Below are 72,089 nucleotides of genomic sequence, written 5' to 3' on the forward strand. Positions count from 1 at the left end.
CTCCAGCCTGGGCGAGAACGACACTCCGTCTCAAAAAAAAAAAAAAAAAAAAAAAAAAAAAAAAAAAAGATATTCAATATCACTAAATGTTAGGGAAAGGCAAATCAAAGCCACAATGAGATATCACTTCACATGCATTAGGATGGCTAGTATATGAAACCCAGTCAACCAACCAAACAACCAACCAAACAAACAAAATCCAAAAAATCCAGAACATAGGGCCAGGCGTGGTGGCTCATGCCTGTAATTCCAGCACTTCGGGAGGCCAAGGCAGGCAGATCATGAGGTCAGGAGATCAAAACAATCCTGACCAACATGGTGAAACCCCGTCTCTACTAAAAAGACAAAAAAATTAGCTGGGCATGGTGATGCATGCCTGTAATCCCAGCTACTCAGGAGGCTGAGGCAGGAGAATTGCTTGAACCAGGGAGTCGGAGGTTGCAGTGAGCCAAGATCGTGCCACTGCTCTCCAGAAAAAAAAAAAAAAAAAATCCAGAACATAACAAGTTTGGCGGGAATGTGGAGAAATTAGAATGCCTGTGCATGCTACTCGTAGGAAAGTAGACTATGCAGCCATTGTGGAAACAGTATGGTGATTCCTCAAAAAATTAAACACAGAATTATCATATGATTTAGCAATTTCACTTCTGGATTTATACCCAAAAGAATTGAAAGCAGCACTCAAACAGATATTTGTACACCCATGTTCACAGCAGGATTATTCACAATAACCAAAAGGTGGAAGCAACCCAACTATTTACAGATGGATGAATGGATAAACAAAATGTGGTATACACACAATTACAGAATACATGGAAAATGAGGTATACGTATAATGGAATATTATTCAGCCTTAAAAAGGAAGGAAATTCTGGAATATTATTCAGTCTTAAAAAGGAAGGAAATTCTGACACATGGCTACAACGTGGTTGAATCTTGAGGACATTATGCTCAGTGAAATAAGCCAGTCACAAAGAAAGAAATAATGTTGATTCCACTTATATGAGGTACCTACAGTAGTCAAATTCATGGAGACAGAATGTAGAATAGTGGTTTCCAGGGTCTGGGAGGAGGGGAAGATAGGGAATTAGTGTTTAATGAGTACAGAGTTTCAGCTGGAGATGACAAAGTTCTGCAAATGGATGGTGGTGATGGTTGTATAACAATGTGAATATACTTAATGCCACAAAATGTTATACTTAAAAATTGTTAAGCTGGGCACGGTGGCTCACACCTGTAATCCCAGCACTTTGGGAGGCCGAGGTGGGCAGATCACAAGGTCAGGAGATCAAAACCATCCTGGCAAACATGGTGAAACCCTGCCTCTATTAAAAATACAAAAAAAAAAATTAGCCGGGCATGGTGGCAGGCGCCTGTAGTCCCAGCTACTCGGGAGGCTGAGGCGGGAGAATGGCGTAAACCCAGGAGGTGGAGCTTGCAGTGAGCCGCGATCGCGCCACTGCACTCCAGCCTGGGTGACAGAGTGAGACTCCGTCTCAAAAAAAAAAAAAAAAAAAAATTGTTAAAATGAGAAACTTTATTATATATATTTGACCACATAAAAATATAAATCTGGTATGTTACTCCCCTGCTTAAAATCCTTAATGTTGTCCCATCACCTTTGGGGTAAAGGTCACCTCTTTAGTTCACAAACAAGGACTTTCTTCATCTGATCCCGTGTATATTCTCATCTCATAACTCCTTCTATTTTACCTTTCTTGTTTCAGGAACAAGTAAGTTCTAGTAGTTTCCCAAAGAGGAAGGTGGTTTAGTCATCCTGATTGTACTCAAGCAGTTTCTTCTGCTGATCTTCACAGTTCTCAGCCCTGATTACACAATAAAATCAATCAGAGAGCTCAAATCAATACCACTGCCTGGGTACCACTCAAAACCAATTAAATTAGGAACTCCTCTGGAGGAGATCCAATCATTAGTATTTTTTAAAGTTTCCCAGATGGTTTGAATGGATAGCCACTGCTTTAGAATATAATTTCCCACATGTTGGAACCTGGCTAGTTAGTTCATTTATTCTTGAAAATCCAGCTCAGGCATCTCCTCCCCGAAGAAATCTTCCCTGATGCCACCTGCTAGGCTGGGTCTGGCACCCATGCTCTGGGCTTCTGCAGGCGCCTGTTGCAGTTCTCACACTGTATTGGAGGTGTCATTAACTTCTCACTCTCTCCTACCAGGCAGAACTCTTTGAAGGCAGGGATGATGTTTTACTCATCCTGGTTGTCCCTGTTCCAGAGCAGGATCAGGGCCAGCAAATGCAAACTGTCTTCCCTTTCCCTTACTCACTTCCCCTTGATAAAGGTCTTCACATACGTTTTCTCCTTTCAACAAAATGAGAATATCTGCCCAGTGAGTCACGGCAATGTGGCAAAGGCAGAATTACAATGAGTTTCTCCATTAGCCCAGCCCAGGCCTCTTCTTACTTAACATCCTAATACTGTATGTGAAAATCAACAAAAGCACCCCTTAAGAACTTTCCCAAACTCTCCCTGAATCGGCAGTTGGTGGGTGACTCATCCTCAGGAGTACTGAGGGGGCTTATCTGGTGCGTGAGTCTGCACACCTAGTGGAAATGTGTGGTTCAATGAATGGGATTTGAAAATTGGGATTTAGAAATCAGGAGGCAAGAGTTTTGGGCCTGGACCTCATATGATTTATTTGAACTTTCACAAATGAAAATGCCTCTTTGAACTTCAGTTTCTTCATCTATTAAGTGAGGATAGCAGTGTTTTGCTTTCTAGCTCACAGGGTGTTTTGAAAGTCTGAAATCAGACCATGAAGAATATATAAATGGAGGTATATTCACACAATGAATATTATACAACAATGTGAATGAACAGACTATAATTCTATGCAATGTCACAAACATAATGTTGATGAAAGAAGCCAGACATAAAAGAGTATAATAATTTTGCATGATTATACATATATAAAGTACAAAAGTAGACACAAGTGGTCTGTGCTGCCAGAGGTTAGGTTAGTGGCATGGTGGTGGTGAACAGCGACTGGAAGGAGACATGAAGGGGCCCTGAGGTGCTTCATCTGAGTGCTCATTGCTAAGATGTATTCACTCTGCGAAAATTCATCAAGCCATATCTTTATATGTGTACTTCTCTGTATGTAATTATACTTTAATTAAAAGTCTTTTAAACTCTAAAACAAATGGGGCTCATAAAACATACAACACTATATAATGACAATACATAATAATGACTATATAGGTATATATAAAGATATATAAACATATGTATGTAGTATCTACACACACACACACACACATAATCCACTTTTGTCGATGTCTTCTACTAAAGGCACAGTGGTAAATGCTTTACACATATTAAGTCATTTAACCTTTACAGAAATTCCATTTAACAGAAGAGGAAACTGAGACCACAGAAAATAAGAAATTTGCTTAAGATTATTCTGATCTTGGGCAGAAACGGGCTGTTCTCAAAGTCAGATTTCTGGCCAATTCAAAGTAAATAGTTAGAAAGGGTACAGGCTTTGGGATCAGGAAGAACACTCACTAATTCTGTGGACTTGGACAAGTTTCTTAACCTTTCTGTTGATTCAATCTCCTCATCTTTTGCATGGAGATAATAATACCTGACCTTTTGCAAGTCACAGGTGGTGAGGACTAATTAAAAAGAAATGGGGGAATAAAAAGAAGATAAAGATCTATGACTCAGTCACTCAGGCTCTCCTGAAATACACAGGAAAGTCAGAAAATGACCTGCTTGGAGGGGTAAAACCTACTCTGGAAATGGGAGGAAACAGAAATGGAAGTAGAAATAGAGAAAGAAAATGAAAATAGAGGTGAAATCAACATATGATAAAAGATTTTGGAAACTCTTTTGTCTCATTTATTCATGGGAAAGGAATTATAAATACATGTATCATGCAAATTACCTTTAAAAATAATTTTAAAGACAATTTCTAAGGCAGTATGATATAGTAGAGAGAACACCCTGAGTTCTAATTCTAATTTCACAACTTCAAATCCATAGCTACATTTGGAGATGTCATTTAAATTCTCTAAATATTTTGATCCGTATCTGTAAAACAGGACTATTAAATACCCACCTGACTTCCTGGGGAGAACAAATTGAGAAAATACAGAAACAAATAATTTGAAAAGTTAAAGTACCATTTGGGTCCAGCTTAAAGTCACTTTTACTAGCCATATGACTCAAATCATTTCACATTTCTGAAGCCATTTACTCATCTGTGAAAGGCATGAAGATCAAACCTGTGTCATAGAATTGTTAAAGGGATTAAATGAAATACTGTAGTTAAATGCTTAGCATAGTGCCTGGCATGCATTCAGGACTCAGTAAGTGGCTGTGTTTATGACAGATATCAATGACGACAGCAATAGAAACATTACTGCTGGGAAGTTTTTTAAAAGGTAAGATATATCAGGCATTTTAGAGAAAAGAAGAATTCATAAAAAATGTTAAAGTTCGTGTTTCTCTGACTTTTAAATTTGTCCTTACCCTGAGAAACTACAACAGAATGGCATGCCTCAGGTAATGTGCTTCTCTGTGAATTTTCTTTGACTCTACAAGGTTAGAAGCCTCCCGTCTCCTGTGACTGAGCACTCCCAAGACATTGGATCATTTCCTGAACTTCATTTATTTAATAACTAATCTTTTATTGCCTCCTCGTTTTTAAACCTGGCCAGTCTTGTTCCCACTCCCACCCCCTTTCAAGGTCTCACCTCTTTAATCATTTGGATAATGCTGAGACACACTACAAACCATTTTAATGGAGGGCTGATAAGTGAAGGTCATTTTTCCTCCCGTCTGCTTCTCAACCAGCAGTATTTCGGATGATTTTCAATAATCCCAGCAAATCCTTCATGTCATTCTCCCACAGCCACCTAGTTAATATTCCCAGTCAACAGGTTTCTTTTGGCTCTTTTGTCTGGGAAAGGCTGCTACACAGGGCCCCCAGAACAGCAGAAAAATGAGTCTGTACCTAGAATTTGCAGAAACCAAACCCTCAACTTCAAGATGAACATTTTCTCAAGTTAATAATAAGAGCTACCATATCTGAGCCATAATTCTGTGACAGACACTATGCCAAGCACTGTACCTATATTATCATGTTTGATCCTCATAAAACCTACTACCGAATACCTCTCATGTTCATGTTATGGATGGGGAACTTAAGCGCAGGACAATGTTACTCAAAGTGTGGTCCTCTGAGCAACAGTATTACCTGGGAACTTGTCAGAAAGCAAATTCTCCTGCTCCACCACAAATGTATTGAATAAGAATCTCTAGGGGTGGTGTTCAGAAATCTATGTTCTAATAAGCCCCCGCTGGTGACTCCGATGCAAGCCAGAGTTTGAGAAGCTCTGGACCAGAAAAGGTGAGTAACTTGCCAAGTTCACAGCGCTAATGAGGGGCAGAGTGAGGCTTGGAAATCAGAGCCTGACTGACTCCTAAACCAAAGTCACAGGACTATGGAATGTGAGGGCTCACAGAAGTTTTAGAATTTGAAGTAAAACTGCCTCGTATAATAAAGACAGCTATTATTTCATTTAGCAAGATGGGCAGAGGTAGCTCAGTTCCAGGACTGGTTTAATTCAACAGTTCAGTGACTTATGCCTTCAGATCAGCAGCATCGCTCTCATTCTCTTGGCTTTGTCTCCATGGTCACAGGAGGACTGCAGCAGTTCCAGGCATTGTATTTTGTTCCTCAATGCCAAAAGGTCTGAAGATGCGGGCAGGGGGAAAGACCCTGTCTCTTCTTCCATATTTTCTTAGGAGCAATATTTTTTTTTTCCCTAAGAAGCGGTTTTCCTCAACTCTTGCATTACTGTCCAGAGAGAAGAGTCTCCCCCTCTCATGCGTTACTCTCCAGAATTCCATCCAATGCCCATTCCCAAACCAATCATTGGGAAGAAAGATGGAATAACATAGTTCAATAAGACTAAACAAGATTCACCTTACCTGAAGCATGTGGCTACTTGAATGAACACAGAAGGTGGAAGTGCTAGTCAGAGCAATGGATACAAATTATGAAATGGTGAAAAATGTTTGCATTCATAGGATGAGATCAGATGATGGAAACTCATAAGAAATACAGAACCTGTAAATGTTTGAGTAGGAGAGAGGAACACATACAGGCACACATGCAAAGAGTCTGCTGGTGGTATGCAGGAGAGATGGGCACTGGATGTAAGAGTGGGAGTCTATGTGACAGGCTGTGGAGAAGACCAGCTGTTGCTGTGACCTTGGTGGAATTTGCAAAGGGCTTGGTTTAGATAAGTGGCAGTGGGTATGAAGCATGGGTAAACATAACGGTCTTTTGGAAGGAAAATTGGCATGAGTGGGTGGCTGACTGGCCACAGAGAGATAAAGAAGGGGCTGAGTCAGGGTTATGAACTATTTCTACGTCTGTGACCAGTTGTTCTCTGTCCCTCTGGAGCCAGGATGGAAAGAAAAGTGCCAAATCCTGCAAAGAGACTTTAGGCAAGTTAAAGCAAAACTGTGCTTTGTGTGATAGGTTATTTAGGGGTATGTGCCTGAGTTCTTAAATTTGGTGCTTGACTCTGTGATTTAACAATAACAGTGCCATTTATTGACAGTCTAATATGTCCTTCTGTTTTTTATTTATATTTATTTTTATTACGGACAATTTCAAACATGCACAAAAGTAGAGAGAATGGTATCATGAATCTGCATTTACTATTAGTCAGCTTCAGCATGGTGAAATCCTAATTAATCAATCTTGTTTCCTTTATTTGCTCACCTACACTTCCCTATCTCACCCTTACCCAGGTTATTTTAAGAACAGCTTTTCTGAGACATAATTCACATAATATACAACTTATTTATTTAAAAGGTACAATTCAATGGTGTTTAGTATATTCACAGAGTTGTGCAACCATAACCATAATTTTAGAGCTGTAATTACATTTTCCCCAGAAGAAATCCTGTATCCTCTATTACCCCCATGACAGTTCCCTTCCCCAGGACTAAACAACCAGTAAACTACTTTGTTTCTATAGATTTGCTCATTATGGACATTTTACACAAATAGAATCATATAATATGTGGTCTTTTGTGACTGGCTTCTTTCTTTTTTTTTTTTTTTTTAATTTTACTTTACGTTCTGGGATACATGTGCTGAACGTGCAGGTTTGTTACATGGGTGTACATGTGCCATGGTGGTTTGCTGCACCTATCAACCTGCCACCTACGTTTTAAACCCCGCATGCATTGGTATTTGTCCTAATGCTCTCCCTCCCTTTTCCCCTCACCCCCTGACAGGCCCCAGTGTATGATGTTCCCCTCCCAGTGTCCATGTGTTCTCATTGTTCAACTCCCACTTATGAGTGAGAACGTGTAATGTTTGGCTTTCTACTCCTTTGTTAGTTTGCTGAAGATGATGGTTTCTAGCTTCGTCCATGTCCCTGCAAAGGAAATGAACTCATTCTTTTTTATGACTGCATAGTATTCCATGATGTATGTGCCACATTTTCTTTATCCAGTCTATCATTGATGGTCATTTGGGTTGGTTTCAAGTCTTTGCTATTGTAAATAGTGCTGTAATAAACATACGTGTGCATGTATAACTGGCTTCTTTCAATTAACATAATGTTTTTGAGGTTGTAGCATATATCTACTTCATTTTTATTGCCAAACAACATTCCATTTTACAGATAAACTACATTTTATTTGTCCATTTATCAGTTGATGAACATTTGGGTTGTTTGCACTTTTTGGCTATGATGAAGAAGGCTGCTATGAACATTCATGTACAAGTGAGTATATTTTAATTTATCTTGGGTATATACCCAGAAGAGAATTTTCTGCACTATATAATATATCTGTTTAACTTTTTGAGGAACTACTAGACTGGTTTCCACAGTGGTTGCACCATTTTACATTCCTACTAGCAGTGTATATGGGTTCCAGTTTCCTTGCATTTGCTCCAAAACTTGTTATTATCTGTATTTTCAATTACAGCTATCCTAGTGGTTGTGAAGTGGCATCACCTTGTGATTTTTATTTGCATTTCCCTGGTAGCTAAGAATACTGAGCATCTTGTGTTATGCTTATTGGCCATTTGTATAATTTTTGGCAGAAATATTTATTTAGATAATTTGCACATATTTTATATTGGTTGTCTTTTTATTATTGAGATGCATAAGTTCTTTATATAGTCCAGACAGAAGTCCCTTATCAGATACATAACTTGCAAATATTTTCTCAATTCTATGGGTTGTCTTTTCTCTTTCTTGATCGTGTTCTTTGAAGCACAAAAATTTTTGATTCTGAAGAAGTCCAAAGTTACCTATTTTTTCTTTTGTTGCTCATATTTGTAGTGTCATATTTAACACACACTTGCCTAATACAAAATCACAAATGTTTATGCCTTTGATTTTTAAGAAAAGTTTTATAGTTTTAGCTCTTACATTTAGTTCTTGATGAATTTTGAGTTAATTTTTTAATATGGTGTGAGACAGGGGTTCCACCTCATCCTTTTGAATGCACACATCCAGTTGTCCCAGCACCATCTATTGAAAAGAATATTTTTTAAAATGATTGAATTTTCTTGACTCTCTTATTGAAAAATCAATTGACTTTTGTTGCAATTCCTTTTGGCATCTTCATCATGAAATCTTTTCCTGTTCCTGTGTACAGAATGGTATTGCCTAGGTTTTTTTTTTCCAGAGTTTTGATAGTTTTGGGTTTTACATTTAAGTTTTTAATTCATCTTGAGTTAATTTTTGTATGTGGTATAAGGAAGGGATCCAGTTTTAATATTCTGCATATGGCTAGCCAGTTATCCCAGTACCATTTACTGAAGAGGGAATCCTTTCCCCGTTGCTTGTTTTTGTTAGGTTAGTTGAAGATCAGATAGTTGCAGTTGTGTAGACTTACTTCTGGATTCTCTATGCTGTTCCATTGGTTTATGTGTCTGTTACTATACCAGTGCCTTGCTGTTTTGGTTACTGTGGCCCTCTGACATAGTTTGAAGTTAGGTAGTGTGATGCCTTCAGATTTGTTATTTTTGCTTAGAATTGTCCTGGCTATTCAAGCTCTTTTTTGGTTCCATATGAATTTTAAAATAGGTTTTTTCTAGTTGTGTGAAGAATGCCAATAGTAGTTCGATAGGGATAACATTGAATCTATAAATTGCTTTGGGCAGCATGGCCATTTTAATGGTATTGATTCTTCCTATCCATGAACATGGAATGATTTTCCATTTGTTTGTTTCATCTCTGATTTCTTTGAGCAGTGTTTTGTAGTTCTTCTTCTGGAGATCTTTCACCTCCTTAGTTAGCTGTATTCCTAGGTATTTTATTCTTTTTGTGGCAATTGTGAATGGGATTGTGTTCAAAAGCGAAAAATGAAAAATGGGATCTAATTAAACTAAAGAGCTTCTGCACAACAAAGGAAACTATCAACAGAGTGAACAGACAACCTACAGAATGGGAGAAAACTTTTGCAAACTATGTATCTGACAAAGGTCTAATATCCAGCATCTATAAAGAACTTAAACAAATTTACAAGAAAAAACTCAAACAACTTCATTAAAAAGTGAGCAAAGGACATGAACAGACACTTTCCAAAGAAGACATACATGCAGGTAACAATCATATGAAAAAATGCTCAACATCTCTGATCATTGAGAAATGCAAATCCAAAGTACAATGAGATATCATCTCACACCAATCAGAATGGCATTTATTTAAAAGTCAAAAAATAACAGATGCTGGCAAGTTGCAGAGAAAAAGGAATGCTTATACACTGTTGGTGGGAGTGTCAATTAGTTCAACCATTGTGGAAGACAGTGTGGCACTTCCTCAAAAACCTGAAAACAGAAATACCATTGGACCCAGCAATCCCATTACTGGGTATACACCCCAAGGAATACACATTTTTATTGTAAAGAAATATGCATACGTATGTTCATTGCAGCACTATTCACAATAGCAAAGACATGGAATCAAACTAAATGCCCATCAATGACAGATTGGATTAAGAAAATACAGTACATATATACCATGGAATACTATGCAGCCATAAAAAGAATGAGATCATGTCCTTTGCAGGAACATGGATGGAGCTGGAGGCCATTATCCTTAGCAAATTAACACAGGAACAGAAAATCAAATACTGCATATTCTCACTTGTAAGTGGGACCTGAAGATAAGAACACATGGACACATAGAGGGGAACAATATACACTAGGGCCTATTGGATGGTAGAGGGTGGGAGGAGGGAGAGGATCAGGAAAAATAACTAGTAGTACTCAGCTTAATACCTGGGTGATGAAATAATCTGTACAACAAACCCCCAGGACACACGTTTCTGTGTAACAAACCTGCACATGTACCTCTGAACTTAAAATAGAAGTTAAATTAAAAACAAAACAAAACAAAAAAACAAACAAGAAAAAAAACAGAAAGAAAATCAATGGACTATCTCCACCAATTACTTTGAAGCAAATCCCAAACATCATGTCAATTCACCTGTAAATATATCACTACATATCTCTTAAGATTCAATGCTTTTACATTGTGTCTATCTAATCCCTGATACTCACAACAACCATCAAGGTACCAGCATTCACATTTAACAGAAAAGGATACTGAGGCTTGGAAGTGCTGGGTAACTTGTCTAAGATTACGCAGCTACTGAAGAGACAGAGCCAGATGCAAAGGCTATGCCCTTCCTATGACACCGTCATCCAATGCAGCCAAAACACAGTGAAATATAGTAATAGCAAGGGCAGCATGACTCAGGCAACCCTTGTCTTCAGTTCCTTAAAGGTATCATTTAACTTGTTTACTTTCTTCACTGGCATCATCACCATTTTTATTTGCCCTTCATCTAGTATCCTGTTAATCAGGAGACAGAAAGACAGCTCTCTAAAAACCTGTAAATTACCTCTACAGAACGCAGAGAAAAAAATGTGAGGTAGAAAAATAAAAACTTTGGGGCAAAAGTCCGTGAATTTGTATCAATCTCAGAGGTGATACTCTTCATTCTGAAGTGAGGAGTGGGTTGAATAATCTTAATTTTCAAATAGAATTTGAAATTTTGCTTACTAGAAGGTACACTTGAATTACAAAATATTAGAATTGAAAGACATTTTCAGTAGTTTGTCAGAACTTTTATTTCAGACATGTCCATTGGCTTTTCAAAGGTGACACCATGAGTTAGTGGTGGAAAAGGGAGTCAAGGGCAGGTGCTCTGATTCCTATATTAGGGAACCTCAGATGTTTTGGGGTGTAGAGCTTACTGGGCATGAAGTGGCAGATGAGCTGCCCTCACCCCATAAAGGGTAATCTTATGAGACTCTAAATAAATTGCAGGAATTCAGAAAAGGGAGAAAAATCACTGATGATTGGAATTTTTCTGAACCTGCCCATGAGGCACAGTAATTTTCAAAGATCCATAAGGTAACAATCAATTCATCTTCTGAGTCAGAGGTAAGATATATAATCCAGGTATTGGAGAACATCAGGCAGATTCTGTCATCTTTCCAATAAGGCAAAGAAAGAAAGAGTTGGGTTCAGACCCAATTTCAATGTACTGCCTAGGACACCTCAGAAATACTGTAGAGACAACGTGGGTTTGAAATAACTGAGGTGAAGAAGAGAGGTATAGCCTATGCTAGAATGGTTTAGGAGCTATACCAGAAGCCAGATTCCCACCAAGGTGGGCAGTGTAGGGGAGGGGATGTCAAACAATGATGTCACCTTTAGGACACTTCAGTGTCTTCCACCCAGCCCCTTTCTATACCTCAAGCAGCAGGTGCTTCTGGGAAAAGTCCTAATGGTAGCTTAGTATAGGTGTTGTAGCAAGACTTCAGGATCAACTAGACCAATGTTCACATCCTAATTCCTTTACTATCCAGCTATGTGATCGTAGGCAAGTCATTTCACCTCTCCAAGCCTCAGTTTCTTCCTTTGTCCAAAGGAGAATGTTGTGAGGATTAACTGAGACAATGGTATAAAGTACACAGCACAGTTCCAAGCAGAGAGCAGATGTTTCACTTGAGATTTTTTTCTGTCCCCACTCTTTAGTCTTTAACAGCTTAGTATGAGTTTTAGTCTTCACGTCTCTTAAGACCTGTATCTTTCAGGATAGAATTAGGTATTTCATTCTCCTATCGAGAGATTTTAGACCTAAAGGGGCAGCCCTGCTGAGGAACCTGAGGCCAGAGTACTCAGGGCAGAGTCAACGTCTGGACTCTCCATTCAAAGCTTCCTCCTCGGCGTCACCGTGGTGTGCCTGGGATGCTGGTTGCCATGACCACCTAATTATTTTCTCTAGGTCTGACCACCATGACAAAGTGAAATACTTAAACACTTGCCAAACTCCCAGCCAAACAAGCAGCAGCTGTCCAATTTGAAAAAACATCATTCCTGAAGAATAATGTTTGGTTTCCCATCAATCACATGGACTCATCCACAGAAATGGCTGTAGAGAGAGGCAGCTGTGGGGAAGCCAAGAATAGGAGCCGGAGAACAGAATGGAGCCAGGCTTATGTTCTGTGTCTCCCGTGGATGAACCATGCAGGAGTCACTCTTTGCCCACATGACATACTGATTAATTTATGGAGTCACTAAGTATGTCAATTGGTTTTAGGACAAGCTCTGACAACTATCCAACAGCAGTGGAGGGCAGAGAGAATGGCTTTTTGAGTCAGACGTCGGTGTCAATACCACTTTTGCCTCTGACTTGCTGGGTGACTTTGCCAAATTCACTTCTCTGAGGTTTACTTTGCTCATATAAAATGAAAGTAGGAATGCCTGCCCCATGAAGTTGTTGTGAGATTAAAGCAAAAAGCCTTAAGGATTTGGACAGCTTGGACTTAGTAAGTCCTTGATGAATGCTAGTTATGAATTTGTTTTTGAATCACAACACAGTCTAATATACCTACTCTTCCACAACATATCAAGATTCATGACTAATTCTGAGAAGTACAGAATCCCAACCTAACAAATGGTCTCTTACAAATTATTTAGTACAACATTATTCTTTTATGGAGGAAATGATTGTGATCCAGAAAGGATCAGACATTTGCCTGAGATCACACAGCTAGTTAATGGCAGGGCTAGGGTTAGAATGCCAGGTTTCTAACATCCAACCTAATACTTTTCCCAGCCTCCTTCAAAGTTTAAAAAAGAGAAGGAGGAAGGAGAATTAGCATTTATTGGGGAGCATTTATTATTCATAAATCTTCCTCATAAATGGTGTTATTTAATCATTATAGCAACAACAGACTGTAAGGGATTATTATCCTTATTTTAAAATGAACAAACTAGAATTTAAGCTGTAAAGACCAAGAATTATGTCCTTCTTTTTTTATGTATCATTAGCAGGCAGAACAGTGCCTGGCACGTAGTAGGTGCCCAGTAAATATTTTTGAATGAGTCAGATAGCTAATAAATGTTAGAGCCAGGACTTGAAATGAAATCTGCCTGACTATAAAGCCCATCATTTTATTGAACTGGCCTTGAACTAGGATGTAGAAAGGAAGAAAGAAGAAAACACTCAAACATCTTTGAGAAAGGTTTTAATGTAGGTGGGTTTCAATGTATTAAACTAGGCACTCTTCTAGAAATTATTTCATTTATTTTTCATAACCACCAAGGTTAAGTGCTTTCTTTTTTAAACATATGAGGAAACAGAGATGCAGAAAACTTCAATGATTCTTCCAAGGTAAAACAGTGAGTCAGAAAAATAAGGGCTCAGATTCTGGTTCCAGACTTTCATCTCCATCCTGGGCTCTTCTCATCCATCACAGTGGCTTATAGACTGCATCCAGAAGAAGGCTTCTGATGGGCCAGGAACATATCTGGCCTGCCATACGATGGGAGGCAAGCATTGCCCCTCCAGGCTTGCCACTGAATGTTGATCACAATGCCCAGATCTGTGGTGGCTCTCTAGGACCAGAGGTACAAAAGTAGAAAGCCAGTAAGTTGAGGGTGACTGGATACTTGGGAATTCTGTTGGGGCTTGCATCAAATCTGGGAGTTCTCTGCCTCCCCACTCCTAAATTCAATAACTAAAGTTCTCTGTTTCTTAAGATTTTATTAGTTGGCTTTCTGTTATCTGTAGCCAAAACTACTTCTAATACGCTGTACTTCTCTGGAGTGAGAGTGCAGTAAAGACTATGGCATTTATTGTCCATTTTCTAATAAACAGGTGCTATGGTCTGAATGTTTTGTCCCCCCAAAATCCACATGTTAAAACCTAACCCCTATGGTGATGGTAGTAAGACGTAGGGCCTCTTAATTAGGTCATGAGGGCTGTGCCCTCATGAAAGGGATTAGTGCCCTTATAAAAAAGGCCTGAAGTGGCTCCCTCACCCCTTCTGCCATGTCACAACACATAGAAGGTGCCATCTATGAACCAGGAAATGGGCTCCCACCAGACACCAAACTGACGGGTACCTTGATCTTGGAGTTGCTGTCCTCTAGAACTGTGAGCAATAAATTTCTATTGTTTATAAATTTCCCAGTCTAATGTATTTTGTTCTAGTGGCAGTCAAGCTAAGACTAAGATAGTCTTAGCCTAAGACAACAGGCAAATCTTCTTACTTCCAGAGTTCTCAGTGTTCATATTTTTATTAGTGGTAGGTATTTGTTGGTTGAAAGTATCAGAAAAGAACTGCAGCTAACTTGTAAGAATGAGAGGAAACTATAATAGGAATAAGGGGTGTCTCATGAAACCCAAATACAGGAATTTAGCTGAGCCTTGCAGTGGCCTAAAACCAAGATCTCAAATGCATTTGGCAATCTGTTTCTTTCCAATGTTTGCTGTTCTGTGTGCTTCATACTTCTCTATGTTTGAAAAAATAGACTTTTTTTCAAAGTCTTTGAAAAATAGACTTTGTCATCATCAATATTTATATGTAACATATTTAACCACCAGGGAAGAGGCTGAATCTCAAGCCCAATAAAAATTTCTAGAAGAGTAGAAGTGATTGGCTAAACTTGGATCTTATGCCCAGTGGTATAACAACCAGCTCTGCGCAGATCACAGAAGGATCACAGAGTATGAACTTGGCTTCTTGGGGCTGATCCCCATACATCATGTGTATGATGAAGCAGAGGAGTTCTGAGAATAGAGGGGCTGGGGAGGTAACCCAGAAGGTATCTATTATAAAGTTTCATCTCCTCTGTCTTCTTGAGGCATTCAGTGCTAGTTTCGGCTATTATCAAGGCTAAGTGGCAACCCTGCCTTTACTGCAGTTTGGTCATTCATTCATTTAACATTGAACAGGCTGGATTCCAGGCATCAAGCATGGAGCAATGGACTAAGCTGGGAGTCACTGCCCTCAGAGATCTTATGCTTTCCCCCTTCAGGTATATATGGTGTCCTATATCCTTCTAATAAGTCACCCCTTTACCTAAGCTTATTTCAGATGGGTGTTTGTCACTTCCCATCAAAAGAGTTTTGAGTAGTATATAAATGGGTACTGGAAGTGGAAAGTTTCCACGACAGCCCCCCATTGTAAAACTGGCTGAGTTAGGATGGAGTGGGGAGTTGTTAGGATGCTGCCATATGGAGTTGGAATATTTGCCATCTTTGTTAGGTGGTAGAAAATCAGTTGGTTAAAGAATTATCAGTTGTCTGCTAAACTCTGTATTTTATGAACTCAGACCATTATTCATAAAATAGGAACTTGAGGTGACCTGGTAGAAAATGTGAAAATATTTCCTACTTCTAATAAGTTGTTGATTTTAGCTCATTTGATAGCAGATAGTGAATAGCTGGGTAGGTTTACAGCTTTGTTTAAAGAATTAATTTGTTTCTGCCTGGAGTTGGCAATTTGAACCATTGAATCAGATAAGCAACTGCCTTAAGAATACAGCCTCAACATTTGTTAGTGCATCGATTAGGATATTGGATACCTGGGAGGATTCAGAAGAATCAGGGAGACCTGATACTCCAAGATGGCTTCAGCAACTCTGCTCTTGTATCCTTGTGTCTGGAAAAGTTGAAAATGCACATTTAGATGAATAGTGAAGTGGAGACAGCAGCCACAATTAGCTTTGCTCCACTACTCCAGCCTTTTGTTCTTCAAACTCAGAGGCAGAGGCCAATAAGCTAAGATTTAGGGAGATGTACAGAGTTCTCAGATTTGATACTGAGAAACTGATGCTACAAAAGTAAGATACAAATTCAAAAATGAAACTTTGGTAATTTTTCTGGTATTGGCTGCCAGCAAACTGAGTCCTTCATGTGTCTTCTGTGCCCTCCCCATGCAATCAATAGTCCTGGATGACAAAGGACTTAAAAGAGTTGTACTGCAAGAAATGTTCAAGCTTGGTAAACAGAAACCTGTGGTTGTTTGTTCAAATATTAAAGCAGCCCTTAGTCCACATTCATGATCCAAACAGAAATGAATTACCCAGGTGGTATAGTCTTCTATAATGAAATCCTCCTCAGTTTTCCTCTTGATTTTGGCACTGATTGACACTGGCCAAAGGAAGTCTTTCCAGGGGGGTAGAACCCAGGGTGGCCTGAATGACTGGTGAAGGAACAAACAGATATCAATGAGAGTGAGTGGTCCAGCAGAATCCAGAGGATACTCTGTCCTGGTGACTCAGTATCATGTTGCTTCCCCTGGCCCTCATTAAGAGAGTCTTCATATCCTTTATTTGCATGACCTTTGGATAATTAATATATTGGGTAGTTATTATTGGGTGCATTATTTAGCATGTAGGCTGCAAAATTTCAAGAAGTCTCAGTGAGTTGTGTTAAAGAGGAGGAATCAGCATTCACCAGACAACTTGGCTTGAAAATCACTGGCCTCTGGAGTTGGCAGCTGGATGGGGCTTTAAGTTTTCTCCTATTGGGAAACTATTGACTTTGGATGAAATGAAGTAATTTGTCCAACAATAATAATAGCTATATGTATTAATTACTCACCATATGCCAGGCGCTGGTCTAAAGCTTTGTGTTCATGAGTCATTTAATTGTCCCAACTATCATATGAAGTAAGTTCTATTACTATCTGCATTTTACATAGGCAATTAAATGCCTCGCTTAAAGTTGAACTGAGAGTCTATGGTGTGGGTTCTTAGCTATTATATTGTATTTCCTTTTAGGAAACTTACCTTACAGGATTTTGCTTTATTTTTCCCCTCCTATCTCCTACTACTGCATCTTCTTGACAGCCTTCTTCCACCAATATTTTGAGGTGCAATTGACATACAATAGCCAGTTCAAATAGATGAGTTTTGACATATGTTTACACCCATGAAAACATCACTGCGCTTCAGATAAGAAGGAACATATCCATTACTCCCCACCCACACTTTTCTCTTGTTTCTGTAATCTAGCCTTTTCACTGCAATCCCTAAGTGATCACTGACCTCCTTTCTGTCACTATAGATCAATTTGCATTTTTGAGAATTTTATGTAATTGATATCATACAGTATATATTCTTTATTTTCTGCCTTCTTTCACTCAGCACAATTATTTTGAGATCCATCTATGATCAATAATTTGTTTTTATATGTAACTACTATTTCATTATATGACTGCTCCTATGTATGGCGGTATACATCACAGAAGAAGTATAACTGCTGTGAACATTTATGTCCAAGTCTTTATCCAAATGTGTACTTTAAATAAATGTCTAGCAATGAAATGTCTGGGTTGCATGGTAGGTGTATGTATAACTTTTAAGAAACAGCTTAATAGTTTGCCAAAGTGGTGTTTTTTTTACATTTTTCTCCAAGAGTGTTTGAGAGTTCCAGTTGCTCTGTATCCTCACCAACACTTGATATAATTAGTCTTTCTATTGTTAGCCATTTTAGCAGGTATGCAGAGGTATTTCATTGAGATTTTAACTGGTGTTTTTCTAGTGAATAATGATGTTGGACATCCTTTCAGTGCTTGTTTGCCATCTACATTTCTTCTTTGCTTCTTCAAATATTTTGTCCCTTTTATCTATATTTGGTAGTTTCATTTTATTATTATTATTGATTCTAGCTCTTCCTTTTGGAATTTGCTTCCATTTCTCAAAGAGGATATTCTACAAATTAGAACACATATAAAGGAGGTACACATGGTTTAGTAGATAGGGCGCAAGTTTGGAAATGATCAGGTATATCTGGATATGAATTCAAGCTCCGCTACTTGATAAATTATGTCACCTAGGGCACCTCAGTTAATGTTCCTGAGCTTTAAGGTAACTTGTCTGTAAAGTGGACCTAGTGAACCTATCTCCTAGTATTTCTATAAAAAATAACTGAAACACTCTTCTTTAACAAATGTAAGAATGATTAGAATCCCTTCAATGCCAGATAGTCACGTAAAATATCTGGAGTGGTGTCTTGCTTATTATTTCCTATTTTCTCTCTTCTTCCCTTTTGTACATACAATATATATACTTTTCTTTTTTCTTTCTTTTCTTTATTATTTTTTTGAGATGGAGTTTTTTTCTCGTCGCCCACGTTGGAGTGTAATGGCATGATCTCGACTCACTGCCAAGATCACAACCTCTGCCTCCCAGGTCCAAGCGATTATTCTGCCTCAGCCTCCCCAGTAGCTGGGACTATAGGTGTGCCACCTATTCAAATTAGTTAATTAAAAATTAGCATGCCCGGCTAATTTTTGTATTTTTAGTAGAGACAGTGTTTCACTGTGTTGTCCAGGCTGGTCTTGAACTCCTGACCTCAAGTGATTCACCTGCCTCGGCCTCCCAAAGTGCTGGGATTACAGGCATGAGCCTTAAATACATTTTTTGAAAGAGACTTATTATACATAAACACGCCTAACACACTCCAATAATACCACACCCCAATACTACCTGCTATGGTACCAGTCTCTCACCAGGGATTCAGGAACCCTCTGATCTGAGGCTTCTCTTCTTTGGACATCCTGTTTTTTCCCACTGCCCTCATCCCTTTCTGAGTACCTCCTAGTTTATATCTTGCTCAGATAGGAAAAAAAAAAAAAAAAAAAAAAAAAAAAAAAAACCACCACCACCACCACCAACAAAAATGGTCATTTAAAAATGTGTGTTGTTTTTTAAAACAATGGTAGAGAATTCCCAGTCTCTCTGTCCGCAGGGGCTTAAGATACAGATGATCATCAACAGCTAACAAGAAGGTTTGTTTCCCTCCATTGTGCACAAAGCTTAGTAGTAGCTCTCTTGATCTCTACTCTTTCCCATGAGTTTCCATGGGAGCTGAGCTGCCTTTGCTGTGTTCTTGGTGGGGGAAGGGCAGGGTTGGGAGACTTGGTGATAGCTATTGCCCCTGGCTCTCTGACAAGAAAAGAGCAGCTTCCAGACAGGGTTCAACCTGAAAAAAGGATCCCCTGCTGTGCAGGAATTATTCACTCTAGGATATGCTTCCTGTGCAGTAACATCAAATATTCCCACTGGCTGCAGCAGCTCAGGATTTGACAGCTTAACTGTTTCATGCCCAGTCTGCATGAGCTACAAAAGGCCCTGCCATACAACGATGTGCATGTAATGGATGCCCTGTCATGGTGGTTTTCCTCTTCATTCTAATTTCCACCCTCAAACAGGTATTGGAGCCATCTCTTGACGTTGCTCTGTGGTTGATGTCACTGAGGTTTTATATGTGTCATCACTACAATCCTCCCAGGGGCTACTTCTTCATGCCTTCAATTCCTGTGGGGCTCATTCCCTGAGTCCTATCCATCCTGGACTAGCTCAACAACTGACTTTGTAGAAGGGGCTAAGGGACCCTTGAATATCATAGTCTCATTGAAAAGAAAAATGCATTGTCCTCCTAGTGTTTTGGGGCTTAGGCCTTTTCCATAGAATTTTGGTATTCTCTACTCTGAGGAAATACAACAATATTGTGTTGAAAAGGCCAGTGAGATATCTGAGACAGCTGTTTCGCTCACTAAGTAGAAATCTAGTTCCTTTTGTGGAGAAATTCACAAAAATAAAAAGGCATAGATTACAAAGGGCACAATGGAAGGAGAAGTTGCATTAAACCCAGAGTCCTGCAGGATGCCACAGAAAGACTGGCTTAGACTCAAATGCTAATAGCCCCACTGATGAGCATAGACTACATGAACACAGAGAGACTGCGAGGACAACTTATACACTCTCTCTCCAGCTGGCAGGAGCAATCTTCCTGGAACAGCTCCCTCCTACCTCCCATCCTCTCTGTGCTTAAAAACTTCCGGGAATCTTACTTCCTGCCCCAAACCTTTTCAGACAAATGAATGGACTGAGAAGTTACCCTTCGAAGAAACTTCAGAGCCTTACCTTCAGACAAAATAACTAAAAAACCAAATAAAATATTAAATTAAAATTTTTTGAGACAGAGTCTTGCTCTGTCACCCAGACTGGAGTGCAGTGGTGCAATCATAGCTCAGTGCAGCCTGGAACTCCTAGGCTTAAGTCATCCTCCCACCTCAGCCTCCCAAGTGGCAGGGACTACAGGCATGTGCCACTGTGTCTTGCAGTAAATTAATATTTTATAGAGCAAAGTGGGAAGACTAGAAAGAATAGCAGACAGAGTTTAAGGCACATCCAGAGAATGAGGATAGGAAAGAGGACTTGCCGTGGTCTGAGAATGTGCCAGGCCCTCCCTATACTAGGCCTAGTCTCACACATCTTCCCCTTCAACCCTCATGAGAGTCCTTTGGAAAAAGATTATAATCTTTAGTTTATGAGTGAAGGGATAGAGGCTTACAGAGTTTGGAGAATTTGTCTCAGATAACCAAGTGATTTGTACAGATCTAGGATTTCATCACAAGTCTGTCTGATTTCCAAAGCTCATGGATTTTTTTCCTGCATGCTTTTTAGCAACCCCTCTGGTCTCCAGCTATGTGTGCGTCAGACCCTGAGGCTGTGCTAGGCCCACCCATACTTGTTTTCTCCATTCTTCACAGTTTTTCAGAAGAGACTCATAAACTGGTGGGAGCTACCCCTTGGGGAGGTGGAGTTTTCCCTCTCCTTCTCTCCTGGACTCTTGTGGAGAACAGCACCTCCTTACCATGCTCCCACCATGAGGAGCAGGGTCTGAGTCTTCCTGTTTCAGACCTGACACTGCTGGTTCCAGTCATTCCTTCAATCCCTATTTCTTGTTGTTTTGCTGGTAGTGTGTATGTTTGTTGGTCTGAAAGCATCTCTGTACTCAAATTTCATTTGGTGAATGAAGATAAATGACCTGCCCTGAGTCCACTGACAATCCCTTCTCCAACTTAGGTTAGTGGTCTGCCCACTTCTTCAAGGGGTTCATTTCCTAGAAGTCTCTCTTGACAATTTTGAATAAGGGCTTCATTTCCCAGAAGCCTCTTTTGACAATTTTGAATACTAAGAATACCAAGATAAATTAGTCGCAGTCTCGGCCTCCTACTAGTTCCCAGTAGGGTGAGGGATATAAGTACTATCATGCAGTGTTCAATTCAAGAAATGGGAGCTATTCTAGGTATTTCAAGCAGAAAGGATTTTAATAGGGGAATTAGATGTTTATAAAATCATCCCAAGGGCTGGAAGTGTGGATTACAGGCTCTAGCAAGGACTTCCAGAGACAGCTACTACCTGTACTCCATTAGGAAGGGAGAATGTAGTCACCCAAAACTGTTGAACTACTGAGTTTTAGATTCTTGAATCTGTAACATATCACATACTTGCATTCTAAGAATCAGAAATCCAGCATAGGAAGCTGTTACTGCTGCTATTAAAACTAACTCTTGACGATTGTAAAACTGTTGATTTGTTACTAGAATATGATGCAGAAAAAAATTCATGTCTCCACAACTCTGTTCACCAATAGAACATATCTGAAGCAGCAAGAAATTTTGCTTTGCTTCATATCCTGTATGTGTGTATCTGTTGGTGGAACTTAATTTGCATCCAGAACCTTATCTGCAAGTCTGGAAAATGGACTTATAGTATAGAAGATGAGAGCGGATATTGGGGGAATATTTAACAGTGTCTGTCACAGACTTATGCACACTATGAAAGGCATGGTAGGTCACAAAGAAGAGAGAGACCAGTTCTATCTGGAGATTCAAACAAAGTGCAGAGAAAACACTCAGCTTGGGCCTTGAAGAATATCCTGTAGAAGTCTGCCTTAAAGAGGGCTAAAGGACATTTAGGGCAGAGTAAACTTATGTGTCAGAGAAGGCAAGCATAGTGCACCTAGAACCATCCTGCACTTCCAGACAAGAAACAGAAGGAAGAAAAAGGATCACAGTGAACAAAGCAATTTGAGTGGGGGCAGGGCCCAGTCCAGGCAGGCCTCATATAATTTGCTCAAGAGCCCAGACTTTCTCCTAATTGATCGGGGACCTTTGGAAGGATTCATGCAGAAGGACAACAAAATGAGACGCTGTTTTAGTCCATTTGTGTTGCTATAAAGAAGTACCTGAGACTGGGAAATTTCTCAAAAAACAAACAAGAAAGGTTTATTTGGTTTATGATTCTGTTGGCTGGAAGACTGGACACCTGGTGAAAGCCTCAGGCTGCTTCTACTCATGGTGAAAGGCAAGGAGGAGCCTACGTGTGCAGAGATCAAATTGCAAGAGTGGAAGGCAGAGACAGCAAGAGGGCAGTGAGCAAATGCTTTTAAACAACCAGTTCAGAGCAGTAGTAACAGAGCAGAACTCATTCACCTCTCTCCATGCTGGAGGGCATTAATTTATTCATGAGCTATCCACCTCCCTGACCCAAACACCTACCATTAGGCCCCACCTACAACATTGACCTCCAACACTGAGGATCATATTTTAATAGGTTTCTGGGGACACTCATCCAAACTATAGCAGACAGGTTTTAGAAGGGTGACTCTGGAACCTGTCTGGAGGACACACTGAGAAGAGGAGAAATCAGAATAAAGGGAACAATTGGGAGGATATTGCCATATAGTAGACTAGACATAGTACCTAAACTAGATCTATGGATGTTGGGATGACGTAGAGAAATCCTGGAATATATCAGTAAGTTGACTCAATAGGAGTCTACCAAGCTAAAGAAATTGGGAACAATTATTGCTTTTTTACTATGCACTAGACTCTATTCTATGCACTTTGCCTGTATGAACTAAGTAGGTTCTATTGTCAATCCAAGTCTACATATGCAAAAACTTCTGCACAGCTGGCAAATGGCAGAGCCAGAATTTGAAACCAGGTAGTCTAGTTTTACAAAACAAATGCTTACTTTGCTCAATCAGTTCCTCTGCTGTCAGTGATAAAATCTGCTTTCCTGTACCTTATGAATCTTCAACCCACTTATTAATTCTGGTTTGGACCAGAATCAGGAGTTTTTATTTTTAACCCAGAAGTTCATGGATGAATTTTTGCAAATCTAGTGAACTCTGAAATTGTCAAGAAATTTTAATGATTTCTTAGCATTTGTGTATTGTTTACTGGGAAGTGGTAGAAAAGCTTTTCAACAGATTCTCCAATGGGTCTTTGATCTAAAAATACTCATGAACATTGCTTTAGAGCAGTGGTTCTCAAAGTGTGATCCTGGAGCCAGCAGCATCAGCATCTCCTGGGTACTATTAGGAATGTAGTACCTATCCCAGACCTACTAAATCAGAAACTCTGGGAGTGGGACCCAGAAATCTGTGTTAATAAGTCTTCTAGATGATTCTGACATGTGCTCAAGCTTGATAACCATTGCCCTAGAGCAAGCACAAACATGAATAATGTGGCAATAGGGTCTGTTCACTGGCCTGGGTGAGACATCCACAGTGGATGTGATACCAAGGAGGGGAGAACAAAATCATAGAAGACTGAGATCTTCTTTGGATACTCCCAGGAAGGAAACACTGAGACATAAACTTTGAACCGAGCCGATATTTTGGACAAGGCACTGATGTAGGACTTCTGTGGAGCTCAGAACAGGCATTTCTGGGAGATGCTGAGCTCTTGACTTGCAGCTTAGATGTGACCTGTAGACTCATGCATCATTCCCCAACCCCTCGGAGGCTAGCCGTCCCCCTCTCCCATAGTTTCTTCTAGGGTTAGAGTTTAGATATCTTGTTTCATCCAAGGTACACAGAACACTAATGACATTTCACAGAAGATACTTGCCTGGACTCCCAGGGCATTTAGTATCACTGACACCCTAACTACTCACTGTGAGGTGCCAGGGCCCTGGCCCATACATTTGCCCTGCAGCACAACAGCTGTGCAGTCTGTGCAGGATTCATCCCTGAAATGCCAGTCTCTTTCAACATCTTCCTTGAAACACAAAAAGGTCCAGAAACAACCTGCAGTGCTTGGCAATGGAAGTGGTGAGGAACTCTGTGCCCTACTCCCTTGCAGCCTGTCCTCCCCCAGGACCAAGGCTCGGCCTCTTTCTTTCTGCTAAGTCACAAAGCTGGAAAGTGCTGAGGGTAGGGAGAGAGCCTGTGCCTGCTGGTTGGCTTGGAAAGGTTCTGGGAATTCATTATGATCTAAACAACTATTCCAGTTATTCATGTGACTCAGCCCCTGAAATCAGGATCTTCCTGTGTCCACAGGGCCGGGTGTTGCTGACTCAGTGCTGAAGAGGGCACCTTGTCAGCCCTCCTAGACTCCCAACTCCCCCTCTCCCTCCCCTTCTTCCCCAGAGGACACTGAAGGGAAGCAGATGTGTGAGTAAGCTTCTCAGCCTGTTCAGTTTCATTTTTAAACAAGCAACCAACCTCCTCCCATTCTAGTTCTCACCACACACATCTGTCAGTCTTCTGTGCATTTCGATAGGGAAGCAATCACAGTCACTTATGCATCATGCATTCACATATGCATTTAGCACAGGTTTAGCCAGCACCTACTGTGTGTCCAGCTGATTGCTAAGGGCTCAGATCCAGAGAGAGTCATGCACTGTACCTGCCCATAACATTCAGGGGTCTAGTGGGGAAAATACATTAATGGACATTAAGGATGTAATCGAAAAAGCCCTGTAGCAGAGCACTTTTAGCTCTATAGAGAGCTTTGAGAATGCTGAGTTGCAAGTGCCAACCCTTTTTAGGTGTCTGGCATTCCTCTTCAACAAACAGCAAAATTCATAGAGTGTGGTTGGGAACTACTTCATCTATGAGAACTAGAGAGAGAAGAAAATTCCAGGAACCAACATGGTACAAGAGAGGGCTTTCTGGAAGGCTGAAGAAGGCTGCAAGGGTATGGAGACTAAAGTGACAAGTTTTACAGTTTTCCCCAAGGGACTTTTTTTTTTTTTACCATTTTTATTTGTAAATTTGAAACACATAACATGGAAAAGGAAAATAGAAAGAGAAAAAGAAAACATATATATGTGTGTGTGTATATATATATATATAGCCTAGTGTAATAGTTTGAGCGTTTTTTGTTTGTTTTGTTTTTCCCTGAATATCTCCTTCTAGGTGAATTCTATCCATCCAGTTACTCCACTGCAGTACATCACACCTCTCTAGATTTGCAACACAGATGATTTCATGAGACTCCCCTTCATCGCTGCCTTGAGTTGTTTCCACTCTTTGCTCCAATACATCTTCAATCTTTGTTGTTTTATTCCCCAGTTCCACTGGCGGTGGAAGGTGGCAGGGGATCCTCAATATATGGTCAAAAGTAGATCTGTGGGTGGTGCCCAAGATGGCCGAACAGGAACAGCTCCAGCCTCCAGCTCCCAGCATGAGCGACACAGAAGACAGGTGATTTCTGCATTTTCAACTGAGGTACCGGGTTCATCTCACTGGGGCATGTCAGACAGCTGATGCTGGTCCACGGGTGCAGCCCAACCAGCAAGAGCTGAAGCAGGGCAAGGCATTGTCTCACCTAGGAAGCGCAAGGGGGAAGGGAATTCCTTTTCCTAGCCAAGGGAAATTGAGACACACAACACCTGGAAAATCGGGTAACTCCCACCCTAATACTGCACTTTATCAAGGGTCTTAGCAACCGGCACACCAGGAGATTATATCCCACACCTGGCCCGGAGGGTCCCACGCCCATGGAGCCTCCCTCATTGCCAGCACAGCAGTCAGAGATCTAACTGCAAGGCGGCAGCCATGCTGGGGGAGGGGCACCCGCCATTGCTGAGGCTTAAGTAGATAAACAAAGCTGCCAAGAGGCTCGAATTGGGTGGAGCCCACCACAGCTCAAGGAGGCCTGCCTGCCTCTGTAGACTCCACCTCTGGGGACAGGGCATAGCTAAACAAAAAGCAGCAGAAACCTCTGCACATGTGAAAGTCCCTGTCTGACAGCTTTGAAGAGAGCAGTGGTTCTCCCAGCATGGAGGTTGAGATCTGAGAACGGACAGACTGCCTGCTCAAGTGGGTCCCTGACCCCTGAGTAGCCTAACTGGGAGACATCCCCCACTAGGTGCAGACCGACACATCACACCTCACATGGCTGGGTACACCCTAAGACAAAGCTTCCAGAGCAAGAATCAGACAGCAACACTTGCTGTTTGGCAATATTCTATCTTCTGCAGCCTCCGCTGCTGATACCCAGGAAATAGGGTCTGGAGTGGACCTCAGGCAAACTCCAACAGACCTACAGCTGAGGGTCCTGACTGTTATAAGGAAAACTAACAAACAGAAAGGACACCCACACCAAAACCCCATCAGTACGTCACCATCATCAAAGACCAAAGGGAGATAAAACCACAAAGACGGGGAAAAAGCAGTGCAGAAAAGCTGGAAATTAAAAAAATCAGAGCACATCTCCCCCTCCAAAGGAACGCAGCTCATTGCCAGCAACAGAACAAAGCTGGATGGAGAATGACTTTGATGAGTTGAGAGAAGAAGGCTTCAGTCAATCAAACTTCTCAGAGCTAAAGGAGGAAGTACGTAACCAGCGCAAAGAAACTAAAAATCTTGAAAAAATAATGGATGAATGGAAAACTAGAATAATAGAGAAGACCTTAAAAGAACTGATAGAGATGAAAACCATGACACGAGAACTACATGACAAATGCATAAGCTTCAGTAACCGACTCAATCAACTGGAAGAAAGAGTATCAGTGATTGAAGATCAAATGAATGAAATGAAACGAGAAGAGAAATGTAGAGAAAAAAGAGTAAAAAGAAATGAATAAAGCCTCCAAGAAATATGGGATTATGTGAAAAGACCAAATCTACGTCTGATTGGTGTGCCTGAAAGTGACAGGGAAAATGGAACCAAGTTGGAAAACACTCTGCAGGGTATCATCCAGGAGAACTTCCCCAACCCAGTAAGGCAGGCCAACATTCAAATTCAGGAAATACAGAGAACGCCACAAAGATACTCCTTGAGAAGAGCAACTCCAAGACATGTAATTGTCAGATTCACCAAGGTTGAAATGAAGGAAAAAATGTTAAGGGCAGCCAGAGAGAAAGGTCAGGTAACCCACAAAGGGAAGCCCATCAGACTAACAGCAGATCTCTCGGCAGAAACTCTACAAGCCAGAAGAGAGTGGGGGCCAATATTCAACATTCTTAAAGAAAAGAATTTTCAACCCAGAATTTCATATCCAGCCAAACTAAGTTTCATAAGTGAAGGAGAAATAAAATCCTTTACAGGCAAGCAAATGCTTAGAGATTTTGTCACCACCAGGCCTGCCCTACAAGAGATCTGGAAGGAAGCACTAAACATGGAAAGGAACAACTGGTACCAGCCATTGCAAAAACATGCCAAAATGTAAAGTCCATCAATGCTAGGAAGAAACTGCATCAACTAACGAGCAAAATAACCAGCTAATATCATAATGACAGGATCAAGTCCACACATAACAATATTAACTTTAAATGTAAATGGACTAAATGGTCCAATTAAAAGACACAGACTGGCAAATTGGATAAAAGTCAAGACCCATCAGTTTGCCCTATTCAGGAGACCCTTCTCACATGCAGAGACACACATAGGCTCAAAATAAAGGGATGGAGGAAGATCTACCAAGCAAATGGAAAACAAAAAAAGGCAGGGGTTGCAATCCTAATGTCTGATAAAACAGACTTTAAACCATCAAAGATGAAAAGAGACAAAGAAGGCCATTACATAATGGTAAAGGGATCAATTCATCAGGAAGAGATAACTATCCTAAATATATATGCACACAATACAGGAGCACCCAGATTCATAAAACAAGTCCTAAGAGACTTACAAAGAGACTTAGACTCCCATACAATAATAACAGGAGACTTTAACATCCCACTGTCAACATTAGATAGATCAACGAGACAGAAACTTAACAAGGATATCCAGGCATTGAACTCAACTCTGCACCAAGTGGACCTAATAGACATCTATAGAACTCTCCACCCCAAATCAACAGAATATACATTCTTCTCAACACCACATCACACTTATTCCAAGATTGACCACATAGTTGGAAGTAAAGCACTCCTCAGCAAATGTAAAAGAACAGAAATTATAACAAACTGTCTCTCAGACCCAAGTGCAATCAAACTAGAACTCAGGACTAAGAAACTCACTCAAAACCGCTCAACTACATGGAAACTGAACAACCTGCTTCTGAATGACTCCTGGGTACATAACAAAATGAAGGCAGAAATAAAGATGTTCTTTGAAACCAGTGAGAACAAAGATACAACATACCAGAATCTCTGGGACACATTTAAGGCAGTGTGTAGAGGGAAATTTATAGCACTAAATGCCCACAAGAGAAAGCAAGAAAGATCTAAAATTGACACCCTAACATCACAATTAAAAGAACTAGAGAAGCAAGAGCAAACACATTCAAAAGCTAGCAGAAGGCAAGAAATAACTAAGATCAGAGCAGAACTGAAGGAGATAGAGACACAAAAAACCCTCCAAAAAATCAATGAATCCAGGAGCTGGTTTTTTGAAAAGATCAACAAAATTGATAGACTGCTAGCAAGACTAATAAAGAAGAAAAGAGGGAAGAATCAAATAGACGCAATAAAAAGTGATAAAGGGGATATCACCACCGACCCCACAGAAATACAAACTACCAACAGATAATTCTATAAACACCTCTATGCAAATAAACTAGAAAACCTAGAAGAAATGGATAATTTCCTGGACACTTACACTCTCCTAAGACTAAACCAGGAAGAAGTTGAATCCCTGAATAGACCAATAGCAGGCTCTGAAATTGAGGCAATAATTAATAGCCTACCAACCAAAGGAAGTACAGGACCAGACGGATTCACAGCCAAATTCTACCAAAGGTACAAGGAGAAGCTGGTACCATTCCTTCTGAAACCATTCCAATCAATAGAAAAAGAGGGAATCCTCCCTAACTTATTTTATGAGGCCAACCTAAGCCTGGCAGAGACAAAACAAAAAAAAAAAGAGAATTTTAGACCAATATCCCTGATGAACATCAATGCAAAAATCCTCAATAAAATACTGGCAACCTGAATCCAGCAGCACATCAAAAAGCTTACCCACCATGATCAAGTGGGATTCATCCCTGGGATGCAAGGCAGGTTCAACATATGCAAATCAATAAAGGTAATCCAGCATATAAACAGAACCAAAGACAGAAACCACAATATTATCTCAATAGATGCAGAAAAGGCCTTTGACAAAATTCAACAGGCCTTCATTGTAAAAACTCTCAATGAATTTGGTATTGATGGAATGTATCTCAAAATAATAAGAGCTATTTATGAAAAACCCACAGCCAATATCATACTGAATGGGCAAAAACTGGAAGCATTCCCTTTGAAAACTGGCACAAGACAGGGATGCCCTCTCTCACCACTCCTATTCAAAGTAGTGTTGGAAGTTCTGGCTAGGGCAATCAGGCAAGAGAAAGAAATCAAGGGTATTCAGTTAGGAAAAGAAGAAGTCAAATTGTCCCTGTTTGCAGATGACATGATTGTATATTTAGAAAACCCCATCATCTCAGCCCAAAATCTCCTTAAGCTGATAAGCAACTTCAGCAAAGTCTCAGGATACAAAATCAATGTGCAAAACTCACAAGCATTCTTATACACCAGTAACAGACAAACAGAGAGCCAAATCATGAATGAACTCCTATTCACAATCACTTCAAAGAGAATAAAATACCTAGGAATCCAACTTACAAGGGATATAAAGGACCTCTTCAAGGAGAACTACAAACCACTGCTCAGTGAAATAAAAGAGGACACAAACAAATGGAAGAACACACCATGCTCATGGAGGGGAAGAATCAATATTGTGAAAATGGCCATACTGCCCAATGTAATTTATAGATTCAATGTCATCCCCATTAAGCTACCAATGACTTTCTTCACAGAATTGGAAAAAACTGCTTTAAAGTCCATATGGAACCAAAAAAGAGCCTGTATTGCCAAGACAATCCTAAGCCAAAAGAACAAAGCTGGAGGCATCAGGCTACCTGACTTCAAACTATACTACAAGGCTACAGTAACCAAAACAGCATGGTACTGGTATCAAAACAGAGATATAGACCAATGGAACAGAACAGAGCCCTCGGAAATAATACCACACATTTACAGCCATCTGATCTTTGACAAACCTGAGAGAAACAAGAAATGGGGAAAGGATTCCCTATTTTATAAATGCTGCTGGGAAAATTGGCTAGCCATAAGTAGAAAGCTGAAACTGGATCCTTTCCTTACGCCTTATAGGAAAATTAATTCAAGATAGATTAGAGACTTAAATGTTAGACCTAAAACTATAAAAACCCTAGAAGAAAACCCAGGTAATACCATTCAGGACATAGGCATGGGCAAGGACTTCATGTCTAAAACACCAAAAGCAATGGCCAAAATTGACAAATGGGATCTAATTAAACTAAAGAGCTCTTGCCCAGCAAAAGAAACTACCATCAGAGTGAAGAGGCAACCTACAGAATGGGAGAAAATTTTTGCAATCTACTCATCTGACAAAGGGCTAATATCCAGAACCTACAAAGAACTCAAACAAATTTACAAGAAAAAAACAACCCCATCAAAAAGTGGGCAAAGGATATGAGCAGACGCTTCTCAAAAGAAGACATTCATACAGCCAACAGACACATGAAAAAATGTTCATCATTACTCGCCATCAGAGAAATGCAAATCAAAACCACAATGAGATACCATCTCACACCAGTTAGAATGGCAATCATTAAAAAGTCAGGAAACAATAGGTGCTGGAGAGGATGTGGAGAAATAGGAACACTTTTACACTGTTGGTGGGACTGTAAACTAGTTCGACCATTGTGGAAAACAGTGTGGTGATTCCTGAAGGATCTAGAACTAGAAATACCATTTGACCCAGCCATCCCATTACTGGGTATATACCCAAAGGATTATAAATCATGCTGCTATAAAGACACAAGCACACGTATGTTTATTGCGGCACTATTCACAATAGCAAAGACTTGTAATCAACCCAAATGTTCATCAGTGGCAGACTGGATTAAGAAAATGTGGCACATATACACCATGGAATACTATGCAGCCATTAAAAAGGATGAGTTTGTGTCCTTTGTAGGGACATGGATGCAGCTGGAAACCATCATTCTCAGCAAACTATTGCAAGACCAGAACACCAAACACCGCATGTTCTCATTCATAGGTGGGAATTAAACAATGAGATCACTTGGACACAGGAAGGGGAACATCACACACCGGGGCCTACTGTGGGGAGGGTACAGCGGGGAGGGATAGCATTAGGAGACACACCTAATGTAAATGATGAGTTAATGGGTGCAGCACACCAACATGGCACACGTATGCATATGTAATAAACCTGCATGTTGTGCATATGTACCCTAGAACTTAAAGTATAATAATAAAAAAAATTAAAAATAAATAAATAAATAAATAGTAGATCTGTGGCAATAAAATTAACAGTTCAAATTATTATTTTTTAAACACAGAAGCAGTTTTCCCATTATCTTTTAATTGCTTGTTGGAGAAATGTTTTTAATAGTTTCATTCTTGTCCTTTTCTTAAGTCTGATACACACCATGTACTAGGCAGGATGGCTCAATTTTCCCAAATAGTAAACTGCTTGAGCTTTCCTTCCTTATTTGATGGGGGAAAGGTGGAGTGAAAAAAAGAAAGATCACATGCTGTTGAATGAAAATTAAAGAAAATATGGCCATCTACCATGTATCAAGCCTTTACATGTATAGTATCATATCTCACTACTAAAGGAACACACACACACACACACACACACACACACAGTAGATACTGAGGTACAGAAAGCTTAAGTAGCCTTACTGAGCGTGGCTGAGCCGAGATTAGGGCCTATGTTGTTGCCACTTACAAACTTACTGTACATGTAGGTACATAATGCAAAGAGATGCTCAGATCCCACTTTACAGATGGGAAAACTGAGACTTGGAGAAATTAAGTAACATCTCCAAAGCCATACAAATAGTACGTGAGGTGGCAGACCTTCAGACCCAGGTGTGTCTGAATTCAAAGTCTGTGCCCTTTCCACTACACCATCCTATTTTTGTCTTTTTTTTCTTTCCATTTTTGAGACCAGATTTCATTTCTCTTTAGGATCTAGTCTGAATCTCTATAAACATGGAATCTGATACTATTGTCATCCAGGATTATGATTTTAATCCATTGCAACATTAGAATTAGAATGTTTAAGCTTAACCCCAAGCATACTTCCTTATATTCATTCATTCATTCAATAAGTTTATATTGAATATTCATCTGTTTGTGCCAGACCCAGGTCCCAAGAAAAGAACAACGAAAAAGACAGGCAGGCAGGGTCCTCTCTCCTTGTGGACCATTGAGTATAACAGGGAGAGAAAAATGTGAAGTAACAGTTACACAACTGATCCGTGTATTACAACCGTAGAAAGTGGTATTATAATGATAGCTACAATTCCATTGTTTACTATGTGCCAGTACCTATCCGAGGCAATCTACATATATTAACTCATTTCATTCTCATAGGCATATGAAGGAAGTAGAGAAATCAAGGAAGACTTCTTGAATGAAGTGTCAGCTCAGTCTGGAAAGGGAAATTATGTTAAGGAGAGGGAGTTGGGAAGGAACATGAGTAGTCTAGGACTGTGCTGGCCAGGTAATCCTTAGCTACATGAGGCTATGGTGCATTTGAAATGTGGCTAGTCTGTATTGAGGTGTGCTATAAATGTAAAATACACACTAGGTTTCAAGACAGTATAGAAGAAAATATGTATGATAGTGTGTTAATTTTTTATGTTGATTACATGTTGAGATTATATTTTGGGTATATGGGGTTAAATCAAATATGCCATTAATATTAAATTTACCTGTTTCTTTTTACTTTTTTTAATGTGGCCTCTAGAAAATTTAAAATTAAATATGTGCCTCACATCATATTTTGATTGGACAGTACTACTCTAGCAATCTGGGAAGCCTCAGGGAGCAGATATGTCAGGGGAACAAGAACCTAGAGGATTACGGAGAATGATGAGAGAAGAGAAAAAAAAATGTTGAAAGCAAACGTAAATTACCAACTTTCTAATCTGCAGGTCAGAAAGGGTCATTGCGACCTTTGCAAGCCCCAAATCTGAGAGGTTGGGGCCCACTGACTTCTGAAAATAGTATCATTCTCAAAACCAGCTCCAGCTGTGAGCCAGGGGATGGTTAACGGCTGTTTTTGAGGCAGATTTTGTAGATGAATGAGGCAAGAATCATTAGGGCAAAACAGTAAATAAAATTGCAGGAACATCTCAGGGTAAAAGTCAAGTCTTTAACAATGGCTGGGCCAGCCCTCTAACATCTTCCTGCCTGCCCCTTTACCTCTCTGGCCTCACCTATTCAGCTTCTTTCCCATCCCTGCCCCTATTCCCGTTACAACGACCCCTGTGCTGAGCCTCAAACACACCAGGCATGCTCCTGACTCAGGACCTTCGTGCTGGCTGTTCCACCTGTTGGAAACACTCTTCCCCTAGCTATCCCATGGCTTACTATCTTAACTCACCTCATCAGTAAGGCCCACCCTGACCATCTTATTTAGAATTGCAACTCCAATTGCACTCCTTTACCCTACTCTTGTTTTTCTTTTTATAACTTTTATTACCTTCTAACATATTCAATAATTTACTCTTTTATTATGTTTACTGTTAATCTCCCTATTAGAAAGTATGTTCTCCAAAGACAGGGATCTTGGTTTTATTTCCTTCATTATCCCCCACACCAAGACAGTGCCTGGCATAGAGCACCTGCTCAATTAATTTTGTTTTTTGAATGAATGAAAGTGTCAATGGTGATGCTCAGGGCAGGTTTGGTCAATGGACAGGCATCCTCTGTGCACCCTCTCCTCTCCTGAAGAAAATGACTCTTTTTTCCTCTCCTGTAGTTGGATTTAACTAACCTTGCCTCCCGTTCAGTTTTTACTACTCAGGGTTCTGCCCTGTTCTGGATCCCACACATAGGCTCCCAAGAGAGTAAAAGAAGCAGGGAATGCAGAAGAAAACACCCTGGATTGGAAGTTGGGATTCCCAGGTGCTCTCCCAGCTTAGCAGCAACCCACCTGTTCCCCCAGCTGTCAAGGGTTCCAGGCTCAGTGGGAGGCTGAACAAGGTGCTGACCGAGTTCAGAAGGAAAATGAGGGGAAAATCGTTACCTAAAGGGCAGTGGCTCTCCAGGGATGGTCCTTGGACCAAAGGAATCAGCATCACCACCCTAAACCCACAGAATCAGAAACCATGCAGGGAGCCAGAAACGTATTTGCATAAAGCCTCGGGTGATGCTGACGGACTCAAGTTTGAGAACTGCTGCTCTGGGGGAAAGAAGGGACTTTGTTGGAGCCTTGCAGGCAGGGAAGGACTTAATAGGTCAGGCGAGAGGACAGGTCCCCGCGAGGGCGAACTAGCACTGGGTTGGGTCCGTACATCAAAGTCTGCGCAGCCCAAGTCTGACCTGGGAAGTTGGAAAGGTCAGGGTTCCTACGTGCTTCCACCCCCACCCCAGGAAAGTCCCGGCGTCAAGGCCCTGACCCTCCGCCGGCACGCCCGCCTCTCCTGCAGCCGCAGCCCCGCCCGGAAAAAACCGCTGCGACCCGGGGCAGGTCCGTTCCCCTCCCCGCCTCCGCACCCCCCCACCCCATCCCGCTGCTCGCAGCAGGCGGTACCTGGCCTGGCGCCCTCACGCCGCGCTGGTGGGGAGCGCGGCCTCTCCGCCCCGTAGCAAGGTCCCTCCGCAGCTGCCCTGCGTCTCCGCTGGCCGCGTGGCACCCTCTCTGCTGCCTCGACTGACTGTCTCTTCCGTGTCTTGATTGTGGCCTCTGCCTCTCCCCCTTCCGATTTTGTTCGATTTCTTTCTACAGTTACTAAGCGCCCACTGTGTGCCCTGGACGGGACTAGACTCAGCAGGTAACGGGAAACAAAGGCACTTGCCGCGCTGAAGTTTCTCCGCATCTCCCTCCATCCTCTGCTCCATCCCCATTCCCAGCATTTGTGCCCTCCCTCCTCCTCTTCTTTTTTTTTTTTAAATTTAATCTAAAGGAACCTTTCTTCTGGAAGACCTCACAGTAAAATTAAAAAGCCTACTTTTATCTGACTTCTAGAAAGTTGCAATTAAAATATACATCTTACCTTGACTCATGCCAACAATTTAAACTGTTATCAGCTATTAACACCTCAACCAGAATGAGTTTATTAACCTAAAGCAGACAGCTTTATCCTATGGAGGTCACCTACTTGAGAGAAACTGTTATTTACATACTTTCACTTTTGTGCCACTCACTCATTCAAGGAAAAATATTCAGTCATTCAACTATTTATTGAGCACCTAGTATGTGCCAGCATTGTTCTTAACAAGCACTGCTCAATAGAAATAGTATTAACTACATACGACATTTTAAATTTTCTAACAGCCACATTAAAGAAAGTAAAAAGACATAAGTAAAAGTAATTTTAATAATTTAACCCAATATGCCCTAAATATTATTTCAATATGTGATCAATACAAAAATTATCAATAAAATATTTTACATTTACTTTTTTATATGCTGTGTCTTTGAAATGTTGTGTGTGTGTTACACTTCCAGCTCATCTCAGTTCCTGCTAGGAACATTTCAAATGCTTAATAGCCACATTGGCTAGTGGCCACTGTGCTAATCAGTGCAATTCTAGACACTTGGAGAACAGCTATGGAAAGACAGAGGAAGAAAGTCAATAAACTCACGAACAAATAAAATAATCATAAGCAGTGTTCAATGCTAGGAAGAAATTAAAACAAAGTAATGACATAGAATGATGGACATGACCTCATTTAACCCTTTCGATACCCCCCTCAAGTTGAGTAATAGTATATAACAATGTTATATAACAATTTTATAGCTACAAAAACTGAGGCTGAGACACAAAACAACTTGTCCAAGCACTTACAACTGGTAAATTCTATGTCCAGGATTCAGATCCCAGCTTGACTGCCTTCGGTGCTGGTTTCCATTACTCTACAAGGCCAGGTCATAAAGAAGACAGAGGGGAGGGAGGAGGAGTTGAATGGCTTTTGGGGTTTAAACTTTTGAGCACTGAACTGGGAATTTGGTGCTGCTGTGTGTTATTGATTAGGTCTCATGACCTCTCTGGGCCATCCTCACAGGTAACATGGAAGGCCTGGCTTTTTTCAGGGGACCATTCCCCGAGTGAATACAGAGTTGTGAATAAAATAGTTAAACTTTGTATCCTCAACTGTACCTGCTTTTACACAAGTTTTGTGAAAAGCTCAAAGTATTTTTTTCCTTAGTTCAGGTGGACTAGACTAGGGTCTAAAGACAATAGGGACAACATTGCATAGTGCTAGAAGCAGGGGGCTTTGAGTGGTGGTTGGCTGGTTATCCTAGCTATGGAACCTTAACTGTTTTGAGTTTCAGTTTTCTTTATTTTAAAACAGGTATCTACCTCATGGCATATTTGTAGAAGGGAAATGGAATGTTGCATGTAAGCATTTAACATAGCAACTAGCACACAGTAATCACACAATAAATATTGGCCATTATATGAATAGCCCCCATGGGTATTATACATTGGGCATTAAAAAGACTTGAATTTGAGTTTTAAATCTATCACCTACAGGCTGTGTGACTTAAACAAATCAATTAATATATCTAGTTCATCTGAAAAATGGGAACAAGAACATTATTTATACAATCTGCCACAGTGTCTTCATAATTGTCAACTAACATTCTGAGTATAAATGTGCTTCGCAAGCTGTGAAGTGCTGTGCCCATGTTGATAAATCTTGGTAGTTATTTTTCTGTCAAGGTTTCATATCCAGTTCTTTGCAGATCTGAGCTGCCTCATCATTGCCTTTGTAGCAGAAAACTGAGAACTCAATCTTATTTTTCTTTGTACCAGCAGTGCTCATCAAAATGTTTTGTGTGCAGTGTGCCCAGATTATTAAAGCTAGGAGTTAGAGGATCTAGTTTGGCCTCTGCTACATACTGAAGGTGTAATCTTAGACCAGTCATTTAACTTTTCCAAGCTGTTTTCTTAGTCCCAAAATAGGAATAGTCTTAATACTTGACTTTCTTACTTGTTGGGGTTATTCAGGATGATAAAAGAGATAAAAATCCTGTTGAACACCATTCATTTCTATAAAGGCTGAGGGGAACATTCCTAAGCATTATTCCCAGTAGGCAGCATGTCTTTCCTCCTGGCAGCTCTTAGCCTTGAAAAGCAGCCTTATAGAAGTACTAATGGTTTCCTGTCTAGGTCCCTGCTGTTTCATGCTTCGGTGCTTGTGCACTTTGCACAGGCTGGTTCCTCTGCTTGGAAAGCCCTTCTCCTCATTTCCTCATCTTTAAACCTCACTCCTTACCTCCGGGTGCCTAAGAAACTCATTTTCCAAAATCCAGCTTCAAAGAATCTTCTCTCTAAAACCCATTTAGACTCATCCAACCAAAGTCAATTACCACCTCCGCTCTGTGTCCCACAGTAACCAGTAAAGACTGCCATCATATCTGTCATCACCCTGCAGTATAACTATTGTTTAATCATTCATTTAATGGCAGCAGTATAGCACAGCAAAGAAGCACATAGGTCCTGGAAACTGGGTTCAAATCCTGGCTCTGATACTTAACTAGTTGTGTTGGGGAAGTGACTTACTATCGCTGTGCCTCAGTGTCCTCACCTGTTAAGCAATGATGATAATGACACCTCCTTCATCCAATTGTTGCTGAGAAGAGACACATTAAACCGTTAGTGTCTAGTGCATAGCAGATGTTCCATAAATCTCAACTTTTATTAATGTTCTGTCTTTCTTATTTGACACCAAGGACTTATCCTCAGTGCCTAAAACAACCCCTGACACACAGGAAGAACTCAACAAATGATTGTTGTACTTATGACTCAGAGAATCCCACATACCATGAATTCCTGTGTCTCTATTCAGTTCTCTCCCCTACCCCCTGGATCCTGTCCGCTCTCCACTTTTCCTTAGAAACAGGTCTTGCAGCTTCTGCTTTCCATTCAGCATCAGCACTGCTTTCTTGGCCAGGAGTTCCCCCATCTCCTGCCCTGTTTCCTATTTGGCTTTCTGACTCAGATTCTTCCTGTTCCACCCAGCTGAGAGTCCTGCTTCAGATTCAACCTGCTAAGACACTGTTTTCTCCACTCATTCTCTGCTTTGATCCCTCCAGATCCCATACTTTCTACTGATTATATCAGACGTCTTCTGCCAGGGGTTTTAAGATCCCCCATGACCGCTAATTTAACTTCTCACTGCTTGCCTGGGCCTTTCTCTGAGCTTGGCAACCCCTTGACCATCTTATCCACCTACCTTATCCATACACCCATCCATTCCTCCACCCAAATTACCCCCCATCTACTACCATCCCTTCAACTACCTACTCACCCATCCATCTCCCCACCCACCTTTCCATTCATCCATCCGTTTGTCCACCCAGTCATTAAATTAACATTCACCGTGTATCTGCCACTCTCCAGTTACCATATAGAACATAGACGTGGGCAAGAAGAAAAGTTGGTCTCCAACTCCTTGTGATTTTTAATCTACGAAGGGAAACCAGATAACTGAAGAACTATACTTTGTGGCAGAAGATAGTTTGTGTCATATGGGTGTTATCACAGTCTTCTAAATTAAGCTTCAGGGAATCTGAACTTCTTAAAATCATAAGCAAAATTGTGTGGGTGAGAGGGTGTGTGTGGTGCCTCTTTATATATATGGGTGTTTCTCAAAGGAGAGGCTCCATGACTCTGTGATATTGTCAAAGGGGTTTTCCAGGAAATACCAGGGGCTGGGTGAGGAAAAAACCCGGGGAAGAAATAGCTTTAGTTTAGGGCTTTAAAGGGAGAAAAATGGAAACTAACATTTATTTCAGACCCACTACGTACCAGGTACCACTTCTAGTGTGGCAACCTTAGATATGTCCTTGTTTGGAATATGGGAACGGGTGAGAAACAAGGTGGAGGAAGCTAGCCTTTATTGAGTACTGGGCTGGGCAGCATCATTTGATTTAATGCTTATAGCAACATTTCAAAATAGGTACAGTCGTGTGCCACATACTGTTTTGGTTAATGGCTGACTGCGTATATGATGGTGGCCCCCTACAATTATAATATCATATTTTTATGATTATAAGATTATAATACCTTTTCTGTTAATTTATAGATGCATGAATATTATTGTATTATAATTCCCTATAATATTCAGTAATGTAACATGCTGTACAGATCTGTAGCCTAGGTGTGTAGTAGGCTATGCCATCTAGGTTTGTGTAAGTACACACTATGATGCTCCCACAATGATGAAGTCACCTAAGGACACATTTCTCAGAATGAATCCTTGTTAACCGTCACATGACTATATATTATCTGTCTCTTACAGAGGAAGACACTCAAAGAGGTAAAGCAAGGCCCACACCCCCACAGCCTCGAGGCATAGAGTAAAAATGATTTGAATTGAGGTCACTTGGGCTCTAGGGCCCATGATCTCTGCGTCCCTCCCAGGGCTTCCTGTGGATCAAGTATGTCACTGTGTAAGTGCTTTACACTGTAAAACACCACTCAGTGTAAGAGAAGATGCTGTTGTCTGCTTTGAGAACATTAAAGGGGTTTTACAAGCCTAAGGAATTGCTGTCATTAAATTTGCAACAACCTCCAAAGAGAATGACCTTTTCCTGCAGATTCAGCCTATGTAGAAGGTTAGCGAAACTTGGTTCTCACCCAGAGAGTGTTATCACAGCAGTTTCCAGGAACAAAGCTGGGTACAGGGCAGTCACTCAGCAAGCACTTGTGGCTGGGTCTGTTGGCAGAAAGGAGCCCTCAGCCTCATGCCAGCCTCTGTGGCACCCCCTCTGCTGGGGGTTCTGCCTGGGGAGGGCAGGAGAGTGCTCCATCACAGCCAACAGAGGAAGTGTCACCTCAAAACCACCCCTTTGCCTGGAGCCATGGGCCTGGTCAGCAGAATACACACTTCTATGTCTGTAAAGTTCTGGAATTTCAAGAAAGCTTGTGCCCAATTCAGCTGTCCACCCAGAGTGTTCCCCCTGCTGCCTAATATTCACCCAATCCCGTCGTGCATGAAGGAATTCAAAATCCCTGGACTTCTTGCAAGGGGGAAATTGAATTAAGTGACCTCTAAGCGTCCTTCTAGTCACAGAAGACTGGGATGAATTAAGAGAGAAAAGATTTTTTTCAACTAAAATTATTTTCTATTTGAAAGCAAGGACCATATAATGTGTTGATTTGGCCTCGTCACACCCTTTACCCTCATGCTCCTGTCCATCTCCACGGCCGCCACCCTCCTCCAGAACACCATATTATTGCACCGAATCACTGCTTCAGCCTCCTAACTGCTCTCCCTGCATGTATCTCGTTGTGTCCCAGCTGCCAGCAGAAGCCAGATTGGTATTTCTAAATGAACCTCCTGTCTCGTGCCTGCTTGTGATTCTTCCATTGCCATCCTTGATGGATTTCAAGACCTGAAGATTATTCCGACTGCTTGGCTCTCCTTTCACCTCTTCACACATTGTGCCCTTGTACTCTGTGCTCTGGCCACCTCATCCTCACCCACCCACCTTCCCTGGCTCTTTCCATGTGCTGTTGTCCCTGTTCCCTGCATCTCCAAACCCCTCCATGCCATAACTCTTGTAAGTCTTTTTCAGTCTTCACGGCTCAGACACTAACACAGAGATGCTTCCCTTGAGCCCTCCCACTTTTTTTTTTTTTTTTTTGAGAGGGAGTCTCCCTCTGTTGCCCAGGCTAAAGTACAGTGGCATGATCTCAGCTCACTACAACCTCTGCCTCCCGGGTTCAAGCAATTCTTCTTCCTCAGCTCCCTGAGTAGCTGGGATTAAGGCATACACCACCACACCCAGCTAATTTTTGTACTTTTAGTAGAAACGGGGTTTCACCATGTTGGCCAAGCTGGTCTTGAACTCCTGACCTCAAATGATCTGCCCATTTTGACTTCTCAACATGCTGGGATTACAGATTACAGGCATGAGCCACCATGCTGGGCAAACCCCTAATTCTTGATGAGGTGCCTTCCTCTGTTGCTACTGCACCCACAGTCCTCTTCAGCCTGTATTGCAAATTTCTGGGAAGTTTCTGTCTCTGCCACTGGCTGTAAGCTCTGGGCAGGCTGTGTGTCTGTTTGCTGGTTTGCCATATTCTCAGGGTCTTGCCCACAAGGCCTAAGACCCTCACCTATAAGAGGTACTCCATGAACACGTTTGCACTCCACAGAGCAGGGATCTACTCAGAGGTAAGGTTAGATTTCTTTGCCCCAGAGCTTGAAAGGCCTCACTGCAGAGGGCCCCAAATGTGGAAACCATTAGTGCCTCCTCCCTCTGCTCTTAAGTGAATTTGCTGGGAAGGCAGGGGGCCATAGGAAGCACCTGAATCATATTATAGAGCTTGGAACCAAAGCCAGGCATAACTGAGTGGCCTTCCCTACCCCCAGCCCCTGTTTTTAGCCAGATGACCAGCACTCTGCCCCCTCAGGCACCCTGCCCACCTCTCTGCCAACATGTTCTGGCTGTGACAGCACCACCACTGCATAGGCAGGGGCAGTCACATTCAGAGTGGGTAAGGCAGAGTCACTTCAACCCTGACATTCTATCTGTCCCTTGTGACTCAGGTTGCCACTTACCCCTGGGGCTTCAGGACACAAGCAGGGATCACCCTTTCAGTAGATATCAGTGATATGGGGAAAAGGCCAGGCAGTGGGCTGGGCTGCTGAGTCACCAAGAGTGAGTTTCCCTCCCTTCTGCTCTACCTGAGGTTGCCTGTCTATGTGAAGGGGCGTCTCTTCCCCTCTCTGAGGCCAGCGTGATTCCTGGAATGGATTTAATTCACAGTATGCAGTGGGGATATCCCTTGTCTACCTTTTCCTTTTCTCTCTCTCTCTTTTTTTTTTTTTTTTTTTTGGCAGAGTCTTGCTCTGTCGCCCAAGCTGGAGTGCAGTGGCATGATCTCGGCTCACTGCAACCTCCGCCTCCTGGGTTCAAGTGATTCTCCTGCCTCAGCCTCCCGAGTAGCTGGGACTATAGGTGCACACCACCACGCCTGGCTAGCTTTTGCATTTTTAGTAGAGACAGTGTTTCACCATGTTGGCCAGGCTAATCTTGAACTCCAGACCTCAAGTCATTCACCTGCCTTGGCCTCCCAAAGTGCTGGGATTACAGGTGTGAGTCACCACGCCCGCCCCCTTGTCTATCTTTTTAAAGGAAGATGATCTAACATGGTTGGGAAGAAAGCAGGCTTTGGAGTCAAACATGCTGAGCTGAATCTCAATTCTGCAGTTTACTAGCTGTGGTACCCAAAGCAAGTTGCTTAACCTCCCTGACCTTCAATCCCTCCTCTATAATGGGAGTTTAATGCTACCTAACTCGTAGGATTATTTTGATAGTAAATGCAGTAAAGTATGTGAAAGGCTTAGCAGAGTGCTTGGCAAATGGTGAACAGTTCCCAAATGGTAGGTGTTATTATTTGTACAAGCAGACGTCTTCGTAGATGCTTGATCTCTGGGGAACACCGTGTCTCTCCAGAGACCCCAGGCTCTGGCCTCCAACTCTGCACATCCACAGTCAGATGTCTGTGGCTTTGGAAAATTTAGTTGAAATGTGGTGAGACAGGAAGAAAAGAAAAGGAAGTAAAAGGGTAGTGACTTTTTTTCTTAACTGTCTCAGATGCACAAACTGCTTCCTCAACTCAAATAATTCCTGGCTGTGTTTGAGCAGAAGCCAGATGCACGAGACAACCCGGGGACTGTATAGACAGTCCGGAGAGCAGGGTTTTACTATGTCAGGCTTTCTGTCTCAGACAACTAGAGAGAGCAGAGTCTGTTAACCGAGACTTTGAAATACATGCACTCCTTTACTGTCCACTGAATTGAGACTGAGGTTCTGCGCTTTGGCTCTTGGTTCAATCCCTTTCCCCTCTTCATCCAATGCTTCTATTCCTCCAAATAGAGGAAAAACATCAGTGTACTCTTTGGATCAACATGGAGAAGACCTAATTTGCTCAGTGTCATTTGGCAAGATGTTTAACCTCCCTTGTAACCTAGCTATCTTTAGCTTCCTTGATGCTATTTTGAAATGTCAAACTAGCAAATACTGCTTCCAGAATGGTTCTGATCTGGGATGTGACAGGATGCATGGGGGTGGGGGAAGCCAAGGAGGAGGTGGGGATGGTGGAGGAGCCTGCTGGTAGTGGGTGAGATAATGTACCAACTTTGCAACCACCAGGATTCTCTCCCTTCTATGGCCTCTGCCACTTCCTCCAGGGGACTGACCCGTTTAAGGGAGACATAGGGCATTGAGTCTCACCTAGGTCTGACCTAGAGGGATGTCTGCTTATCTGACTCTGGAGCCAGAACTGGACATCACGTTAGCCAAAAGAGAAAACTGACTCTTATGTGCCTGATCCACTCTAAAAATATTTATTCATTCACACACTCTCTCACTCATTCATTCATTCATTAGGTATTTAAGAGTACCAGCTATGTGCCAGGCACTGTACTAGGTACTGGGGATACAATAGCTTGCAAAGGTTAATATTCATTGGAATCATCTGGGGAGTTTGTTCGAATGCAGCTCCTCAAGCCCTGTCCCCAAGAGTTGATCCAGGAGGTTTGACGTGGGCCCGGGAGTCTGCATTTTGAGCAAGCCCTCAGGCGTTCTGATGTAGATAGTCCAGGGTGTACGAGAAACCTTAGCCTGCAGTAATGTCCATTTCCTAAGTGAGCATTATCCTGATGCTGAAAGCTTGGGATATAGAAATACCACCACACACCTTGAAGAGCTCATGGCTCAGAGTCTCCAGAAAGTGACAAAGAATGCCATTTTAGGCTACAAAGTATTTTGAAAGCAGACATACAAAGTGCTGATAGGGCTGTAGGGAGGAGGTATCTTGCTCTGGGAGAGCTGGGGGGGCTTTTTTTTAAAGAAGGGATACTTGAGTTAGGTCTTCAAACGTGAGAAGTGTTTTTCAGGTAGAAAAAGAGTAAGTGCAGATTGTACTTTCCGAAGATGGACTCACCAAGATATATCTCCCATCCCACATGCTCTTACAGTGGGACTGGCATGCTTCCCACAGAGAAGTGGGGGTCTGTGTTCCCTTCTTCTGAATCTGGGTGGGGGTGTGTAACTCCTTGCACCCAGAAAGTGTAGCAGAAATGATGCATGAGACTTCTGAGGCTGGGTCACCAAAAGGTCATAAGGCTTCTGCTGGCTCTTTCTCTCTCAGGATCTACCCCTCTGGAACCCCAGGCCAACATGTGAGGAGTCCGGTGACACTGTAACTGCCACATGGAGAAATCACAGCAATAGACGGAGATGGCGGATAATTCCAGCCCCCAAGCTTTGAGCCAGCCCGGCTGGCACAGGGTCAGCTGTTCCCTCTCAGCCTGCCTGAACCACAGATTTTTGAACAAAATACATGGTTTTATTTTTTTGTTTGTTTTAAACCACTACATTTTGGGGTACCTTATTACACGGCACTGTTTACCTAGAACAGGCTAGAAGAATAGTTTAGGAAGAGGAAATGACAGCAGGTGCAAAGGTATTGAGGGGTGAAAGGGGCATAGAAACTATTTTTGAAATTTGGAGAGAATCAATATCCTCACATAGAATTTAGAAGTCTTGCTTCGCCGCAGACTGACACGTGCAGTCAAGCTGTCTGTGTGTTTTCCCAAGAGGTGCAGGCTAAGCTCGTTCCCTAGGCCACGTGACCCACCAATTTGGTGCTGCCTCAAATTGGCATACATGATTTTAACTGTCGTGCCTTTGCTGAGATGTAGTTTTAAGAGTGTGGGCAGCACCTTTTCAATCCCTAGGAAAAGATTTATTAGATGTTAAAACAAGTGATTCAGGCATCATCTGGTCTTCCTGCCTAAGGTCTTATGGTACCAAGCACCGTGCCTGGCACACAGAGGGTCATACAATGGTGACTGAGCCTGCCTGTGAATAGTATTATCAGCCCTAGAGCCTATGTCTCTGATTTATGGGCTCAGAGTCTTGGGAATGGGAGGAGTCTTTACAGGTTACCTTCTCAACCATTCTGCCAATATCAAGGATTCAGTTCTGCTCACACACCTCTTCTAGCCACCTGTTCTCACCATTATGAAGTTCTTTCTTCAACTGGGCCTATATCTTTTCCTCAAAGTTCCCACCTGTTAAGCCTGGTTCTGTCTTTGAGGAATAGGAATTTGCTCCCTTTTCCTTATGATTACTGTGAGGGCTTTGGGAAATAGAGGAAAAACATCAATGTTTTGGGACATAGAGGAAAAACATCAACTTGGCTAGGCCGAGCCACCCACCCCAGAATTCCCTCTTTGGTCTGTTTCTGGTTAGGGCGGGCCATAAGAGATATTCTTCCATGAGAGTTGCAGGTTGGATGGGAAGTAGAGGCCACTTTATAACATATGCACACCATCCTCCAGGGATTCAATCACACACTAATCTAGGTGCTGCAGTGAAGGGGATTTGCAGATGTAATGAAAGTTCCTATTCAGTTGATTTTGAGTGTATCAGGTACAGCTGGGCTTGCAATTGTTCTCTCTTCCCTGTGGGTCTTCCCTTCCTGATTGCCTTCCCCGTGGCTTAGCCAGCTTCCCCAATTGCATAGGATAGTTAATAATACTTGAAACAATAATAATGATCAGTTATTTAATTTTATTTAATTATCAATCTATGTATTTATCTATCATACATCCTTTCATTCACCTATCAATCAATCAATCAACCAACCATCCCTCCTGTGGTTCTGCTTTGCTGGTTAAGCCCTGACTGATTCAACCACCTTTCAGAAGACCTCAATGCCCCAGTCTTCCATCACTAGTTGTGCAGCTCGACTTCCACCAATGTGCCTTATACAATGTGGTTTTGAGTCCCATTACCATGCTGGCCTCTTTCCAAACATGCTGCATTTTTATGCCTGTCCCTCTTACAATTTATCCATTCAGAAAGCATTTATTGCATTACTGCTGAATGCTGGGGATCATCTGGGGTATACCACAAGAAACAAGACTCACCAGTTCCTGTATTCATGGAGCTTGGGTCACTAATTCTGAGACCTTATTTTCTGTAGGGTATAGACCACTCTTACTAGCACTGGAGGAGGAAGGTTGTTTGACCATCAGTGCCGTAAGTACCACTCAGTGCTAAGGATAATGTCAGCATCATTATTTGATGACAAGCCTGGACAATGGTTCTATTAACTTCCAGGCATTTAAAAACTAATCATTCCATATAACCTTCCTAGCAATCATATGATGTAGACATGATCCTTCCTATCTCTCAAATGACCCAGAAGACTACTGGCTTGTAAGTGCAGAGTCAAGATCCCAAGTGTATAAGATCCCAAATACCATGCTCGTGGTTGAATGACAAAATGTGGCCTTTTCCTCCAAGGGGCTCCTTGAAGACAATCAGCTGTCATCCACCTGGGACCCAAGTTTTTTCCAGGTTCTCTTGTTCCTGTGGCTGTAATTTTCTGACACTCCTATTTTAGTCTCTAGTCCACCCTACAGGGAAGACCATTGTGCTCTTCAAAGACTCAAAAGGCAACTTGCTCAGACTGGAATAAATTATAAATGATACTGAGAACAATCCTTTCTGTAGTTACCAGTTTGGGCCTTTGACATATGATGAAATATGAAACATGGGCCACTGTTCTGCTAGGCCAGTGGGATTTTAAGAAGACCCATGTAGCAGAGGACAGGAACTAGCAATTGTGAGCACCCACTATGAGCCAGGGTCTGTGTCAATGATAGTGATAAAATTAATAATAATTATCAATTGTGTACTTTTGTGCCAGATACTATTTTAAACTTTTTACACATATTAACTTATTTAATCTTTTTAACAACTACATGAGTTAATTACTCTTATTATCCCCTTATTACTGGTTAGAAAAAAGAGAGGCTTAGACACTTTGTTACGTGACATAGTTAGTAAATAGTTGGGATTTACCAACAAAGTTGGAATTTGAGCTCACGCTGTCTGGTTCCAGAGCCTGTGCTCTTGTTGAAAGCATGGTGACCCATTGAAATCATCTATCTAGTTGAATCCTAAAAGCCCATGTGTGTGAAATGCCATCTCAGCCCTGCTAGATCCTCCCACAGCAAATGCTTTATTCTGGTAACATGTCAGTCCCTCCCTTTACTCAGTAAGCTTCTGGCGGGTGAGGGTAGGGGTGGGAGGGACTATGTCTGTCTAGTTCACTGCTGTGTGTCCAGGGTTCAGCACAGCTTCTGACACAACAACATAGCAGACCATCAAGACACGGAAAAGAATACACATATTTTACAGATGAGGAAACCGAAACAAACCATGTGAGGTCAAAAAGGTAATGAGTGACAGAACTGAAGTTGAAGTCCAGATTTCCACGAGGCTGAATTCCATCAAAAGCTGTCTTTTGATCACATTTTCTTTCCTCCTGTATATTGAGCTTGCAGAGCATGCCCTCTTACAAAGTAGGTGCTCAATAAAATGTGCTATTAAATGAACAAAGTGCCCAGTTCTTTAATTCTTCCAATATCCCATTCCTCCACTCTTTATCTTAGAATTCTATCTTTTCCATGATGCCAACACACAGTCTAAGACATGTTTTCCATACTCACCCTTAACCCTGATCCTGTTATCTCTAGCTACTCTTTAATAATCTGACTTTTTAAAAATTTTATTTATTTATTATATATATATATATATTTTATTATTATACTTTAAGTTCTAGGGCACATGTGCATAACGTGCAGGTTTGTTACATATGTATACTTGTGCCATGTTGGTGTGCTGCACCCATCAACTCGTCAGCATCCATCAACTCGTCATAATCTGACATTTTTATATCATGTTCTGCATGTGTCCCCAGCCCCTTTCGGAAATACCTGCTATTTGAGTTTGCACCATTTTTCGAGACAATGAGGCCCACCTACATTTTCCCCCTTCGGAACCTCTCAATATAGTTTTGGTTTGATTTCTTAGAATCCATGTGCTATAGATAGGGGAGATTTTTCCAACCTACAAAGAGAGAGAGTTTCTTGGGTTTTTAGGAGTTGGGGAGCTTTTGCCAAGAGAAATATGGTAACTTCTTGAAATAAGTGGAGCCATGTCATACCCAAAGATTACAATGAGAGAACCTCAGGTAAATGATAAAGTCACTGCAGAGAAATTAAGATTCTTGTAGGTCAGAGGTAGTTTGAATTGCTGGAATGAGCACTAACCCAAAGAGGCAATGCCTGGTAATGAAATGAGCTGTAAACTCATGTTCTCGGTCCTTCCTCTCCTCCTCCCTTCCTCCCTTTCTTTCCTTCTTTCCAGGAAAAACATCCAGGCAAGTGGACAGCATTTGCATCAACCCAGCAATAAGAAGGATCATATTCTACTTGGGAAAAGGTAAAGATGCTCCATATGGATGGAGGTGAGTTCAAGGGGGACAAGACATGGAGCTTGCCAGGTAAGTGGAGGCTGGCTTTTAAAGATTGTTCTTAAGGCAGTGGGGAGCCATTGATGAGATGTAAGTTAGAGAGTGCTTATGTTAATTTCCAATTTATTATTAAAACACTTTGAATATTTTAGGAACCTTTTTAGAGCTCTACACATACTTCTTGTGTTTTGGTGGTCTTGAAGCCACAGAGCAGAGCTAGGAGTTAATTTCAGTTCCAACTCATGGTATGATTTAGCAAGTGATTTCTTATTTTAGGTCCTTAGTTTTCTCATCTCTAAATGAAGAAAAAGAAAAGCAAGGGATTGGCAAGCTTAACATGCTCAATAATTTTTCTTTGCTGAACTGTTCCCAGAGGGTCAACCAGCCTTCAGTAGGTGCGATTAATAAATTACAAAAGATAAATAGACTGCCTTGAAAGATTTTATGTTCCTTATTTAAATTTTACCTGTCTTTACAGCCTGCCAGGAAACCTGTCATTCAACCCTTCACAATAAAATAGCTCCTCATGAATGAAGCAAAATAAATCAGAAGTCGTGGGCTTTTAAACTCACTAAATGAAAGCCCAGCATGCATGCAGCCTCCCTCCAAATTAATCACCAGATTAAATGCAAGATGTGCACACCAAATCAATAGCTTGTGACAGAGACCTCCTGCCTGTGCTTCAGGAAAATTCCACTTCCTTTCAGATGTTGTCACTTGAAATGTCAGGAAGTTTCCATTCATCACCCACCCTTGAAAATGCCACCATCACCATACTTCATGTTTCCTTGCTTTCTTTCTTCAGAGGAATCCAAGCACCTTGCAGAGGGAGCCCACTCATTGTCACAGACTCTCCTGGAGGATGAAACAGGGGCAGTCTACAGAGAGGAGAGGTGTAGAGAGGCCCGATTTAGAAATAAGAAAATCAAATCATAAAGAAGCCTAATATCTTGTTGCAACATCTGAAAGAGACAAGATGAATGTATTCCCCTAGGTGGGAAACTTAGAGTAGTGGGAAGAACATGGATTCAGGACTTTGAGAAACATGGGTTTACATTTTGACCCCCAATGCCTCTCTGCACTTCACTGTTATCCATAAAATAGAGGAAATAAAAATATTATACATTTAAGTCTTAACACCAACACTTAACTAGTTGTGTAACCTTGGACAAGTTATGTGACCTCTCTAAGCATTGTCATTTGTATATGAGATCTTGGAGGTTAAATGTCCACCCAGTTGTCACTGTGCAACACAAAATAATAATGAAACATTTCATCTCTCGATCAAGGCTAAATCCACTTTCTCTGCTCTTCAGAACTTGACCTTGCCATCACCTTCTCCAGTAATCCCTAGGTTGGGTAAGATCCCTTTTTGTAGTGCAATAATAATAATAATACTTAAGAAAAACAGTGATAACAACATTAAAAACTAACACATTTATCACTTACTACATGACATGCTCTGGGTACCTTATTTGGATAATTCATTTAGTACTCATAATAATAACCTTATCAGTTGTGTTATTATGTTGTATGTTTTACAAATGAAGAAACTGGGACACATAGAGTTTCTATTACCTACTCACTGGTATCTTAGTCAGTTTGGGCTACTATAACAAAATACCATAAAGGGGGTGGCTTATAAACAACAAACTTTTTTTTTTTCCTCACAGTTCTGGAGGTTGGGAAGTGCAAGATTAAGGTACCTGCAGATTTGGTGTCTGGTAAAGGCTTTCTCATTGATAGGTGTCTTCTTATTGTAAACTCACAAGAATAGAAGGAGTGAGTACTATTTCTGGATTTCTTTTATAAGGGGCTAATCCGATTCACAAGGGCTCTGCCCTCAGGACACAATCAGCTCCCAAAGGCCCTACCTCTTAATGCTATCAACTTGGGGGTTAGGATTTCAACATATGAACTTGGGGAGAACATAAACACTCAGATCAACAGCAACTGGAAAGCAGGGGAGTGGTCCTGCTTCCCAGATAATCCCGAGCATCAATCTGTCTTGATTGTATAACCATGATATTCCCCCTTATATGGTTCTCAGCTCCACCAGACTGGAGGCCTTCTTGAAATAGGGACTTAGTGTAATCCAATTTTGTATTCTCAAAGTTTAGCACAGAGTAGGTGCTCCTTGAATTTGAAATGAAACAAAATTGACTTCTTATGCAAAGGCAATAGCTTTTATTTAACAGAAAAGGCTCTGAATTGAGAAGGTGACATCCTCCACCAGAATGTTGCAAAGCTAGATGTCATTTCACATGGAAGATACTCTGCCAGATTGGCACAAAGCAAAGACAACAGCAATGCAGACAACAACCAAAAACAAACAAACAAACAAAAACAAAAAACCCTGCAAAGCCCCAAAAGCCCCCCAACTACAAAACATAAGACCCTTCCCTTCCCTACCTAAGTGGAAGACTCTTGATACATGTTTAAAGTGTTTGGTCTAGAAGTTGCCACTAGAACCTCAGTGAATGGTACATGTGATTGTCACACATGGATATGCCCAGTAAATGGCAAAGGAAAACTTCTTGGGGCTCTAATTCCAGAGTGCTGACTCAGCCATTCTTAGCAACCTCTTGTGTTCTTGTCACATACTCTTGTGTTGAAAAATTTCATGGGGTATTGTTAGAGTTAGGCCTCGAGACTGAGGGGTACTCCCTCATTATTGCAGTCAAGATTCTGATGCTAATACTCACAGCACAGGAGAAAAATAAAATCCCTATAAACATATAGAACAAAGCTCAACTGAATTGATCATTAAAGAAATTCAAACTAAGTAATGAGAGTTTTTCAACATTTACAGAAATTAATACAATCAACAGTATCTAGGTTCAGTGGGGCTTTGAGGAAACATGTATGCCTGTGTTCTATTAAGTGGGAGTACAACTTTGGAGTCTCCACCCAAACCTTGTTTCTGGGATTCTGCCACTCAGAAATACCAGCACGTGTGCTCACAAATACATTTTCAAGCAGATTCATTCCAGCAACATTTGTAACAGTGAAACACTGGACGCTTCCAAGGCAGGAAAATGGCTTAAAAATTTCGTGTTATATTCATGCAATAGTTAGGGAGCAATGAAAACAAATACAATAGGTCTGTATGTATTGACACAAAAAGATGACCAGACTCTAGCAACTAAAAAAATGAAACTTGGCTGCACAAGAGGCATCTAGCACTCTGCTCTAGCTCATTGCCTGCTTGGATTGGTCCTTGCTTGTACCACACCAGAGAAATAACTAAGTGGCTCTCAGGGATACAGATGGGAAGGGAAAGGAGAATATAATTTTTTTTCATTTATAATTTTGATTCCCATTTCATCCTTCCTTTCTTCTATTATAATGTACATGAATGTGTTAGTGTGTTTGGGCTACTACGACAAAAATACCATAAACTAGGTGGTTTGTAAACAGCAAACTTTTATTTATCATGGTTCTGAAGGCTGAGAAGTCCAAGATCAAATGCCAGCAGATTTGGTGTCTGGCAAGGGCATACTTCCTCATTGATGTCACCTCCTAGCTCTATCCTCACATGGTGGAAGGGACAAAGGACCTCTCTTCAGTTCTTTCATAAGGACACTAATTCTAATCATGAGGGCTCCACACTCATGACCTAATCAGCTCCCAAAGTCCTCACTTCCTAATACCAATACTAATACCAATACCAATACCAATACTAATATTTTGAAGGTCAAGTTTTCACCATATGATTTTGGGGATTGGGGTCACAAACATTCATACCACAGCAATACGTTTTTTGGGGTTATCACTATTGCTTTATTTGTTCTTTTTCAAAGTCCTGGTGTCCAGTAACAGTAAAACCAGACTCTTGATGTGATGACAGTGCTATGTGTAACACAAGTATGGAAAAGTCCTTTGGTAAGAGAGAAAAAAAATGTAACAACAACAACAACAAAATCCCATCAGGAAGAGTGGGGAAAGGGGTCACTGAAGAGGGAGACCTAAGATTTTGCCTGGCCCTTGACTGGGGGAACAATGAAGGCAAAGCTTTCCAGGCAGAGGCACACAAGAGCCCAAGCTGAGAGGCACGAAACCATGTGAGCTGTGGTGAGTCTGCAACAGGATGACTTCCTTGGTGCTCAGACAGTTTATTCCACCTTGGGAGGGGGCACCAGAAGCACAGTCTAAGGAACAGCCTGGGTTTAGCTCTAGTTGGGGAGCAGCCATGGGGAAAGAAGGCAAGAAAGCTACAATGGATAGTTTGCACATTGTTTTCATCTGACCTGCTGTGGAATGTGGCTCATAACTCATCTACATATGCAGCTATTGAGGTGGACAAAGGAAATCCAGTCAGTGGAAATTCCTGGGAATCCATGATGAGGCCCAAATAGGAAATAACAGTAAAGAGATTTTTCTGGTGCCAACCCCAAATACCAATGTTTAAGCTGTGTTCGGAGAACCTTCATTGCTTGTCAATTTTAGATGAGACACTTTGGCAAATGGTAAATCGATAATAATTAGAGTCCCATTGATATTATCCTTTCCAAACCTTTGCATCTAGCTTGATGCTTCAAGAAACTTTGAGACAGGGATGATTATTCTAATTTTACAGATCTTAAATTGAGGCTCAGGGAGGTTTGGTAAATTCCTCAAGGTCACACAGCTAAGGGAGACAGGATGATATCATAAAATAATCCTTTCAGTTGGAATGATATAGGCCTGTTTTAAAATCTCTATTCCATGACTCACTGTTTGGGTGACTTTGGGCAATTTACTTTCCTCTCTGCATTCATATTCCTGTCTGTAGAATGTGGATAACTTTACTTCACAGAACTGTTGGAAACATGGAATGAGATTATATATGTTGCCTACTTGCTACCCATGTCCCCCTTCTTCCTTAGTGACTCATGCCTAATTTAGGTTGGAGGAGGCAGCATATACACTCTATTAAAACATTCAATTTTCCAGTCTCCCTTGCACCTGGGGGTGGCCACATGACATTGTTCTGGCCAATGAAATGTAAGCATAAGTCTCAGGGAAGGGTATCTAGTCCTGAATAAGAAAGCTAAACCTTTATGGTAAAAGCCTTTCTTCTCCTTTTCTTCCTTCTTGGAATAGGGAAAAGAGACCTGGAGATGCAACAGCCGTCTTAGAAAAACAATGAGCGGGTCTTTGATGGTATTGTTGGACTGCTTTTCTTGGACTTCTCATGGCTTGAGACAAGTAGACTGTAGGTAGTTGAAGTGATTTGCAGCTCACCATATTTCTGGCTGATGGAGTAATTAAGGCTTTGACTCATCATACATGCTCAATGAATAGCAGCCATTTTGATCAAGGCAGGGACCTTTCTCTGAACTGTGAGAATTTAATTCCCTGCACCCTACGCATAAAACATCATTAACATGCCCAACCATCCCCACCAATACTACACAACACAGCACTCTTCTCTGTTCTCTGCCTTGCTCACCTCCAAAGTTGGCCACATAGCCCTCTCCACCTGCAGATCAGTCTCAGTTCAAATGAGATAACATGTAAAATCCATAGCACAGTGCTTGGTAAACAAGTATAAAACAAATGGGATTGTCCTTTTTTGAGACAGAAGGTTTTAAAGCAACCTCTGCGAATGAGCCTTCCTGCTTAACAAACATGTATGAAAAATTTTAGAGGGCATCATGACCTGCAAAATAAAGAAACCGAAGCAGCTTTTGCATGGCATTCAAATCTCCAACCCATGCCTATAGCTCTGGGCTCCTCTTCCTGAGTCCACAGATAATGTCCCCTCCCTTATAAACTCACAGGAAAGTTTTTGTCCCCATCTGGTATTGCACTCATCTAATCATAGTCATTGTGGTTGCCCTTCCCACTGAAGGTGAGAAATACATCTCATTTTTCTTTGTAAGAACTGTAGATCAGCCTCAGTTTAAGTGAGATAACATGTAAAATCCATAGCACAGTGGCTGGCATGATATTTATACAAAATTTGTATAAATTTATGGGGTGTAATTTTGTTACATGGATATATTTTGTAGTGGTAAAGTCTGAGCTTTTAGTGTATTGATTACTAGAATAACGTACATTGTACCCGTTAAGCAATTTTTCGTTATCCACCCCCCTGCCACCCCACACCTTTCCATGTCTTCAATGTCTACTGTTCCAGACTCTAAGCCCATGTGTACACATTATTATGTTCTCACCTGTAAGTGAGAAGATGCAGTATTTGTCTTTCTGTGTCTGAGTTGTTTCATTTAAAATAATGGCCTCCAATTCATGTTGCTGCAAAAGACATAATTTCATTATTTTTCTGGGCTGACTAGTATTCCATTAAGCATATATACCACACTTTCTTTATCATTTTTCCTTGACCCCCTAGTAGCCATGCACAGTACAAGTACTCAATTGTTATTATCAGATGACTAAATAAGGTTCTAGTCTATGCCTAGGAGTATTCACATGAAGGTTTTAGCTGTTTCCTGAACACGGTTGAGTATTTCTATGCCTCAGTACTATTGCACATGCTATTCTTTTGGCTTAGAATTATCTGCATCCATTTTATCCCTGCAGGACTCCTACTGATCCACACACACCTCCTCGAATGTCACTTCTTCCAACTCTCTCAGTTGCTCTCTCCCGTATACTCTTAAGGCATATTACACTTATTTCTACTACAGCATATAACTCACTATTATTGTGATTCATCTACATGCTTCTCTTCCCTGCCAGACTGTGAGCTCTTAAAAAACATTTACTATTTTCTTCTGTCAATTGTATTCAATATACGTCTGGCATATGGTAGATATTGATAATGTCGGTGAATCTGGTTGCACAAAATTTACAAAACGTTTTGGCTTTCAGTTGTTGCCACCCCTATTCCTGTAATGAGACTTGTAATATCAGACATTATGGGGGAAAGTGAAAGGAAATGATCCTTTATTCAGTGTCTACTATAAACCAGGCATTTTTGTTGTCCAAAGTGCTTCCAGATGAAGCATGAACATACTCTCAAAGAGTTATGACTTCATTGTGGAGATATAGCATACTTACACAAATGTTTTAGAGGTTGGTATGTTTGTCACTTTAAATCACACCTCCTGGGGTGACTGACTCGCTACACATCCATGGCTTTAAGAATTTCAGAAGCCCCCCAGTGGCCCTGTCTGTATTGTGATCTCTTAACACACAAAGACACCAGAGCCTGACCCAAGCTACCTTAGTCAGATTCTCTTTAATAGAAATATGAAAATTGGAATGAGTTGCTGAAGAGATTGGAAGTTGCTGGGGGAGGAGTGACATTTGTGGCAGTCTTCAAGGGTGAAAGAAAGACCGTGAAGAATTTCAAGAAACCAGAATTGCCCTGGGTCCTCCTATCTTGGTAGTTCAGCATTTCCTTTGATTCTCTGAAACACCCCCAGCATTCTTCCAATAAATGTTTCCTTTGCTTAAGCCATAGAAGTCCATTTTAGATGCCTACAAGTAAAAAAAAAATTATAACCAATGTAGTCCAAAAGAATTTCCTGTTCTGTCTCTGAGTTAGTTAGGATTTGCATCAGCTGCAAGTGAGAGAAAATCCAAAATAACGGTGGCCTAAAAAGAGTACAAGTTTATTTTTCTCAATGGAATGTAGGCAACCAGGTCTAGTTGCCTGATTCTCAGGGATTCAAGTTCCCTCAGGGATTCTTATTCCACATGTGTCAGGATGGGGCTTCCATCTTGTGGACCAAGAAGGCTGCTCAAATTTCAGTCATCATGTCATTACTCTAGCTTACAAGAAGGAGAAAGACATGCTTCTCCCTCCAAAGATGTATCCCAGAAGCTGAACGCACCATTTCTGCTTAGTTACATAACTCCCATATGCCAGCTATCTTCCATTTGCCTCCCCAGATGCACTGCCTACTCCTCATCATCTTCTCTCTGCCTTTGTGGGTTGGCATGTGTCAGCCACATCAGTGGGTTATTGTAACCTTTGACTTCTATGGTTGTAGCTCAGACAGTCGGGATTCTAGCAGGGGATCAGCAAAAGAGAAGAGTGAGGTCAGGGTATATATTTTTCTGGATCCCTCCCATCAAGGTTGCATTGGCTGGCTCTATCCCTCAACTCAAGATAACTGATCCTTGCAAAATGAATGACACTACTTGACTCTCTCTTTTTTCAGTTTCTGGTAACTCTTACTTCTCTCCATCCCATGAGGCCCCAAAGTAGTTAACAACAGCCTGGCTGACATGAGTTTTGCTTACTACACCACTCTTAAAAGTTTCTCCATACCCAATCTCAGTCATTAGCCCCTTTATAAATCAATCTTCTTGGAGTTATTCTACTTTGCATATATCATCTATATTCTGTGGGGACTTTGACACATCCATTTAAGTATAAGGATTTTATTATGGGCCATGTACTCAACCTAAAAACTGAAGTCTTTGTTACTAAAAAAGTAGAGGGCCAATGTTATAGGATAACTAGCAGTCTTTGCCACACTCCCATCAGTCTTTCATGATCAGTTCTCCTGTTTTTTATGTCTACTTTTTATAGCTTGAAACTTTTATTCCATAATCTTAATATCCACAATAGAAGGAAATCACCATCTTTCTTACTTCATACAAGGCTGTAAGAACCTACAGATGCACAATTATATGGGAGAGTTATAATTGTTGATTAGTCCTGTTTGACCCAGGCAGGGTAGTAAAATCAACATATGCTTAATGAATGTATGAATGACATGATGAAACTATGTTTTCATTTTTTTCAATTGAAAATTGGTATATTGTACCACAAAAAGGTTTAACTCCTTTCTAGCTCTGATCTCCAAGTATTATTTTGTCAGTTCTATGTCACAATATTCCATGAGCCATAGAAAGAAATACAGTAAGAGTGGAGGTTAGAGTCCAGAGCACACAGTGGGGGAGACAGACCCAAGAAGGAACCTGACATGGTGACCCAGACAGAGCCAGGAGAGAAGCCATAAGCTTGGCTCACACAGATTCTGACTGTGATAAGAGGCAAGAGATGGAAGGCAACTTTAAGAACAGGAAACAAACTCACACATCCAGAGGAAGTGCACAGGTCCGGGCAACGAAAAGCCTGAAATCACATGGATGGCAAGACAAGAGTCAATCCTAACAAAACCAAGGAACTGATATTTCTTAATAGAATACTCCAGTTTTCCAAGTCAAAACCTGGGTGCTCTCTATGATGGCTACCTATTCCTTAATTTCTATATCGAATCAATCTTCCAGCTTAGTTGACTATGCCTTGTAAATATCTCTCATTCATCTACTTTTCTTGATTCCCATTTCCAATAACGTAGCTTAGGCCCATGTCATCTTTTGCCTGCATTAATGCTACAGCTTCCTGATGGATTATTCTTTCCCCGCTAGAGCCCCATTTTCCAAACATCTTTCCATGACATCTCTCCAGAAAATAAATGAGACCATGTTATTTACCTGGGCAAAATATTCAATAGTTCTCAGTTCTCCTAGAATAAAGTTTAAAATTTTAATAAGACCTTATGTTACTCATCAATTACATCTCTTTTCAGCCTAATCTCACCCCATCCCTCTACTACCCTTGTGACACTTCAGCCACACTGAAATGCTTCCCACCAGAAGGAATTAAATTAGCTTTTGCATATGTGTGCTTTACTTCCAACTCCCCTCACTTTCTTCAGCTGATGCTTTCTTTCTTACTCATCCACTGGGACTTTACTCATAAGCCATCCTCACCCACAGAGTTCATCTCGATTCCCCTCCCCTTGCTCAGGCTGGAATAGGTATCCCCCACTTTTGGTTCTCATAACCTCTGGATTTATCTCTACCACATTCCTTACCATGATGCATTGTTATTTTCATATTATTTGCCTATTCCTTTCTGGTCTATGAGTTTCTTAATGACAAAGGCTATATTTCATGCAACATGATATCCTCAGAGTCTACCACAGAAGCTGACAAAGGAGGTGGTCAAAGCATGCTTATGGAATGAATGAATAAGTGAACATGTCCAGTCATGTGTGGAGAACAATGGGATGATCACCTTCCTTGTTTCAGACACCATACCTCTATTCATGCAGACCAGCCTAGCTTTTTCATTTTGTTTGGTTGTTGTAACACGACTATCTCTGCCTCCAGTCTTGAGATTTGCCCTTCTCTCTTATGTAGAAACAAAAATGTAATAGTGGAACTTCCATTTCAGGCCATGATGGAATGACAAGAGTCCAGACATATTCTCCCATCATAAACAACAAGAAAACTGGGTGAAAATGACATGAAACAAGTGTTTTCAAATATTGAACAACAGATAGTGCAATACTTAGATTCCTAAGGAAAGGGGGGAAAAGTGAGATAAGCCCTTGGCCTTCTGTCTGGGGTCTCATTCCTCAACCATGGCAGGTTGAGGAATCCGCAGCAGAGCTCAGCAGTCTCACTTAGTTGAGGACAGAGATTTAGTTCAGGGAGGCTGAAATCAAAATTGTGGAGCAGAGTTTCAGAGAGGAGAGCTGCGTAGAAAAAACACTTCAGAGTCTTTGCTGAATATTAAGTCATGCATGCCTAGGGCAAAACTCCATGAGGCCAGGCAATGAATGGGGAGCTGGAGACTGAGAAATGCCCAAAAATCACAGCAGTGAGAGACATGTAAACTCCAACCAGCAGGAGCAGAACGTCCTCACGGATCACCTGGACCTTCAGTAGAGACCACAGAAGTGTCATGACTGGGTGGTGGGATTATTCTTAGAGCCATTGCTTCTCTAGACTTGCCCTGTAAATCTTCAAAACAAGTCGTGGGAGTATCAAACCAATCAACAAGTAACTTATCTAACTGTCAGGAAACACCTTAACTTCTTTAATGGACAACAAGAAAATCCGGACACTCAAAACATGATATTCAGTATCCAATAAAAAAATTACTGGACATGCCAAAAAGTAGGCAAAAGTGATCTGTAATCAGGAAGAAAAATCAATCAGAAAATCATAGAAATGATCGAATTAGCAGACAAAGACTTTGAAACAGCTGATAAGTTCTGTTGAAATGGTCGAAAGTAAACATATATGTAGTAAAGATACAAATGGAAGATACATTTTCAAAAGACAAAATGAAACTTCTAGAGATTAAAAAAATACAGTATATGCCAATGAAATGTCTTCTGGAAAGATTGACAGCATATTATATATTGTAAGAGATAATATTAGAAAACTCAAAGACTAGTAATAGAAACTATCCAAAATGAATCATATACAAGAAAATGACTCAAAAAATAATGAACAGTGTCTCAGGGACCTGTGGGACAATTTGGAGTGGTGTAACATAAAGTTCCAGAAGGAGAGGCTGGGGCAAGGGAAAACAGTAGAATATTTGAAGACATGATGGCTAAAATTTTCCAAATTTGATGGAAAATGTAAGCTCAATGAACCTCAATTAGGAAAATGAAAACTCCACCAGAGCACATTATAATCAAGTTTTTGAAAACAAATGATTCAGAGAAAATCTTAAAAGTAACCAAAGGAAAAAAGACACATTATGTATAGGGGAAAAAAGATAAAACATAGGTTCAGACTTCTCATCTGAAACTACACAGGGAAACAATGGATCATGTTATTTAAAGTGCTGAATGAAAGAACAAAACAACTGTTGGCTTAGATTTCTAGATGCAGTAAAAATATTCTTCAGAAATAAAATTAAATAAATACTTGGAGACAAATGTGAGCTGGGGTAATTTGTTGCCAGCAGACTTAAACTGTAAGAAATATTGAAGAATATCCTTTAGACAGAAAGGAAATTTCAACAGATGGAAACTTAGATGTAGAAAAGAAATGGAGAATTCAAGGTATGGTAAATGTGCAAGGAAATGTAAATGGACTCTTCAAAACAAATATAATAATATATTTGCAAGCTTATAATATATGCAGAAGTAAAATGTGGAACAAAAGACAGGAGAGGAAAAATGGTGGTATATTATGGTTTTTATATGTGAAGTGGTGTGGTATTATTTGAAGGTAGATTACGATAAGTTGAGGAAACCTATAGCAAACCCTAGAGCAGAGACTGGCAAACTTGTGTAAAGAGCCAGATAGTAGAAATTCTAGGCTTTGCATGCCACATGGTCTCTGTCACAACTACTCAGTTCTGCCATTGTAGCATGAAACTCATCAGCTAGAGAGACAACCAATGGCAATACATAAATGAATGAGTGAAACTGTGTTCCAATATAATTTTATAAAAGCAAGTGGTGGGTCAGATTTGACTGCCACCTGTAGTTTGCTAACCCCTTCCTTAAAGCAAGAACTAAAAATAAAATAAAATACTGGGCTAATAAGACAGTAGTAGAGATAAAATGGAATAGTAAAAAAAAAATTCAATCCAAAGGAAGGTGGGAAAAAACAAGGAAAGAAAAAAGAACACATGGGACTAATAAAAATACAAATAAGCGAGATGGTACATTGAAGCACCACAATATTTCTAAATATATTAAATGTGAAGCACCACAAGATTGCTAAATTCAATTAAACCTAGTTGAAACACTCAAAAGACAGATATTTTAAGATTAGATTAAAAAGCAAAGCTCAGCAATATGTGGTGTATTAGAAATCTATTGAAATATAAAGTCTTAGAATAAAGGGGTAGAAAAAAATACTGTGAAAATATAATAATAAACCTGGAATGGCTGTAACAATAACAGACAAAGTAGACTTCAGCATAAATGGCATGGCCAGAGATAAAGAGTGATGCTTCATAATAATAAAGGGATCAATTTATCCAAAGGATACAATAATCCTAAATCCCACCCCAGAGCTTCAAAATTCATGAAGCAAAAACTGACAGAAAGAAGAAATAGATAATCTACAACAATATCTGGAAGTTTCTAATGCTTCTTTCTCAGTAATTGATATCATAGATATAAAGAAAATCAGCAAGAATCTAGTAGACTCTAACAAAGTTATTAACCTTTTTGATATTATTGATATCTATAGAACATTCTACCAATATCAGAATATACCCTCTTTTTAAGTGCACTTGGAACACTTAAGATACATTATATACAAGACAATAAAAGAAGTCCCAGTAAATTTTAGAGTATTAAAATTATTTAAATATGCTCTTTGGCCACAGTAAGAATATGTTAGAAATCCTTTTTCTAGGCACATGTCTGGAAAATCCTCAAATATTTGGAAATTATATAAGATAGTTCTGTGATCAGAAATGAATCACAAAGAATATTAGAAGACACATTGTAGTGAATGAAAATGAAAACACACTTTATAATTTGTGGGATGCCGCTAAGACGGTGACCAGGGCATTTATGGCTTTGTTTATACTGGAAAATTAGAAATGTCCAAAATCAATGACCCACCTTAAGATGTTAGAAAAAGAAGATTGACTTAAACTCAAATGTGTATCATTACACATTTGAAGAAAATGATACATATATGAACAGAAATTGGCTGGGCATGGTGACTCGCAATAGTAATTTCAGTACTTTGGGAGGCTGAAGCTGGAGGATTGCTTGAGCCCAGGAGTTCAAGATCATCCTGGGTAACAAAGTGAGACCCTATCTTTACAGAAAATAAAAAATAAAAAATAATTAGCCAGATATGGTGGTGCACACCTGTAGTCTCAGCCCAGCTACTTGGGAGACAGAGGTGGGGGATGGCTTGAGCCTGGGAGGTGGTTGAGACTGCAGTGAGCCATGATTACACAATTGCACTCCAGCCTGGGTGACAGAGTAGGACCCTGTCTCAAAAAAAAAAAAAAAAAAAGAGATTATAAAACCTAGAAAAAAAAAAAAATCAATGAATCCAAATCCAAAAGCTGAGTTTTTGAAAAGATAAATGAATTGATACATTTCTGTATCAATGTAGAGTCATGAACTAGCAGAGGAAGAAGATATGAATGTTAAATAAAAGGAATTAAAAAGGAGCCATAATTGCAAATCTTACAGAAATTAAAAAGATAATAAGATAGTATTATAAACAATTATGGCAAAAATTCAACAATTTACATGAAATGTATCAATTCCTTGACTCTTAACTACCAAAGCTGATTTCTGATGAAACAGAAAATCTGTATTGCTCTAAATTTATTATAGATTTTATTACCGTTATTAAAACCTTTCCATAAATAATAATAAAAACTTCCAAGGTAAATTGTCAAACAGTTAAGGAAGAAATAGTACCAGTCCTACACAAACTGTTTCACAAAAGAGTGGAAGAGGGAACACTTCACAAATCATTTCATGAATCTAGCCTTACCCTACTATCAAGACCAAAGAATTTATGAAAAAAAGAAAACTACAAGCATATCATTCGTGAACCTAGATGTAAAAATCCTTTTAAAGAGTAGTAAATAGGGCCGGGCGCGGTGGCTCAAGCCTGTAATCCCAGCACTTTGGGAGGCCGAGACGGGCGGATCACGAGGTCAGGAGATCGAGACCATCCTGGCTAACACGGTGAAACCCCATCTCTACTAAAAATACAAAAAAAACTAGCCGGGCGAGGTGGCGGGCGCCTGTAGTCCCAGCTACTCCGGAGGCTGAGGCAGGAGAATGGCGTAAACCCGGGAGGCGGAGCTTGCAGTGAGCTGAGATCCGGCCACTGCACTCCAGTCCCGGCAACAGAGCGAGACTCCTCCTCATCAAAAAAAAAAAAAAAAAAAAAAGAGTAGTAAATAAAATCAAGAATATGTAAAAAAGGATAATATACCACTTCCAACTAGGGTTTCTTCCAGAAATACAAGGTTGGTTTAATATTTACAAATCAGTTAATGTTATTTTACATATCAAGAGAAAAAAGGAGAAAAATTCTGCAACGGATGCAGAAAAAACATTCTATAAAATTCAATATCCATTTATTACTTTAAAAAGGCAAGCTGCTCAAGAGCTAAAAATAAAAGGGTACTTCCTTCACCTAATAAAAGGTGTCAGTGAAAAATCCACTAACATACAAAAAGGGGAATGACTAACTAAATAAATGCCTTCATCCTAAGATAAGGAACATGACCATCAACTTATTACTTTATATCACCACACAAAAAATTACTTGAAATGGGTCATAGATCTAAATCTGAATCTAAATCTCCAAATCTAAATCTATATCTAAAACTAGAAATTCCCAGAAGAAAACACAGGGTAAAATATTTACAATCTTTATGTTAGCAAATATTTCAATGGAAAATATGCAGTATGAAAACATTGGACTTAAAATTTTAAACTGCTCCTCCAAAGAGAGAATCAAAAGAATAATAAGGCATTTCATAGACTGGGAAAAATGTTTGTCATAGATAAATCTGACAAAGGACAAGTATTCAAAGTTTATGAAGAACTCTTGCAACTCATCAGAAGACTGAAAACAAAAAAATTTAAGTGGGCAAAAACTTAGAACAGGGACTTTCCAAATGAAGACACATGATTGGCCAATAAACATATGTGAAGGTAACTAATATTATTAGTTATCAGAGGAATGGAAATTAAAATCACAGTGAAACACCAAGACATATCCATTAAAAAGGCTAAATTTAGAAAGACTAATGCTACCAAGTGTTGGCAAGGATATGAAGCAATTAAAATTCTCATATGTACTAGTGGTAACTAAAACAGTATAACCACTCTGGGAAATTGTTAAGTGAAACAGGGTTCTTACATCCCAGCAATTCCACTTAAAGGTGTTTACATAAGAGAAATAAAAACATATGTCCACACAAAGATTTGTACACAAATGTTCATAACAGCTTTATTGATACAGTTCCTAAATTAAATTGGAAACAACCTGAATAACAATCAACAGGTGAATGGGTAAACACATTACTCCTCAACAAATAATTCAACCAACCAATCTACTGAAAAATGCAACCACATGGAGGAACCTAAAATACTATTATATACAAAGGTATATATACTGTATAATTTCATTGATATGAAACTCTAGAAGAGACAAATCTAATCTACAGTGACAAAAAGTTGTTTGGCAGTTGTCTGTGGCTAGGGGTGTTTGGGGTTGATCAATTGGCTAGACAGAAAATTTTTAGGTGACAATGGTGGATATCTGTCTTGATTGTGGTGGTGATTACATAGGTACACACATTTGTCAAAAATGATTCAACCATACACTTAAAATGGGAATATATTTTTATATATAAATGATACTCCACAAACCCCAAGTTTCCAGAAGCCTTCCCGAGAGTTCCCAAGAGAGGTGCACTTGAGTTTCTGGAGCTGACCCTATGAACTCATCCACCTCAGCTCTCACCCATTTCTTACTCCCTCATCCCTGCTTCTCATGGCTGTCCCAGTTCTCTCTGGCGTATTTCACCAGAAAATCCCCGCATGCTCCTCTCTCCTTTATCTCCCAATGCACCACCAACACCACACCAAAGTTTTGGTGATAAAAGCGGAAAGTCACATCACAGGAGAGGAAACAATTAAGACTAAATGTCAGACAGCATGTCAGTGGTGTTCATCCTCCACCGCTTGAAGTCTATGACTCACTGCCCCTTCTCTCTTGGCTGCAGCCTCCTTCCATGGGGCTGGGCCCTTGTTCCTTTCTCTCCCTAATTCAAGGACGTAAGACTCTGACAGGGGTTGACAGTGGAAAAACTCTCTAGTCCTATTATGTTGTAAAAGGGAAAAATGTAAATCTCATCCTTTCTTGCCCTTTCCCATCAAGAAGAGCCCTAACACCTATAACTGCATACCCCCAAAAGGCAACTAGAGTAACTAGAGTAACTTTTTTTAGCCAAAGAAGATTTACTTTCTTAAAGAAAGTTTTCCTAGATTTGTGTTTTTCACCTGGAACCCTACTAAGAATGCAAACTACTGTGCCCACACCAAATCCAGTGAAGAAGAATTTCTTGGTTTGGGACCTGGCAATCTGTATTTCAATTAGCACATCTCCTCACCAAACTCTCCCTACTTTGAATTCTTAGGCAGCTTAAAACAGAAAAAAAATATGCTGTTTGTTTTCTGGTTACTAAATTATCTAGGTATATTCTAATAAATGTCCTTTAAGCCAGAGGTCTCTCATCCTTGATTTCAGTAGTTGATATCTGAATTCTTTGTGCAGGACTGGTCTATCTCCCAATCTATCCCCACAGCCCACACTTGGAGCACAAGGAAAGTTTTGGACCACCAGTCCCACAATGCTGCAGTAGGGGCAGAACTACAAAAATAGAGTTAAAATACAGTTTTGTCATAAGCCTTCCTTGGGGTCCCCAGATTGCATTTAAAGCTAGTAGCCTGGGAAACGTCTTATAACCTCATAGTGTGATGTCTGTCTGTAACTCCTTAAAGTCGTCAGTCACCGCAAACAATACCCCTGCTGTGAACCACAGGTTACTGTAAGTTGCTTGTGCCACCAGGAAGTTTTGTGGCAAGTCCTAAAAATGCAAATCATCCTATGGAATCTTTAGATTGGCAAGATCTAATTGAAGTTGTTAGACAAAGTTCTGGAAAGGTGGGCTGGGTGCTTGCTCTGTCTAGAACCATAGAATTGCTTAAGGAAAAACCTTGAAATAGCAAATGACAAGACTTTCCTTGAGGTTTGCAGATGTTATCCACAAATGCTAGAAGCATGCCAAGGATGAAATTTCATTTTCTGGGCCTCTTATCAGTGAGCAGACAAAGATCAAGAAACAACACTAAACATGTGGCTTGATGTAAATAAAATTTTTAAAGCCTTTCTGTTTTCCATTCCAATAATTGCTTACAGGACAATTCTTTTTTTTTTTTTTTTTTTTTCTCTAGATTTTGTTGAATTGCTTTGATTCCTCCTGAGATTATGAATGTAGAGACCAAGGTATAGATGTATTAAACTTAGGCATTAGCCAGAGACCTTTCGGAGGTACCACTGTCTATCTGCTCATGAAAATTATGGTGATCCTCGTGGCCCACAGATAACCTCGCTTAGTAGGCATCCATCTAGTCTTTTAAATACAAATATGTTTGTACTTTTCTATTGCAAATTTTGAATCTCCCTGAGTACAGTTGACATACAAGTTTTTACTAGCCATGAGAATGTTATGACTCCATGGATAATAATGGCAGCTAACATTTATTTAATGCTTCTATGTTCATGCCACCTTATGTATTTATTATGCCCTTCAGTCCTCAACACAATCCTATGAAAAACATTATATGTTCACCTCATTTTGCAAATGAGGCTACTGAGAAAAAGTTGCCACAACTGTAGATTGAGGGCCAGAAGGTCCAACTTCAAAGCATTCATGCCTAACTATGATGTTATACTCACTCGAGAGATATTTGCTGAGTGTTTACTCTGTGCCAGGCACTGTGATAGGCTCTGGAAATAAAGCAGAGACCAAAAGAGACAAAGATTTCTGCCCCGATGGAGCTTACATTTTGTCTGACATCTATGATGTGAATTTACAACAATTTACCTAACAAATCTCTGTTGTAGGATGTTTAAACTGCTTCTGATTTGATGACCTTAAAAAATTAAAAAATTAAGTGTGAGGGAGAGCATTTTGATTTGTAAATCTCTATGTCTCCTAGCCTCTGCTTAATTCATTAGGAGAGTTTTCCAGAACGGGAATTATAAAGATCAAGGATATGAATATTCATTTGAGTTCTTGATTCATATTGCTAAATAACCCCTGGCAATGGTGTAACAATTTACACTTCCATCAACTTCGGCACTTTTGAGAATGTCCATTTCTCCACACCCTTTCCAACATTCTTTGTCTCTTTTTAATCCTTGTCTACCGGATATCACATTTATAGCTCGGTAATAACAAAAATGGTACTTGCTGACCTAGTTTTATTTAGAGAAAATGAATTTCCCTGATTCAAAATAGTTGAAGAATGACAATTTGTTTTAAAAACACCTCACCTCCCCTCATAATCAAAAGGAAGAATTAAATACTTCCCTCACAGTGCATATGAATATCTTTATTCAACTCTCAATTGTATCTGAGAAACTTATCTGATACTGAAAGGCCTTGTGAACATAGAAATCTCTCTGTGGAATGGCTCATGGGCACCTGTAACCATTGTGCCTGTGAGTAAATCGGCTTTTGTTGTGAGGTAGTGACTTACCCACCCTGAAGGAATCTAAAACCATGCCACTCTGCTGGAATGACATTTGATCTGTCCCGTTTTAGAATCTTCTTTGCTTGCACTACCTCTCTTAAATAAGTGCAATTTCTATCTTCTTGGAATTTCCAGAGCACATTTTATGTATCTCTGTTATGATACTCAACATAGGTTAAGTATGTACTTTTCTTAGTTCTTGGGCTAGAAAAATAGAGTTAATGGCACCTGCTGTATAGATCTGTTGAGAGAATTAAATGAATCAATGCACACAAAGCACTTAGCACAGTGCCTAGCACAGAAATACCTTCAACAAATGTTTGTTGAATGAAGGAATGAATAGTCAATGCATAATAAATCTTAGATGCTGTCAGAGGCTGGCAAGTAGTTCTCAAACCTTAGTGTACATAAAATTAATGGGGGGAACTTGTGAGAATGCAGACCCTGAGACCCCACCTCCAGAGATTGTAATTCAAGAAGTCTGGTGTAGAGTCCCAGGAATCAGGGTGACACTGAGACGGGTGATCCAGACATCACACATAACTTAGGGAATCATTGATTAGCCTGTGAGCTCTGTGGTAGCAAGGAAACTATGATATTCATCTCTAAATGACCCTATACCTATCGATCCCAGTCCTTGGTATGCAGTAAGTGCTCGAGGAGAGGTAACTTGAGTTTCAGCCTTGACGGTGGAGGAGGGGTTGTTTCCAGTCCTATCAATACAAAGTAGACAGACAACTGATGGTTCTAGAATGTTTGGACCCTAATCTCTCTCCAGACATGATCTCAAAAATATGGCTGCTATTGTCCTGGAGCAGAATTTCCCCAAGCCTCACATTCTTCTATGTCCCTCTAAGCAGGACCAAAATTTGAGCACTTTACTATGTACCAAGTGTTTTATTTGATCTAATCCACATGATAGCTCTGTGGGCAGGGAAACAGAGGCTTAGAGAGTTTGTTACCTGTCTGGAGTCACACAACAAATAAGTGACAGGGGAGTTCATTCTAGGCATAAACCATTGCCAAATCTGAGCACCTTTCCCATAGCTCTCTAGTGGGATGGAGGAAGGCAACTGAGAAACATCGCCCTTGGCCTGCTGGGGCAGGTGAAGTGTGGGTTCCAGTGTGAGTATGAGTGTGTGTGTGCATGTGTGTATATGTGTGTGTGTGTATTGCCAGCAAATTCCTGATTAGAGGTACCTGCATAAAACAGAGGAGATTTTTCCCTTGTAAGTAGATACTATAAATACAGGTTATTAAATAACCCTGACTTCATCCCTAACTAACCAGCCCCTGCCAGTTTGCATGCTACTCATGTGTACAGCATGACTCAGAGGACCCTCAGGGAGCAGGTGGGCTAAAAATCTATCAGACAATAATAATTTTCATAGATGGGAGCTCCCCAGCTTCCCAGTTGGCTGTTCAGTTGATCATGAGTCATGAATTTCCTTTTTAGGGTAATATTTACCATAGAGCATGGCTGGTTATGGTGAATACGTAATATCCATTTATCTGATGGGAAACATGTTATTAAAACATTACCTAATGATAGATTTGCCTGATAAATAATCCTTGGGATTAAACATAAAAGGCTGGGGAGGGGCTAGGGAATGATTGAAGGAAGCAGAAAGGTGAACAGGAATAAGCTACAGCTTGGTCGTAAATAAAGAGGGCATTTGTTCAGAGCTGGGTGTTGAAAGGATCCTTACTGTAATAATTAGAATAGAGAAGAGAAAGGGAGAGAGAGATTTGGTCAAAGATAGATTAAAGGAGGAGGGAATAAGGACGAACATAGGAAATGGTTAATAACATAATAATAGGCATCTTTTAAATGTATTGTTAGTATGTTCAGGCACTGAACTAATTCTTTTACATATATCATCATTTCTATTCTCATGAGAACCCCAGGGAACACTCCCACTACCACCCTTATTTTTTATTCCAGCCAGTATAGTAAAGCAGTTGGAAGCACAAACCTGGAGGTAGAGTGTCTGAATTGGCATGTCAGCTCTCTATTTATTAGCTGTGATCCCTGAATTTTTCTGTGCCTGTTTTTTCATCTGTGAAATGAACATAATGATAATTTTGCCCACTTTTAGATGGTTGTTTATAGGATTAAAATGGTTAATTTAACAATTACTTACAACAGTGTGTGGCACATTTTAAACAATAAATTCAGCTACTATTTCAACTGCAGCTGAGGAATCTGAGCTCAGAAGCTAAATCACTTGTCCAAGATCACAGAATTAGAAAGTGACAGAGCTGGGATCTGAACCCAAGTCTGTCTGATTCCAGAACATGTGCTCTCAATCTCTCTGCCTTGGTTGATGGGAACAATAATGGTGGGCACTAGAAATACCACACAGCATCTTTTCCTAATGCACATGATGCCAATACCCTCCATTTGAGTCAATCAATTTTAAATTTTTGGGTCATTTTATAACCAGAGAGTACAATTTAGAAACGACCCTAGAGGGTATCTCATCTGAAGATTGTGAACTGTTAGCCAGTCATCAACTCATTTCCTACAGATATGATTTGTTTGGTCTGCACAGTTTTGGCTGGTGCAGAGCTATGAAAGCTTTTGAATCAGTTATTCAAATGAAAATTGTGAGGTTTCATGAAAAACAAACAAACTAACCCAGAGGTGTATATTCTCTAGAAAAATTGGAGGATCTTGCAACACCAGACCCCTGTCCTTACGTGTAAGAGTCAGGTGTGCTCAGAAGCCTCTGAGTCTGTTCTCATCACTTTCAGGTGTCTCCTGCATTGGGCCCGCTTCAGATGTTTATGTTCACATAACTGTCCATGTGGACATCAAATCTGGGACAATAGAACCCCTGTTCCTCGAACTTCCTCTTTTTAGACTTACTACATTTTTCCAAAGGATGGGATCTTAATCCTCTCCCCAGGCTGCCTTCCTCTTCTAAAGCCTTAATGGATCCATGCCCTTCTCCCAGCATGTGGCACTGAGAGGACCCGATTCCTTGGGTGGAGTCTGACCAGCACAGAGTACTGGGGAATGGCCAACTCACTTCCCCCGAGACCTCCCATTCGACTGTCTCCTGTTAGACCAGCCTCCCCATGTTAAGGAGGACTTCCATGTGGCTCTCCTCAGCTTCCCTGTGACAAGGAAGCTCGGGATATTCCAGAACGTCGGTCTGTCCCGGGGCCTTCACTGGGCATTGGAGAAGCTTCTTGTCTGAGGTTACCTGTTATCTCTGAAAGTTACAGGGTTTCTCTTCCACTACAGCCAAGCCCATCTTGTTCAAGTGTTTTCAAGATGGCAGTGACACTCACTTAACTTGTACAGCTGCAGCGACACCCAGCTAACTTCAGAGACTCCAGCAGGAGCCTCCAATTCAATAGCTCAGTAATTCCCCATCCCCAGTGAAGACCTCTTTCATGTCAGGCTCTGTGCTTCTGCCACATTCTCAGGAGCAGGTGCTACTAACCTTGCTTTGAGTACCAGGCTCTCCTATTTAATCTTCATGACTACTCTGTGAGGCAGGTGTTAAGATCCCTATTCTACAGATGGGAAAACTGAGTCTGAGCAAAGTTAATATCTTGTCCAATGACAAGTCCGTCTAATTCCAAGGTTCCATGTTCTTTACAGTCTGGCAAATATAAAAACTCAGATATATACAGATATATACTATGGAGGAAAGAATATAACAACATAATAAATCCTCTGTAAGATAAGAGGTAATTCAAAAAAATGTGAGATAACATCTTACAGAGAAGATAGCTCATAGAGGATTGAGATAGCTCAGAGCTCCATAGAGAAGGTAAACTGGAGTAGATCCTTGAGAAATGGGGACCATCTTCAGGGTGGAAGAGAAGATTACATATGGAGGCCACAGCAATACACAGTGTTGAATGGGAAAAATCTTAGGATATGTAATTTAGTTTACCTGACTTGGGATATCTTTGCAGTAATGAAGAGAAAGATAAGGCTAGATGATGAGTTTCATTGCCTCTAGTTTCTCTAAGAGGCAATGAAGAATCCCAGATGGAGTTGGAGCAGTGACCAGTCATAATCATCAGCCCTAGAGAAAGACACTCTCTCCTCCCCAACTTCCTCCTTCTGCTGGTGTTGTGTCCTCCTGCTATAGACAGGCTTTATTGTGGGGGTCCAAAGAGGCAGTCATGGGTACCAAAAAATGTATGGGCTTTGAAGATTGACTCCAGCTGGGGCAAGGAGAGTTGGGAGTTATTGATAGAGAAGGGGGCATTTGACCAGAGTTGTGAAAGACAGTTGAGCTGTCAGCATTCAGAGATGAGGGCAAAGGACATCCCAGGTGGAGGGACCAATGGAAGCAAAGGGACAGAGGCAGGAATTTAGCAGGCACATTTGGAGACCAGTGAAT

At 40.6% G+C, this 72,089-nt stretch overlaps 2 long non-coding RNA genes across 3 annotated transcripts; one reads left to right on the top strand and one right to left on the bottom strand.

The window, feature by feature from the left end:
* Positions 1–13,614: 13,614 nt before the first annotated feature.
* LOC111522610 lies at positions 13,615–38,844 on the bottom strand. Of its 2 annotated transcripts, XR_002725288.1 has the most exons (5): positions 38,711–38,844; positions 37,968–38,012; positions 16,408–16,527; positions 15,908–15,984; positions 13,615–13,933 (listed from the first exon to the last, which is right to left on the bottom strand). It is a non-coding gene; the product is annotated as an uncharacterized LOC111522610 (long non-coding RNA). The 2 variants fall into 2 exon arrangements; XR_002725285.1 differs by lacking the exons at positions 37,968–38,012; positions 38,711–38,844 and adding an exon at positions 34,963–35,096.
* LOC111522619 lies at positions 35,072–50,012 on the top strand. Its single transcript, XR_002725289.1, has 3 exons — positions 35,072–35,203; positions 48,625–48,724; positions 49,209–50,012. It is a non-coding gene; the product is annotated as an uncharacterized LOC111522619 (long non-coding RNA).
* The last annotated feature ends 22,077 nt before the right edge of the window (positions 50,013–72,089 follow it).

The sequence above is a fragment of the Piliocolobus tephrosceles genome, chromosome 1 (assembly GCF_002776525.5).
Source record: "Piliocolobus tephrosceles isolate RC106 chromosome 1, ASM277652v3, whole genome shotgun sequence".
In the NCBI taxonomy this organism is placed as follows: Eukaryota; Metazoa; Chordata; class Mammalia; order Primates; family Cercopithecidae; genus Piliocolobus; species Piliocolobus tephrosceles.